General features: G+C 34.6%; 3 protein-coding genes across 6 annotated transcripts in view; all 3 read right to left on the minus strand.

The window, feature by feature from the left end:
- The window catches only part of LOC104907339 (putative callose synthase 8), a 19823-nt gene extending 14299 nt beyond the window's left edge, over positions 1-5524 (minus strand). The window contains exons 1-9 of one of the 4 annotated variants that reach the window (XM_010696253.4): positions 5065-5524; positions 2388-2488; positions 1515-1636; positions 1318-1399; positions 1129-1221; positions 837-965; positions 605-697; positions 430-521; positions 227-353 (exon numbers count right to left, since the gene is read on the minus strand). In XM_010696253.4, the coding sequence (XP_010694555.2) occupies positions 227-353; positions 430-521; positions 605-697; positions 837-965; positions 1129-1221; positions 1318-1399; positions 1515-1636; positions 2388-2488; positions 5065-5320 (1095 nt within the window). In that variant the 5' untranslated portion in view covers positions 5321-5524. Of the gene's footprint in view, positions 1-226; positions 354-429; positions 522-604; positions 698-836; positions 966-1128; positions 1222-1317; positions 1400-1514; positions 1637-2387; positions 2489-3891; positions 4006-5064 lie in introns of those variants that run through there. The other 3 variants (XM_048642903.2, XM_048642902.2, XM_048642904.2) reach the window with 3 other exon arrangements.
- Positions 5525-28811: 23287 nt separating this feature from the next.
- On the minus strand, positions 28812-51994 carry LOC104907340 (organic cation/carnitine transporter 1). The gene is made up of 3 exons (XM_010696254.4): positions 51159-51994; positions 32024-32815; positions 28812-29987 (listed from the first exon to the last, which is right to left on the minus strand). Exons 1-3 carry the CDS (start codon positions 51565-51567, stop codon positions 29596-29598), a joined length of 1593 nt encoding a protein of 530 aa, XP_010694556.2. The 5' UTR covers positions 51568-51994; the 3' UTR covers positions 28812-29595.
- A 16209-nt stretch (positions 51995-68203) lies between these two features.
- On the minus strand, positions 68204-68871 carry LOC104907369 (uncharacterized). The gene is made up of 2 exons (XM_048642037.1): positions 68662-68871; positions 68204-68605 (listed from the first exon to the last, which is right to left on the minus strand). Exons 1-2 carry the CDS (start codon positions 68869-68871, stop codon positions 68204-68206), a joined length of 612 nt encoding a protein of 203 aa, XP_048497994.1.
- Between the last annotated feature and the right edge of the window lie 3218 nt (positions 68872-72089).

Consider the following 72089-nt stretch of genomic DNA (forward strand, 5'->3'; position numbering starts at 1 on the left):
TAACCTCCAATCAATATGAGATCCTTAACTGCTACTTCCTCCGTTTCGTTTTAAATGCAACAAATGAATATTATATATCTCATAAATAATACCCATTTGTTGCATTTAAAACGAAACAGAAGAAGTATAAACCTTATAATGGTCTGTAACTCTTAGAAAGCCGAAGTTCAGATATGTTTGAATGATCTTTAACTCAGGAAAGAAGAGTGTTCAAGTTTCATCTTACATGGTGATATATATAGCAAAGACACTCTGGCATCAATCGCAAGTTTGCAGCCTCTCCCCAAATTAGAAGATAAAGTGCTATATACAACAGTTTATATTGTTGGGCTTCCTGTTTAACATAGGGTAACCTGCAGACAAGTTACTTTCTTTAGCATCTTCTCCAAAAAAAGTTAAGCAGAACAGTTGAAGCTCGTTTTCACTCACCGGATGTTACTTTTTTTTACTAGGAATTTGCACCACTTTGTGTAATTTTTAAAGAACTTTTTCATCAGTCCATCCAATGCACCATCTGCAAACTTCATACAAAGAGACAATTTCTTTCATTCTGTTGTACGCTCAAAAATTTGTCTTTCAGAAATGAGAAGTAGGCCAGAAGTACCTGCAGCACTGATGTTAGCTTGTGACTCTGTCGGATGTGGGTGTTTGCAAGAAGTAGAATTAGATGCTCCCTCTGGTTGGCAACATTCCCTGTCTGATAGCCGTAGAAAATTATGAATGCCCAATTTAGAGATCCTCCAGTAGAAATTAGAGACCAATATTTGGTCATTATACTAGTCATACATTCATACCTACTGTAGAACAAAACATTCGATAGAAATTATTACAAGTACCTGAAACCCGAAGATAAAGCCTAGCCAGTCAAATATGTCAAAAGGTCCCTTGGAAGATTTGAGCTTCTTGAATTCATCCATGAAAGGCAAGCCACGAATATTGCGTACAGCTGCAACTGCAACCTTGATCTGCAGCAAATTTTCAGTTTAGCTTAGCATACTTTTAGCTGACATATCTGGAAGCATCGCAGTGAAAACTCATACAAAACCATCTAATAATAGAAAAATCTAATTATGGAGACTCTACACATTTCTGTAGAACTTTTGAGACAATCTCTTAGCAATAACAAACCTCAGGGAGTAGCATGATAGGCTGATGAACACCATCACTACCGAGTGGCAAGATATTGTATGTTACATAGATTGAGCCTCTATCACCATGGAGCTGTTCACATTTGCAGAGATAAGAAGGGAAATAAGGCTGTCAGAAATATTTCTGACAATGGTTACAATATAATGAAACAGAAAGGCAGAATAAAACCTGATGACCAGTTGCACTTGTAACTGCATATAACACTTCATACAGAACCGAAGCAATTGCTTGCGCATTTGTCAACTTCTCTCTGCAAAATATTAGGTTCAAGAACTACAGATCCATCAAAAAAATCAACCCAATAATAATCAGCTTTGTCAGTGAATAGCTTGGCATTAGTAAGTTGCAAACTGTAAATTACTTGCCTGTTAGTGAAGTCATCAGTTCCAGTGTGTCTCTTTATATAATCTTTATATCCATTATAAACTCGTCTAAGTTCACGTATATCACTCTTTTCCTTCCGTCTCGCAATACTCTCATCCATATCCTATTTGTCGAAGCAAGCCAAGAAAAGAATGAATATAAGAACAACTTAGTATATTATAAATTATCACACAAAATAACTACCAATTACCATCAATATCAGCATAGAACAAAATAAAGGCATTTGAAACTATACACAGTGCTGTTGCCTCACTGAAAAGAAGTGGCACAGAGAGAATATTAAAGGAGGGTAGACAGACATGCCAATCAGTTAAGACTTACAGAAGAAAATTGCACCAAAGAAAGCAAGAAAAAACATCGAGCACAGTGACATAAACTATGTATCTGGCAGACAGAACATAAGAAATAGACTATCACTAACTAAACACAAAGATGAGGACAGGGCCTTAATGGCCTCTGAACCACGATAAGAAAAGCATGATTACCCAAATGATATATCGCATTTCATCTCGATACAAGTGCCAATTGGGAACATTTAACTTTCCTGTTTTAATAAGATTTGATCTTCTAGCGACCTACTAGATCACCACAGGTTATATGAAATTAGCCATAATCATCTCCCTCATATTTGATAGATAAAATCAGCTACTTCATTGCAAACAATTTAGTTGTAAAAAGAGAGGAAATTGCAAGACAGAAGACTAATCATAGATCCAAAAGAGATCACATAAATAGCTTGTATGTGAGACAACTAAGAAAATACCCTATGTTGCCACATTATATGGACCTGCTGAGGTGATGAGTTGGTCTACTAAAATTCTATCATGCTATGCAATATTAGCAACTCACTATACCTGCTCAAGGCGCTGAAGTAGAGAAGTTTTGAACTGTCGAACACCACGCCCTTTAGAGCTTTTGTCCATATTATGTGCCCTCTCAAAAGCATGGAAACGACCTGCCCATGAACACTGAGAAACATGAACACGCTTTTCGGGTTCTTTAAGCATCATACACAGACAGCAGGATCTCCTTGGAGAACCAAGCATCATATCCATCACCAAAGAGTCAGACCTATTGATTTTCAGCACGTAATTACAAATGCCTTTTGTAGATGATCCTAAAGTCGGACATTATATTGTAGCTACGTACCCCATTACTTTCAGAAGTCTGATGAATAACACAATCCATTTTCTGGTGCTCAAAAGAGCATTATCACCCATAGAAGACTATCTCAATTGTCCAAGACCACGACACTAGCATTGGTAAGCGGTAGAAACTGGCGATTATGGTAACGAATTATAGAGCCCGTTTAGTTCACTTATTTTTAGGCTCCAAGAAACGGAATTAATTACCTATTCCCTTTCTTCATATTTGGTTCAACCCCTCACCAATCCATTCTATTACTTGGTGGTAATGAAACTCCCCCGATTTGTTACCTTCCCCACCCTCTCAAGTAACAAAATTCATTAGTTGGTGGTAACGATTACCATTCCATTTCCATTTCATGGCTTGAACCAAACACCCAATAATTATAACCATTCCCCTCCTTTATTTGTTTCCATTACATATCTTAAACCAAACCCCTAGTGTAGGTTTGTTAGGATAGTTCCATGTTCTATCCCAAACATGTATTTTTCGTTACAAATTTCAAGTAGTACCACTCACTGCCACCTTCGACGGTGACCGTGGTAATGGATAGTAATAAAACTTTGTCAAGAACCATAGATGGTTGGGATTCACAAGTATCACCATGGATATTGATATGGAATAACTCATTGCAAACTATTATCATGTTTGTTCTTCTGCGTTTGGGAAAATTTTCATGGAACACCCCTATGTATTTGCAAAAATTCTGTATAATGCAAACTTTATGAAACTCAAAAGTTACATATAAGCATATATGATATTCTTATACCTCAAAAAAAAAAAAAAAAAAAATTGATAATCCTATAATATTTAAAATATTAATATGAATGATTCCAACTTTCACTTTTATCTTCTCAAAATTACCCCAATTTGGTTACTTCATTGGAAAAATGGAATAGAACAATCTCCACTACTGGCCGCCACCGGCTTTCAATAATCCCAACTTTGAATTATTACTAAATAATACCTTTTTTCTCTAATTTGCATCATTTTGAAATAACCAAGTTTTTTTCTCTTTAAAAGAAGGGGCAGTAAATGGTAACTATATTCCTGAAATAAAACATCTACTTTGAGGTTATTGTTATCCCAACTCAAATGAGCCATTACTTTTTCAACTCAAAACCTAAATTACAGCAACCAAAAATAAATATCAGCAAGGGATTTATTGAAGTTGAAAGGTTAAGCGAATTGAATTCACTGTGTGCAACTTACAGATGAAGCCATGAACAAGAAAAAGAAATTACAGTAAGATTTAGCTTTTAAAGAAGAAAAGGGAGGAGAGAGAAAGGGCAAATTGGTTTTGTTTTACAAAAATTTCTGATGTTTTGAGCACAAGAATTAATTAAAGTCACACTTGATTCGTTAAATCCCAAAATCAACCGAATCAATGGAAGTCATGTTGGGGCATTTTTGGTAGTGACATCACAAGTCCACAGTAGATAATAATATTTGATTCTAATAATACAATCTTTTATCGATTAAAAGTATATTGAAATAAGTAATTTTAATAATAAAATTTTTTACCAATTAATTTTTAATAATTAAATCTTTTTAATTATTCTTGAATAATGCAACCTTTTAAGCTATTTGTTTTTAATGAGTTTTAACGTGTTGATAATCAGTTTATTGGGTAAGTCACATCTCTTAGCTCCTCCATCTTTTCTCATTCTTGCCTCCATGCCCTACTTCTTTTGTAAAGGTTTAATTTTATGTTTTAGATGTTTTTAAGTCATTTTGACTCACTATAAGCGAATAGGGTATAAAGATTACATTATTCAGAAATACTTGAAAGGTTGGTTTGTTAAAAATTAATCGTTGAAATGTTGTATTATTAGAATCAATTATTCAATATTAACTTTCGAGGATCCTTCTCAAAATATTTCAATCTATTGTTTCTATTGCCTTCGGCGTCCATTCCGGCTTTATGCTATGTACAAAGAAGCACTCTTTGGAATAGTTTTTGCAAATATCTTCCAAAAGTTGGAATCATTTGGGAGAGAGGGGTGAAAATTGATATTATTAATGTTGATTTTTCCTATGGTTAATTGTGAATCAAATTCTGCAATTTTTAACTACTTAAAACCATATTGCTTAAGAAATGAATTAAACTTCTTCGACAAGGATATTTTCTATATTATCAAATAGCATAGTACCAACCAAGGATGTGTTAGTCTAATAGGCAAAATTAAAGTGACGAGAACAAATAAATTACAAGTTCGAATTCCATTTTCCTTCTTTGTACTTAAAAAAAATTAGTAGTTTCTCCCTAACTCTCTGCTATTCGAATTCACTCTTTCAAACATATATTTTCACGCATGTTGCAACTAATTTGAAACGGATAAACTATACATAAAATTTAATTTAAAAGAGAGCAAGGCCACATACAGAGATAAGCAACACGAGGCTCTTGAATTTCAATCTGATTAGCAACACGAAGAAAGCGTCGAATTCCAGAAGCCAAAGTGACGGGTAATTTCTCACTCTCAAAAGGTTCCGGCATATAATGATCATCAACTTCATATGTAATTGATCTTGTAAAATTCCTTCTGCTTCCACTACTTGTACTTGGAAGCTCACTTTCAATATCATGGTAAATTTCTTGTATAGGTTCTACAACAACAATCTCCGACGACGACGACATACTTGTAAGAAAGCTTCAAAATAGAATAGCAAAACAGAGTAAAATATTAACATGGGTATTGCATTTTTATATATATATGTAGGTGCAAGGTGCTGATGATTGAATTTAACCATTTTCTTTTAAGTTTTTTTGGGTTTGCTTAACGTGGTTATCTTTAACTTTTGGTGCTTTATTGTGTAAGTGGTGATCTCTTTTATACGAGTACTTTTGCTTTTGAAGCAGCTGTGTTCTTTATCATACTGTGTGATTTGGTTTGGTGAAGGAACTGAAGTGGAAAGAAAGAGGAGGGTGAGTAACTTTTTTGAATGTGTCAAAATTAGCGGGGTTTGTTTAATTGCTTGCTCAAGTACCCTGTTGAGGAAAGAGAGGAGAGAGAGTGAGAAAAGTAGAGATGGATGATCCTAGCACCTAGGTGCACTTTAAGGGATCCAAAAAGTGATGTTAGTTTTGTGCTAATATTCAAAGGCCAGGTTCATCTCTTGGTTAAATTAAGGCAAAGATGATAGTTGCTTGCTGTGTTTTTTTAATCTACCATTTCGCTTTGTATGTTTTTTTTGTGTTTCTTCCTTGGGGGTTGGGGGTTTCACAATATTACCCATATTACAAAACGCAATAAAATCGTAAATACAGTAGGTAGGGGGTTGGGTAGCCGTGTTAGAAACAAACCTGATCGATGGATCAACCTAATTTTGAATTTGGTTCTAACTGTGAGAATCATTTTGCAAATCTGACTGAAACTTGACTTGAGATTATCCAAGCCTAACTCGCATCTGGCGAGATCATATTCTGACCTGACCACACAGACTTGCATTCAAATCCGAACATAATCATAACCCAACCAAATATTAACCAAAACCCAACTACACCCAGTAAATACCCGATCTGTTTATGACCAACCCGAATTCAACTATAATTCATGTTAACCAGATAAAATCAAATCTGCCTTATTTGATCTAATTTTGCAAACCAACTTATTTGGACGACTAAACCCCACCAAAATATTAAAATTCAATTGTTATTCTATATTTACAAAATCATTTAAATATGTATACATTTTGCTATCCCTAGTGGAAAAAACTTTATCTGTCACTTAGTAACATATTCAATTTTTGTAAAACGCATCCGAAAATCAACATAAAAAATGGGAGGGAAGCTAGGAGGACAATCTGATGCGATTCTTTGTGGACTGGATCAGATTTTTAGAAACTAATGCGGTTTTTTTAAAACTGATCCGGTTCACAAGACTGGATTAGATTTTCGTTATTTTTTCTATAAAAAAATTGTGTGGCCCAGTTTCTTTGTAAACCCTATATCTCCCACCCTATGCTCTCCCACCCTCTTCCTTCTCTCCTCTCTTCGTCCCAGCTTCACACCCACGAAACCCTAAGGCCCATATTCTCTTCCCTCTCTCCTCTCTTCGTCCCAGCCACCAACTCCCTCTCTCAAATGCCTACTCTCTCTTCCTCAAAAATATCAAATGCTAATCTCCCTCCTCTCTACTCCTCCCTCACACCCTGCGGATCCCTAAGCCCAAATTCTCACTCATCTCTACTCCTCCCTCACAAAACGAAGAACGAAGAACGAAAATGAAGAGCGAAAATGAAGATCGAAAATAAAGAGCGAAAATGAAGATCGAAAATGAAGAACAAATGAAGAGCAAAACAAAGAATGAAGAATCGAAGATATGTACACAAGAAATTGGTTCATTTGTGTTTTTATGGGACTTAGTTTTTGGATTTGGTTTTGGGTGTTTTTTTTTTGGGATTTAGTTTTTAGATTTGGTTTTGGGTGTAGGTTTTTATTTCGTTTTTTTGCGCTTTCATTTTCGTTTCGTTTTTTAGGCTTTCATTTTCGTTTGATTTTTTGTTCAAACTCTTATTTTTCGTGTTATCTGAGTAGTGTTTTTTAGTTTCTTCGTTTTCTAATTTTTTTTTTTTTTTTGCGTCTATGTTGCAATTTTCGTATTCTTAGTGACTGGGTGCTTCTGAATTTTTTGTATATGTTCCATTTTTGTTTCGTTTCATTTTTTAGGTTTGCAACAATAAATGTTGCTAGTGTTGACTGAGATGTGGACTTAGTCTCAATTTTTTTTGCGTTAGTCTCAATTTTTAGGTTTGCAATTTTCGTATATGTTGCTTTTGAGATGTGGTTTGCAACATAAAATCTTTACAATCGAAAATCTTTAGGTTTGCACTTTTCGTTTCATATATTGTGTTAAATTCTTATTTTGTATATTTGTGTAATTTTCTTTATTTTTATTAAAATGTTGTTTCTATGTATTTATGTTTAGTTTCATATATATGTATTTTGTATTTTTTTGTTTCTATGTATAATGTATTATTTGTCGTATATATATGTTTGGTATATTTTTAGACACAAATACAAGGTGAGAGGAGATGTTAAATGTGCATACCTACAGCCTGCAGGTCATCACCTTTTTTTTTGAGACGAAATTTGATAATCAGCTGCGGTTTTGAGGTAAAATCGGATCAGTTAATGTGATTAATTGATCCGATTTTGCCTTGAACGGGATCTATAAATACTTTACTGAGCTGGTTTTGGACCGCATCAGTAAATATATTGGATCTGCTACAAGCCCATCCGATGCAGACCAAAATCGTATCAGTAAGCCCAATTTTGATCGCATCGGATAGGTTTTTTTCCGTGTGTGTGTGTGTGTGTGTGTGTGTGTGTGTGTGTGTGTGTGTGTGTGTGTGTGTGTGTGTGTGTGTGTTTGTCGTATATATATGTTTGGTATATTTTTACACTCTAATACAAGGTGAGAGGAGATGTTAAATGTGCATACCTGCAGCCTGCAGGTCTGCACCTTTTTTTTTTGAGATGAAATTTGATAATCAGCTGCGGTTTTGAGGTAAAATCGGATCAGTTAATGTGATTAAATGATCCGATTTTACCTTGAATCGGATCAGTAAATACTTTACTGAGCTGGTTTTGGACCGCATCAGTAAATATATTGGATCTGCTACAAGCCCATCCGATGCAGACCAAAATCGAATCAGTAAGCCCGATTTTGATCGCATCGGATAGGTTTTTTTCCGTGTGTGTGTGTGTGTGTGAGAGTAGAAAATCAAGTTATAATATGTGTGTCTGTGTGTGAGAGTAGAAGATAAAGTTATATATATATATATACTATTCAATCTTTTAAGGTGTTTATAACATAGGAGTAGAAGATCAAGTTATAGTATATGTTACAAACATACACATTGTTAAGTTAGTACATGATCGAGAAAACTCTTTTTTTTTAATGTTTAAGTAAACCAGAATGAACTCCAATAAAATTGACCAAATAAATTTTGAAAAATGTGTCACATGTGCTTCCAGACTCCCTTATGATGAGATAAAGAGCTTTTATACCAATATTTCACCGTGTACTGACAAGTCATATTTATATATAGTTTTTAGGTGCATTTAGGTTGTATTTTATGATATGTTTGGATGTCAGCATTTCATTTCAAATTTTGGATATGTATCAATATCATTGTTTGGATGAGTTGGAATTTCAAATCAAAGAACTTCAAATTCTGGAATAATTAAGAAAGCCCATCTTGATGAGGGATTTGAAATATCATGGTTTATCAAGTCATTTGAAATTCAACTCCTCCTAAAGCAAAGCTATTTCTTTCTACTCTCTCTCTCTTCCACCTTATGCATTATGTCTCCCCTATAACTATTCTCTCCCCTGTACCATACTGTTAATCTGATCTAGAATTGAATATGAGCATTTCAATTTCCAAATTTGAAATCCAACAATTGAAATGAAATTTGTGTTCCCAAACACAACCTTAGAGCATTTAGTTTCATATTTAGGTTCATTATTGCATTATATTTTTAAGTATGCTTTTATACTCCAATTCTGTAGGTTTTCTTATTTTTGATGAATATCAATATAAAAATAACATCTATCTTTTATTTTTAGCATATTTTCTCTAAATAGATTTTGTATGCTCTTTCAGTATATGCTTTTTTTTAATATCATTATATCTGCTTTTCATTACTACTTAAATTATTATTATAAACGAACCTTGGACATGAACAATATGTTCTCTTTACCATGAACGATATTTTTTTTACCTAAAATATGTGTTATTTTCTTTTGAAATGGATGTTCATTACTAACGTATTCTTTTCCAAAAAACGTTATGCTATTATTATTATTATTATTATTATTATTATTATTATTATTATTATTATTATTATTATTATTATTATTATTATTATTATTATTATTATTATTATTATTATTATTATTATTATCATCATCATCATCATCATCATCATCATTATTATTATTATTATTATTTACTATTATAAAAAGTTTTGCATAGTAATAAAATGATAAAAGTAATACTAATAATGAAAACAAAGTATTAATAATATTAGTAATAATATGTTTTATAAAAGATAAGTTCAGCTCAGATTAGATAAGTTCAGCTCAGATCAGATCAGATAAAAAAAAAGTTCAAATCAAATCATATAAGTTCAGATCAGTAAAAATAAGGTGAAATAAACATAGCCTATATTCTATCATTTTAAAGGTTGTCAAACAATACTAATGAAATTTTTCAGTGCATTGCCTTTGCATATGCATATCACGTAATTTGTTTTCTTTCCATTTCACTTTTTTGTCCCTCCTCATTTTTCACTTTCAAGTATGAATAATATCAATCGAATAAAGTAGAGAGGGTAAATAAAAAAAGGTGTCAATTTGGGTCGTCGGGTGGGTCTAGGTTGGCCCGAGCTGGATGGAGGTCGCATTGGGTCAAACATTTTCCTCAAGTTGGTTGTGGGTCACATTGGTCCACTTAGGTCAACTCGGACTCGGGTCAACTATAGTCGGTTGCAGATCGAGTATGGGTGAACCAATTCGATTTTGGCCCAATTGGTTTTGGGTAAACAGAGGTTGGTTATAAACGGGTTTGCGTGGGTCAATAATTCAGATAATTTCGGATGGATTTTGGTTGAGTCAAGTTCGATTTGAGTTATTTTTGGGTTAGGTCGATTTGGGTTAGGTCGATTTCGGTTCGGGCAGATAGGTATCTAATCGATTAGGTTCAGATCATTATCTATGTCGATCAGATTTTGCTTCGAGTTGGTTTAATACGATCATTCTCGGTTTAAATTCATCCCGTCTTAATTTTGAATTTTTAATTTAATTCTATAAATGACACATATTACCAAAAGTATTAACATATATGTGTGTGTTTTCGCACACGTGCGTGCGAGAGATATTGATATGATGACATTAAACTATACTTACTTTCTCCGTAGTGATATGGTTTGACTTTTCCAATCACACACTCTCCTTTGACTCTATTTTGTGATTTTTATCTCAGGAAATAAAAATATAGTCATATACACTATTGGAAAAATGAAGAAGGGCTGCGCTGAAAAAGGCCTGTAGGGTTGCGCTTTTTGACAGCAGCCCTTTCAATAGCAACCCTTCACTTTTTAAGTAGGGCTGCGCTAGGCAAACGCAGCCCTTCACAAGTAGACCTGGCAAAGTTGGTCCTGATCCGAAAATCCGGTCCGAAATATCCGATCCGTGGTCCGATCAGGGTCCGAACGAGACGGTCCGAACCTTGATCCGAATCTGAAACGGTCCCGATCCGGTCCGAATCCCGATCCGAAATAATCTTGATCCGAAGCTCATCCGAAATTCGAATGATCCGATATAATCTTACCCGATCCGAAACCGATCCGACCCGATCTAAAACTGATCCGACCCGAAGGTAAACTGATATGAAATTATTGGTTTCGATTAGGCTTTGATCTGAAATACCCGAAACTTACCCGTTTTTTATATAAAAAAAATATCATTGGCATAAGTATTCCATTCATTCCACCATAGCCCGATTCCGATCCGAAATAATAGTCCAAACGATGACCCAATCCGAAACGATCCGATCCGGTCCGAATGTAACTTGATCCGAAAACAGTCCGATCTGAATTGGTCCGGTCCGATTCCGATCCGAAATAATAGTCCGAACGATGACCCAATCCGAAACGGTCCGATCCGGTCCGATCCCAGTCCGAATGTAACTTGATCCGAAAACGGTCCGATCTGAATTGGTCCGGTCCGAATCCGATCCGATTGGTCCGATTGCCAGGTCTATTCACAAGGAAGGGCTGCGCTTTTTAGGTAAAAGCGCAACCCTTAAAGCTTAGAAGGGCTGCGCTTTTACCTAAAAAGCGCAGCCCTTCCTACCAAAAAAAAAATAAAGACATTTTTTTACTATTAATCTCACATTTTCTGAATTTTAACATTTGCATTAAACTTTAAAGTAAACCATCCAAATCCAGAAGAGAAGAAATTACAGAAGAGAAGAAATCATAGATCTACAATGCAACTAAACCCAAAACAAAAAAAAAAGAACGAAACGAAAAGGAACAAAAACTAATATAGATCTGAAAATACAAGAACATTAATCAAAACAAAGATTATGAAATTATAGATCTGAAAATACAAGAACTACCTCCAAACATTAACCTAATAATGTTTAAATACATAAAACAAAACCCTAATACATAATTAAGAAAAAAAAAATTCGGGAAAACTTAAAATGCCTATTTGGAGGCTTAAATGAACTCGGATAGCTTAAAAAGCCTAAACGTCAAGGCCAAGCGATGAGTTTGACTCGTTAGCCCATTCCGCTTCCGAAAAGGTATCACAATAGGCAATCGGACTCCGTCGGCATGATTAGTGCAAATCATTTCAGGCTTTTTGTCGCAACTTTTCTGGGAGGATGAGAGAGGAGGAGGAAAGGGAGGAGGGACGTGAGAGTAGGAGGAAAAGTGAGGAGGGACGTGAGAGAGGAGAGAGAATGAGGGATAATATATTTGACGAAGCCTGCTTAATATTTGAAGCCCGCGAGTTTTTTTATTTCAAAATTTTTTAAGAAGGGCTGCGCTTTTCTTCAAAAGCACAGCCCTACATAACAGAAGGGCTGCGCTTTTTTAGAAAAGCGCAACCCTTCACTAGTAGGGCTGCGCTTATAGAAAAAGCGCAGCCCTTCTTGCGCAGCCCTTCCTTTTTTTTCCCCTAGTGATAGTATCTTGGTTAATTCTCTCAATATATACTTTCATAATATCAACTTTTATTTTATAATTTTTACATGTGGGGAATAAGAGATATTAATAGCTAAATTTATTCAAGCGTGCGCGGTAAAACCTGTCAAGTATTTTGAAAATAGAGGAAGTATAATTTAACATAATTATATTAATAAATTAGTTGTTCATTACAACTATTAACTTAATAAAATTAATAAATAAAATTTTCATTAACTTCAAAACTTCACATATATATATGGGACATCGAATCTAACAGTGCATCTTGTGTGCGGTTGGTCACACCTATAAATATAGGTGAGGCCACGCGCGCACGAGCTTATCAGCCCGTCATCTCATTTCCAAAAGTTTTCTGACTCGTTTCTCACCGGAATCGAAATTTTGACTAGGCGCTAGAAAGTTATCGAGCCTAATTTTTATATCCAACTTGAATCTTCCCAAATTATTGAGTATACTATGAGATATGTCCTGTTGAAATTGATCCTTGTGCACAAACCTTATGAACAAATGGAGTTACTTGTATGGAGTATGTGGTTACTCTTAATAGTAAAAGGGTGTTACTCTTATAAACAAATATTGTTACTTTTATAACAAAAAGGTATACTAATCAGTTTACTCGTATGAACAAATGAGGTTACTCGTATAAAGAAATGGGGTTATTTTTGTGACAATTTGGATTACTCGTATAAATAAACAGGGTTGTGTATGATTAAATGGCATTATTCTTGTGAACGAATAAGGTTACTCATATGAATAAATAAGGTTACTTATGTGAACAATTGAGTCACATGTATGATTAAATAGGATCGTTATTTGACTAAGTGAAGTTACTCGTATGATAAAATAGGGTTAATTACTTTTGTGAAAAAAATTTGGTTACTAGTATGATTCAATAGGGTCATCATATGATTAAGGGAGGTTACTCTTATAGATGAATGAGGTAAGTCGTGTGAATAAACGGGGTTACTTTTGTGAACAATTGGATTACTAGTATGATTCAATAGTGTCATCATATGATTAGATGAGGTTACTCTTATGAATGAATGAGGTTATTCACATAAATAAATGAGGGTTACTTTTGTAACACCCCCAAATTTCTCCACTTTAAAAACTTATACTTTCGTAAAATACTTGGAGAAACTTAAGGGTATTACCACCAAATATAAATATATTTTAGCAATACTATAACTTAATACACAAAATATGCAGCGGAAACTTCTAACTTTATTTATAAAAAATAATATTATTATCCAAAAACCACAATACTAATACGAAAAGTCTAAATACTACTAAAATATTGATCTAGTTCTAATGATCCCAAAAGGTTCCTCCCATGCATCATGAATCATCAATAGACCTGCAAACAACTCCCCGTAAGGAAAGTAGGGCAAAGCCAAAACAAATAGGAAATAGGACTCAGTTGAAATACTGAGTACAATTACGTGCAAGACTTGTAAACTTGTAAATATATAATTCACATACTTTCATAAACATGCTTTATTTCACAATTCTAGTGATAACAAAAGATAAGATCTAATCCATTATTAAATTCACGTTAACACCAAAGAATATATCTCCTTTAATAATTCCATTAAAAGTGGAAAATAATAATATAAGAACTTAACTTAAACCCCTTTCCTTGATCCGATATCCTAAGTGTGCACACCCCCCCAAGTTAGTATCCCTTTATGAATACAAAGACATTGGAGTAACCTTGATGCCAACTAGTGGACTTGGAAGAACCCTTCTTGAACAAAGCCAAGTGGTAATTGTAATGAGAATAACATAGGGGTAATAGGGGTAACCTTTCCTTTAATTCAAATAAAGAATTATGATAAACAAACTTAATTATAGGGAATAAAAAAAGAAAGATAATTTGAACTTTTAAAACTAAAACCATGCTAATATTTTGAGTTACTCAAAGCCACTAATTTGCAAAAGTGGATTCCTTCATAAAAAAAAATGGATTATACATGCAAACTGAATTTTTAATTTACTTTTCTAAAACAAACAAAATAATATTTGGTTGGTTTAGCATAGCTACGAGTCAACAAAGCAAGAGAAAAGACAAGTTTTAATTTTATCTAGCCTAAATGATAAGAAGGTTTGATTAAACAATTGCATATACCAATTCATATAATTTATACTAAAACACACATAACTAATATATACATAATAATTAAAGATCAAGCCATGTACACGTACCTTGATAATTCACGAAACAAGAAAATCAACTAGTAAGGGAATGTTCACGAACGAAATCCTCCTATTAATTATAAACTAGTTCTAATCAAAACGATGAACAATATATGAACTCTAAAAGAAAATTATGCTAAAGTAACTAATTATAGACATGATTCATGCTCAAACAATTAAAACATGTTTTTTATAAAACTCAAAAAGATCAAAAACTAGGAATTAAAACAACTTTTTAAAAAAATAGAGTACTTACAAAACCTCCCGCTAAAACTCCTCGGTGAAAAACTAAAATACTCAAAGAGACCACTCACTTTAGGAAAAACTTTATAAAGAACTCTCAATATTTTTTTGGTGAAGAGAAAGTGAAGGGTTAGAGGGGTATTTATAGTGTAAACTAGGGTAGAAAAGAGGTAAAACTTTCCTAAATTATTTAAATTAGGGCAAAAGAATTTAATATAAAAAAAATTTGCAACATTACAAGCTGCCGGCAGCAACTGTGGAATGCAGAATTTTTTTTTCTTTTTCTTTTTTTTTTGAATAAAAGAACTTTTCCCTTTATTTGTAAAAATTCTTTCCAAAAATCAATTTTGTTTGATTTTAAAGAGATTGTTAAATCTTCCCAAATCAATTAAAATCCCATACTTTCTAACTCAATATAAATCTCATAAAAATCTGATTTTATAAGATTTAACAAAATATTTTAAATATTTAAAGTTTTCGATTTTATTTAAAAGAATCGATTTTTCAAAACAACACTTATAAAAATCCGAAAATTACATACTAAATGTATAATCTAATTTTATTACCCAAAAATGAATTTTGGATTTTATAAAATTATTTATCAAATATTTTTTAAATAACTAATTAAATAAATAAGATAATGACAAGAGAACTATTGTTAAAAATTACTAAAATAACTTTAAAATTCAAACTATATTTCCCTCCAAATGAATTCCCTCCAATGTGATTTTAAAATAGTTTAAAATGAGTTTTAAGATAAAATTTAAAATTGTTTTAAATAATCTCAATAAATGCCTAAAAATACGGGGTATTACAGTCTACTCCCTTAAAAGAAGTTTCGTCCCGAAACTTACAAAGATTTTAAAAATATTTGTTTTCATGCTAAAATTATGAATGCACATGTAAGATGCAATATAACGACTCTATATGCTCTAAGAATGTAAAAGCGCGCGAAACTCTATTGCATTCTACCCCCCTTAAAAAGGGAGTTACGCCCCCGTAACTCTACTAACCTCAATGAACAACTCTGGGTACTTTCTACGCATTTTGTCCTCAGCCTCCCAAGTCGCTTCCTCGATTTTCTAATTGGACCAAAGAACTTTCAATAACTTTACATCCTTGTTTCTAGTACTACGGACTTTGCTATCTAGGATCTTAATCGGTCTTTCCTCATAGGTTAAGGTCTCATCCAATTCGATAGATTCAGGCTGCAACACATGAGAAGAATCTGCAATATACTTCCTCAATTGTGACACATGAAAGACATTATGTACCTTGCTTAACTCATTAGGTAACTCTAAACAATAAGCCACCTTGCCAACCCTGGTCATAATTTTATAAGGTCCAATGTACTTTGGGCTTAGCTTGGCTCTCTTTCCAAACCTCATTACCCCTTTTGTCGGAGAAACTTTGAGTAAGACGCTTTCTCCAACCTTGTACTCCTCATCCTCCTCTTCAAATCGGCATAGCTTTTCTGTCGATCTTGGGCGGCTCGTATCTTTTCCTGAATTAACCTGACTTGCTTCACGGTGTCCTCGATAAACTCTGGCCCAAGTACAATCGTTTCACTTATATCATTCCAACATATCGGGCTTCGACATTTTCGACCATACAAAGCTTCAAACGCTGCCATTCCAATACTTGCATGATGACTGTTGTTGTAGGAGAATTCAATCAAATCCAAGTAATATTCCAATGATCCTTGATACTCCATTACACAAGATCTTAACATGTCTTCCAATGTCTGAATAGTTCTCTCAGTTTGCCCATCGGTACCTGGTGAAAAGCGGTACTCATCAGTAGCTTGGTCCCCATTGCTTTTTGCACAGTTTGCCAAAAGTTCGATAAGCACCTAGAATCTAGATCAGAGATGATGTCCTTGGTACTCCATGATACTTCACTACAAACTTCACATAGGCTATAGCCAATTGATCCATCGACCAAGTATTCTTCATTGGTATAAAAATTGTGGTCTTAGCCAAACGGTTCACTACCACCCAAATAGTATAATTTCCTTTCTTACTTTTAGGCAAGGCTCCCACAAAATCCATTGAGATAGAGTCCCATTTCCAGCTAGGCACTTCCAAAGGTTGGACCATCCCTTGAGGTCTCTTATGTTCAATCTTTACCTTTTGACAAGTAAGACACTTAGCCACAAATTCAGCAACTTCTTTCTTCATGTTTGACCACAAAAAAGTCTTCTTCAAATCCTTATACAACTTATCTCCCCCTGGATGCATTGAGTATGGTGAATTGTGAGCTTCCTCCATCAATTTCTGCTTAAGATCCCCTTGATTCTGAGGCACACACCATCTTCCTTTGAATCTCTCACTGCCATCATCAAATATTTTGAAGTCTAGTGCTTGGCCCTCTTGAATTTTCTTCTTAATTTTCTCCAATTTATCATCCCCAGCTTGACTTTCACTGATCTCATCAAGAATAGAAGGTTGGATCGCTATGGCACCTAGTTGTTCTTCTACACTTTCTAGCTCCATGACTTCCAAGTTCATCTTCTGAAACTCCATACATAACTGATCTGGCAATATTATTGCATTAATCGAATGACTAGTCTTCCTACTCAAAGCATCAGCCACAACGTTAGCCTTCCCTTCATGATACTGGATATCCAAGTCATAATCCTTAATGAGTTCTAACCATCTCCTTTGCCTCATGTTCAACACCTTTTGAGTAAATATGTACTTCAAGCTCTTATGATCTGTATAAATGTTACAAGTTACTCCATATAAATAGTGTCTCCAAATCTTCAAGGCGAACACAATGACAGCTAATTCTAAAACATGAGTTGGATAATTCACCTAATAAAGTTTCAATTGCCTCGAAGCATAAGCAATCACCTTTCGATTTTGCATCAGTACACACCCTAAGCCATATTTCGATGCATCACTATAAACCTCATATTGTTGACCTTCATCTGGCAATTTTAAAACTGGTGCTGAAGTTAACATGTTCTTCAAGTTCTGAAATGCCTCCTCACACTCTGAACTCCAAATAAATTTACACTCATTTTTCATCAAGTTAGTCATAGGCCTTGAAATCCTAGAGAAGTCCTTCACAAATCTTCGGTAATATCCGGCCAATCCTAAGAAACTCCTTATATCAGATACACTCTTTGGAGAAGGCCATTCAGTAACAGCTCGAATCTTAGCGGGATCCACTGAAACACCCTCTTTCGAGATCACATGGCCCAAAAAATGCAACTTCCTCCAACCAAAACTCACATTTAGAAAGCTTGGCATATAACTGATGCTCTCTCAATTTTGACAAAACTTGTCTTAAATGCTCCTCATGTGCCTCCCTATCCTTAGAGTAAACCAGAATGTCGTCGTTGAAATCAACAACAAACTTATCCAAGAACGTTCTGAAAGTTCTATGCATCAAATCCATGAAAACTGCTGGTGCATTAGTCAACTTTGTAACACCCCCAAATTTCTCCACTTTAAAAACTTATACTTTCGTAAAATACTTGGAGAAAATTAAAGGTATTACCACCAAATATAAATATATTTTAGCAATACTATAACTTAATATACAAAATATGCAGCGGAAACTTCTAACTTTATTTATAAAAAAATATTATTATTATCCAAAAACCACAATACTAATACGAAAAGTCTAAATACTACTAAAATAGTGATCTAGTTCTAATGATCCCAAAAGGTTCCTCCCATGCATCATGAATCATCAATAGACCTGCAAACTACTCCCCGTAAGGAAAGTAGGGCAAAGCCAAAAAAAATAGGAAATAGGACTCAGTTGAAATACTGAGTACAATTACGTGCAAGACTTGTAAACTTGTAAATATATAATTCACATACTTTCATAAACATGCTTTATTTCACAATTCTAGTGATAACAAAAGATAAGATCTATCCATTATTAAATTCACGTTAACACCAAAGAATATATCTCCTTTAATAATTCCATTAAAAGTGGAAAATAATAATATAAGAACTTAACTTAAACCCCTTTCCTTGATCCGCATATCCTAAGTGTGCACACCCCCCAAGTTAGTATCCCTTTATGAATACAAAGACATTGGAGTAACCTTGATGCCAACTAGTGGACTTGGAAGAACCCTTCTTGAACAAAGCCAAGTGGTAATTGTAATGAGAATAACATAGGGGTAACCTTTCCTTTAATTCAAATAAAGAATTATGATAAACAAACTTAATTATAGGGAATAAAAAAAGAAAGATAATTTGAACTTTTAAAACTAAAACCCATGCTAATATTTTTGAGTTACTCAAAGCCACTAATTTGCAAAAGTGGATTCCTTCATAAAAAAAAATGGATTATACATGCAAACTGAATTTTTTATTTACTTTTCTAAAACAAACAAAATAATATTTGGTTGGTTTAGCATATCTACGAGTCAACAAAGCCAGAGAAAAGACAAGTTTTAATTTTATCTAGCCTAAATGATAAGAAGGTTTGATTAAATCAATTGCATATACCAATTCATATAATTTATACTAAAACACACATAACTAATATATACATAATAATTAAAGATCAAGCCACGTAAACGTACCTTGATAATTCACGAAACAAGAAAATCAACTAGTAAGGGAATGTTCACGAACGAAATCCTCCTATTAATTATAAACTAATTCTAATCAAAATGATGAACAATATATGAACTCTAAAAGAAAATTATGCTAAAGTAACTAATTATAGACATGATTCATGCTCAAACAATTAAAACATGTTTTTTATAAAACTCAAAAAGATCAAAAACTAGGAATTAAAACAACTTTAAAAAAAAATAGAGTACTTACAAAACCTCCCGCTAAAACTCCTCGGTGAAAAACTAAAAATACTCAAAGAGACCACTCACTTTAGGAAAACATTATAAAGAACTCTCAATATTTTTTTGTGAAGAGAAAGTGAAGGGTTAGAGGGGTATTTATAGTGTAAACTAGGGTAGAAAAGAGGTAAAACTTTCCTAAATTATTAAAATTAGGGTAAAAGAATTAAAAAAAAAATTGCAACATTACAAGCTGCCGGCAGCAGGTGTGGAATGCAGAATTTTGTTTTTCTTTTTTTTTTTTTGAAAAAAAGAACTTTTCCCTGTATTTGTAAAAATTCTTTCCAAAAATAAATTTTGTTTGATTTTAAAGAGATTGTTAAATCTTCCCAAATCAATTAAAATCCCATACTTCCTAACTCAATATAAATCTCATAAAAATCTGATTTTATAAGATTTAAGAAAATACTTAAAATATTTAAAAGTTTTCGATTTTATTTAAAAGAATCGATTTTTCAAAACAACACTTATAAAAACTCCGAAAATTACATACTAAAGTGTATAATCTAATTTTATTGCCCAAAAATGAATTTTGGATTTTATAAAATTATTTATCAAATATTTGTTTAAATAACTAATTAAATAAATAAGATAATGACAAGAGCAACTATTGTTAAAATTACTAAAATAACCTTTAAAATTCAAACTATATTTCCCTCCAAATGATTCCCTCCAATGTGATTTTAAAATAGTTTAAAATGAGTTTTGAAGATAAAATTAAAAATTGTTTTAAATAATCTCAATAAATGCCTAAAAATACGGGGTATTACAACTTTTGTAAACAATCGGGGTTACTCGTATGCTTACGTCAGTTGTCGTTTGATTAATCGAGGTTACTTTATGAACGAATGAGGTTACTCGTATGAAGAAATTTGTGAACAATTAGGGTAGGGTTACTCGAATGATTAATGAGGATACCGTATGATTTAATGAGGTTACTCTAGTGAATGAATAAGATTACTCGTATCAAGAAATGGGGTTACTTTTGTGAACTATTGAAGTTACTTGTATAATAAAATGATGTTACGGATATGAAAAAAATGAGGTTTCGTTTATGATTAAATGGGGTTACACATAAGATTAAACTATAGGTTAGCATATGATTAAAAGAGGTTATTCATGCGATTAAAGAAGATTGGCCATAGCCATACTGTAGGCATATTTTTTTATTGCCTATGCGGGATGACCACATATTTGACTAGCTCATTGTAAAATGTTTTAGTTTTGAAAATGTTTTGGAAAAGAAGTCGCCTACAAGTCTTTATAATTGGATATTGAAAAACCATATGGACATCATAGGGACTTATCCAGTATATATTTTTCCGTCATAACTTCATATCAATAAACCAAAGATAATTTTTAGAGCGAGGGTCTTAATATGATCAGGAATCAAGTTCCCCCATAGAAAATTAATTTAAAATGAGCGTTTTCTTTCTCTCCCTTTCAGCGATTGTTTAGGCGATTCAGCGACATTATGGCATGAGGGCGGGCAAAGAAGAGTGCTCAGAAGAAAGGGAAGGCTACGGGTCGTTCATCTTCTCTGATGAGGAAAACTAAGACGGTGGATGAAGTGACTGGGGTTGCTGAGTTACAGACTCCGAGCCCGATTAAAAAACGAGAAGTGAATGAAGAGATTGATGTTGATAAAATAACGCCGGAGATACCTCCACCAACTTTGGAAGATATGATCCAGCATTCAATGGAGAAATCTATTCTCTCTAACTGGTTGAATGTGATGCAAAGTGCCACAAAACCGGCCTCAACGCCTCGATTATCATGTGCACTTTTCGTTTCATATATTTTAATTTTCTACATATTGAAACGAAAAGTGCAAACCTAAAAGAAGTGCAAACCTAGAATTGTGAACCTTTCACTTTATTAAAAAAGCTCATTAATAGTATGTACTAACAATTCAATATATACGGTTTTTTCACCAGATACCCCCTAGTTTTCGGAAAATTCACGAGTTATCTCCCAACTTTTTAAGATACACGGGGTACCTCTAAATTTCATTATAATACATCCAGATACCCTTAATGACTAACGACGATTAACTCCGTTAGTCTTAATCCTAATTAGCCCCTAATCAACCTAACTAAATCCTAAAACCTAACTCTTGACTAGCCGTAACCTATAAGTTCTAACCCTAACCCCCTCCCCCCTCGCAGCCCATAGCACCCTCCCCCAACACCCCATCCAAACCCCCCTTCCCTAACCCCCGTCGAATTCCGGCGCCCTCCCCTAACCCCCGTCAAATTCCCCCTCCCCCAGCCCCTTCTTTTTTTTTAGTGGAAGTGGAACAACCCAGTTGACGGGGGTGGGGGAGGGGGAATTCGACGGGGGTTAGGGGAGGGGGGAGGAATTCGATGGGGGTTAGTGGAGGGAGGTTTCGACGAGGGTTAGGGGAGGGGGTTAGGGTTAGAAGTTATAGGTTACGGTTAGTCAAGAGTTAGGTTTTAGGACTTAGTTAGGTTGATTAGGGGCTAATTAGGCTTAAGATTAACAGAGTTAACCGTCGTTAGTCATCAAGGATATCTGGATGTATTATTATGAAATTTAGAGGTACCCCGTGTATTTAAAAAAATTGGGGGATAACTCGTGAATTTTCTGAAAACTAGGGGGTATCTGGTGATAAAACCGTATATATTGAATTGTTAGTACATACTATTAATGTGCTTTTCTAATAAAGTGAAAGGTTCATAATTCTAGATTTGCACTTTTCGTTTCAATATATGAGAGAATTATTTCTTGTTTAAAAAATATAATTATAAGCCATAAGCGTGCAATACACGAGTTGTAAACCAATTTTAAATTATATTCTTAATACTAGATTACACACCTTATTATGAATCACAGTAAGCAAATAGTTTTATAGAATAATCTAGAATTTTTCAAATGAAGTTCTCAAATTTTGCAAGCATTAATGATAGGCAATGCGCACATTGATAGTTACATGTAACAAATCTTTATTCTTTCTCCAAGATTGTATTCACTTCTTTTTTTCAAGGTCAAAATTTAAAATATTTGATATAATATCATCTTCATATTCTATATGTTTCCAAATATTGTATTTGATATGCTTGGATCCATTTGTTAGTTATAATTATAAAAAAAAAAAAAACTGATGAATCAAATGTATGCATTCATGGCCTCAAGAAGAAAATAACATTTGGATGGAGCAAGTCACTTTTTCTCTAAATGAGCTCTAAATTGGTAAATCATCATTCATCCATTACGTTTAATTTTTGGATTTTTTGTCCCAAACTACCTTTAACTTTCAACTTTTTGCGAGAAACTACCTTATAAAAAAATTGTTGTCCTAAACTACCTTACTTTAAATTTTGTTGTTGACTGCTACCTTATGCCGGTTTCCGGCGTTGACTTTTGTTTTTTCGGTTCAAAATTGTGGAAAAAACAAAATTACCCTTGTGGGAATTGAGGAGGGTGATTGTTTCAATTTTAGTTTAAGTAGAAGAGGAATTTAATGGTGGATTGGTGGTACAAAGTGTCACATAGATATGAGGGAGAGAGCGGGCGCACACCGAAAAATGAGGAAATTAGGGTGAGGAAAATTAAAAAAAGGGTTTGAAGAGGTCAAGTGATATAATGTGACGATAAAAAAGCGGAAAAAACAAAAGTCAACGTCGGAAATCGGCCTAAGGTAGTTGTCAACAACAAAATGGTAAAAGTAAGGTAGTTTGGGACAATAATTTTTTTATAAGGTAGTTTCTCGCAAAAACATAAAAGTTAAAGGTAGTTTGGGACAAAAAACCCTTAATTTTTTATACATAACCACCCATTTTTTTAGGAACATTGTACGCATGTGCTTTATTATTTATAAATAAAAGTTTCAAGTTTTATTTCTCAAATTTTTATGGATTTAATTTTTTATATTCTTAGCTTCTATATCATTATTTTTATTAGATTGTGTGCTTTCTAGCATGATTAAACCAGTGGTAACGTAGGTGTAGTGATAACTCAAGTAACTTTATTTCCAGAGGATCTCAATTTTCAAGAGAAAATGGAATACCATACAGATTTAGTGTACGTATTTTGTCTTAGTTTTAATCATAGTAAAGTCATAACCATGGTACTATTTATAATAAATAAGTCATAAGTCTAAGACGATGATGCACAATGCACGAGTGATTAAAATGAATCCTTAAATAGACGAATCCTTCCCATCATAATTATGTAAATAGTATTATGAGACAAAACAAAATGAAAAGTACTTAGGATTGCTCTAGACAAATGGAGTATTAAAATGAATTTACTTTAATTTTCAACGTACAAGACTATAAAACAAGTAAATATAATGAAAATAATATGATGAGATTTTTGTAACAGGTCAATGAAGCCTCTCATTTTTATAATTAATCCCTTACATTGTAAAATCTGCAAAAAATTTCGACATAAATCACGTCTACCGAAATTCTCCTCGAATCTGGTGAGTGGTGGCTAGTAGGTGAGCTGGTGCAGTGTAGCAATGTTGCAAGACAACCAGATAGAGAGAGGGTGAGCGAGACTGCGGGAAATTTGGAACAAAAGTAGTTGCATGATTGAGCGCCAACAATGGTGCGAATTGTGACTTTATCCGAGCCTTTGAGTGAATACCTTTATAGTCAATTTTTTTTTAAAAGGTGGGTCATGTGTTCCATCACAATATTAACTAAATTAGTCATTAAATGCACGAGTCATAAATCAATTTTAAGATATTCTTAATACACAATATGATTATTGAAATAATTAAATCACGAGCTAATATTTAAAACACGATTGTAGCATAAACATTATAAAATCTTAAATTTATAAAATAAAAAATTTCCATGGTCAATACAAACATTGTCCGCATGATTGAAGCAATTAAGTTTTTTGCCAATTTCAAACTGTGATGTATAATAATTTCCTTTTTAAAGGTTCCAAAATGGAGGAAAATGTTAGAGGGGAAGGAAGAAGCTGCTGAAGGAATATATAGGCTACCACATGGCTGGAATAGCTCTTACTTACCCTACATGTCAAAACTAATTGTCCAAACAATTTCCTGAGTGCCAAAGTAATAGGAATATAAGAAAAAATTGTGACATAGTACCTTTTATTGCATTAAATTTTGTAAACTAGTAGATATTATGTTTTATTTTGTGAATTAGTACCTTTAATTACTTTAATGTATTAATATCAGTACTTTTTCTCAAATTTCCGGCCAAATTGGTCAAGATTCCAGCATTAACTTTATTTTTTACTCCAATTCTTGCGCGTGTGTTGCAGATTCTTTTTTTTACATCCTCCCTCCCACTCGCCCCTACTAATCCCCTCTTCCCCATGAACCATAAACTTTTCCATCTTACTCAAAATTCTCCCTTCCAACAAAATTCTCCTTGATTAAATACAATTCAACTATAGAAAATTATATTCCAGGTTAATTTTTCTTAAATTTCAGAGGTATGTTTAGTCAATTCCTTTTTCTAAATTCGTTGCTTTGTGGTCCATAAAAATATGAAATATGTACCTTTCCACAAGGATAAATGATGAAATAGTGTAGCAAAGACCAGTGCTTAGGATGAGAGAGACAAGAAGGAGAGAGGATGTGAGAATTTACTGATAGTGAGATAAGGTTGGTGAAAGGGAAGTAAAGAAGATGAATAGTGAACATGGCGGGAAAAAAGGAGTTAAAAGAGGAGAGTGAAGTTAGGCACATTGGGAAGACAAAAAATGTAGATTGGATGGAGAAACAAAGTCAATGTCGGAATTTTGACCAATTTAGCCGAAAATTTAAGAAAAGGTATTGAAATAAAAACATAAAAGTACTTAAAGGTACTAGTTGACGAATTAGAACATAAAAGGTACTAGTTAACAAAATCAGTGTTATGAAAGGCACTCATGTGAAGGAGATAGACGGAGAGAAGATATTACCAAATATAGAAATGCTGCAATTAATATGAAACATCCGTATGAAAAGTTTAAAAAAGTTTCAATAGTTGAATATAATTTCAAAAATGTATCTTCTATATTGTAACACTAACTAAAAATCAAAAATTACGAAAATTTAGAAAAAGATACGGATAGTTTATTTGTGAAGATATTTTTTTTTTCAAAATACGATATCTATCGTACCTTCAATATATATATACTAGAATTTTTTGCACGCGATGCGTGCTTGAATTTTTTTCGAAACAGATACTCAATTTTCTTCAGCATATGAGTCAAAATTTGAACATTAGACATACAAAATATAATTGTTTTTAGTTGCAAGATTTAATTGGTTTAGTTTCTGTCACTTAAGTCTCTCACCGTTCTTTTTGTTTTTGTTTTTTTACTTTTCAAAGTTAAATTCTATGAACAAAATAGAAATTTTATTGAATTTATTTAGGATTTCTAATATTATAATTTTTAGTTGATTTTTGAATTAAGTACAGTACTTCATAAATTTTAAAGAAAGTGGACACTTTGATTTTAAGTCAATTTTTTCATAGGTAGTAGTTTGTGAGTGATTGTTATAATTATATTTTTGGTATTTTTGTTTGAAGCCTCATTTGATTTGTAAGTGAATTTGTAATTTAGAATGGGAAGGGGTAACATAGTCTCTTCATTTGGGGACACCATAGCTCCCCCCTTCTCTTATATGATAGAGATATGTTGTACTTTAATTCTTGAATGATATTTTACATAAACCTTTTTACCTTGATAATTAATCGCTTATATAATAAAAAAAGATAGGTCCAAATATATGTAAAATTTTTATTATATATAGGAAACACTATAAAAAGTAAATAATTTTTTTCCTTGTCTAACTTCTAAATTCTGATTTCACTATAAATGCACTTCTATTTTTTTATCATGGCCCACCATTAATTGTGAATGGTTCTTGAGAATAGTGATTTGTAAGTAAATTTTTGAAAATATTTTTGTATGTATTGACGTTCTAGGCTGTTAGTTTTAGTTTGTATGTTAATTTTAAGTTTTAATAAAGTTTTCTGATTATTTGAGTAATTTGCGTGATTTTTTATAATGTGATTTTCTCAATTGTATGAGTGATTTGTAAAGTTTCTTCTTTTAAGTGATTTGTGAGTGAGTTGTAAATTAATTTTCGGTAGTTTTCTTTGAGTGCCAATTTTGATTTTAACAATCCTTTTGTAATTTATAAAGGGAAGGGGCGGGGGGGGGGGGCATAATAGGCATTTCAAAAGAGGACACCATTGCTCCCCCTTCCCTTATATATAATAGAGATAGAATTTTTTGCACGCGATGCATGCTTGAATTTTTTTCGAAACGGAAACTCGATTTTTTTCGACATACGAAGCATAATTGTTTTTAGTTGTAAAATTTGATTGGTTTAGTTTCTGTCACTTAAGTCTCTCACCATTATTTATTCTTTTTTTTTTTACTTTTCAAAGTTAAATTCTATGAACAAAATAGAAATTTTATTGAATTTATTTATGATTTCTAATATTATAATTTTTTAGTTGTTTTTTGAATTAAGTACATTACTTCATAAATTATAAAGAAAGTGGACACTTTGATTTCAAGTCAATTTTTTCATAGGTTGTAGTTTGTAAGTAAATTTTTATGTTTTTGTAAAGTTTCCTCATTTTAGTTATTTGCATAATTATGACCCACCATTAATTGTGAATGGTTCTTGAGAATAGTGATTTGTAAGTAAATTTTTATAAATATTTTTGTATGTATTTTGACGTTCTAGGTTATTAGTTTTAGTTTGTATGTTAATTTTAAGTTTTAATAAAGTTTCCTGATTATTTGAGTGATTTGCGTGATTTTTATAATGTGATTTTCTCAATTGTATGAGTGATTAGTAAAGTTTCTTCTTCTAAGTGATTTGTAAGTGAGTGTTATAAATTAATTGTCGGTAGTTTTCTTTGAGTGTCGATTTTGATTTTGACATTTCTTTTGTAATTTAGCAAGGAAAGGGGGGCAAAATAGGCATTTCAAAAGAGGACACCATTGCTCCCCCTTCCCTTATATAATAGAGATATATCATATAAATATGTTTCTACTACCTTACCTTTTCTGTATTCAATAAAAGTAAGCATTTTAAAATTGTGAAGGAAGTCCCAACTCATATATCATCTTGCCATAATAAAAGAAAGGGATAAGTGAACAAAATAGAATTTTTAAGAAAGTAACATTTAGTAGTACAATCCGACTTGCGTAGACCCGATTCACACTAAAAATAGTGTGGACCAGACCCAGGCACATGACCCTATATCACTTTAACATACACTATATCACTTTAACATACACTATATCATTGTAACATACACTATATCATTTTAACACACACTAAATCACTTTAACATACACTATATCACTTTAACATACACTATATCATTGTAACACACACTATATCATTTTAACACACACTATATCACTTTAACATACACTATATCACTTTAACATACACTATATCATTTCAACATACACTGTATCACTTTAACATACACTATATCACTTTAACATACACTATATCATTTTAATATACACTATATCATTTTAACATACACTATATCATTTTAACATATACACTATATCATTTTAATATACACTATATCATTTTAACATACACTATATCATTTTAACATACACTATATCATATCAATATACACTATCTTAAACTCACGTGATATGGATCGGCTGCACACTAATTAGTGTGCACCGGGTTCATATTAGTTTTATTGCGATCTAAACGATATAAAACAACCATTAGATATAAGAAAAATTTGCCAAAAAAACATTTTAAAAGTTCAACGAAAAAAGCCTTTAAAAGCATTCTTTGCAAAAAAAAAAAAAAAATCACAAACTTAATTTTTCTTGCAAGATGAAACCTATTCTTATTTTCTGGTGTGGTTTTTCTCAATTATGTGGTTGACCCTTCTATCCTCCTTTAGCCCCAATTTTCATTAACTGCATCACCACCCCTATGCATCTTAAAAACCACACCGAAAATGGAAACATGTTTCATCTCGCAAAAAAAATTTAAGTTTGTGGTTTTTTTCCACAGAATGCTTTAAAAGATTCTTTTCGCGAAATTGAACTTTTTAAAGGTTTTTTTGGCAAAATTTCCTATATATAATTAAGTATATCTTAATTAGTATTAAAGCTTAAACATATTGATAAAACTAAAATTATGTCTAAGTGGCCAGTGGATGGCGAAATATGATGCAGCAGTGGTGCAAGATGGCAAGAGAGAGAGGATGAGCAGGACTGCCAATAGTAGGAGCATAAGCGGGTGTATAGTTGAGTATTAGTAGTGGTACAAATATATTTTGAATTTATCAGAGACTCGAAGTGAAGCAGCAAATAGAGTAAAGACTAATTCAATCAACTTTTTTTCAAAGGGGGTCACATGATTTTGCATGACATTAACTAAATCAGACATTGAATACAAAAGTCATAAGTAATTTCTAAAATAATCTCAATACATAATTATATAATTTAAATCACAAGTTAATATTTACCACCATGATTTTTGGAGAAATTTCTGAAAATATTCAATTTATAAAACAAAAAGCTTCTCGTTCAGTTTGCATGGGTAAAAAAAAAGTTAGTTTTCTTTAATGCTTGTTACAACCTTACAAAATAAGCTAATGTTGGAAATACTTGCCAGACGATGAAATTTTCTTGATACGGTGAATTGTTTTGGAAAATAATGGGTGACCTTTATGAAAGTTGATGCATTATTTTGACGGTTTAGAATATTATTGTATCATCTAGTGAAATTTGACACATGCTGCTTAATTGCCTTTACAAAAATAGTGAATTATGTTAAGCAAATAAAAAAGACGTGGAATTGAGGAGTAGGATTTGTGTAACATGAAAATCACTTGTTTTATTCTAAGGGATTACCTTATAAGAGAAAAGCCCTCTTGATAAATTAAAATTTTTCCATATTGTATACTTGCTCAACCCTTTAACTCTCCACAAGTTCTAATTTAGGTTCATCACATGAACTTCCATGATGACCTAATTTCTCTTCCTTTTCATGTTGCTCCAAAGTTTCAAAAAGGGGAGCATTCTTAGTCTCTGGGAGCCAAAAACTCATCAACCCACTCAGAATAGATGATGTCCCAATCACTAAGAATGAGAATGTTGGGCTTAAACGCCCAGCAGCAACTAACAAAGGTGCCACTGCACCCCCCAAAACCAACGCTTGACGCATTAATGAAACAGCAAAGTTTCTCACATTTGTAGGAAACAACTCAACACAATAGATAAACATAATATCGAAAGCCACTGAAGCAGCCATGAATCCAATTCCTTCAATTCCCAACTGTATCCAATTCCACAATGTTCCACCTTTGCCTGCCAAATTATAAGAACATTTCGTGAATTTGCCAATATATAGGACATGTTGAGCAATCCACGGAAAGGTAATAACTAATTATACTCCCTTAGTTTATAAATAATTGTTACACTTCACTTTCGAATCAAGGCAATTTTGAAAAAAAAAAAAACATGACAGAAGTACAACAAAAGTATATCAATTTTCGACACATGTAGCATTAATTAGGCTTAAACGTTATTTTATGTTTAGTTTTAATACTTATGTTAAGTTATCTCTTAGCTCGAACATGATTTATTTAGGTCAGGACTTTTAACTGACTAACAAAAAAATTTCCCTCCAATTCTAGTTTCACTTTTCCTCCAGCCTAGCTAACCTCCCCGTCCCTATTATGAAATGTGTTGCCTTGTTCACTTTCCTTTTTCTTTATTTCTAAAAGAATTCCATGGCAAAATTCATCTTCTTACTCAATCACTATGTAATTTTTTTTTCCCTTGAGTATTCGTTACATATTTTAGAAATCATAGAATTGTGAACCTTTCACTTTATTAGAAAAGCACATTAATAGTATGTACTACTAACAATACAACATACACGGTTTTTTCACCAGATACCCCATAGTTTTCAGAAAATTCACAAGTTATCCCCCAACTTTTTAAAATACATGAGGTACCTCTAAATTTCATAATAATACACCCAGATACCCTTAATGACTAACGACGGTTGACTCCGTTAATCTTAACCCTAATTAGCTCCTAATCAACCTAACTAAATCTTAAAACCTAACTCTTTGCTAACCGTAACCTATAACTTCTAACCCTAACCCCCTCCCCCACCCTCCCACCACCTTAGTAGCCCCCAGCACCCTCGCAGCCCATAGCACCCCACCACCCCGTTGAATTCCCCCCTCCCCCACCACCCCGTCGAAACCCCCCTTCCACAACCCCGTCGAATTCCGGCACCCTCTCCTAACTCCCGTCAAATTCCCCCAGCCCCGTCGGTTTTTTTAGTGGAAGTGGAACAACCCAGTCGACGGGGGTGGGGGGGGTAATTCGACGGGGGTTAGGGGAGGGGGCAGGAATTCGATGGGGGTTAGTGGAGGGAGGTTTCGACGGGGGTTAAGGGAAGGGGGAATTTGACGGGGTGGTGGGGGAGAGGGGCTGCTAGGGTGTGGGAGGATGGAGGAGGGGGGATTAGAGTTATGTTTATGGTTTAGGGTTAGGGGTAAGGTTTAGGGTTAGGATTAGGGTGAGTTGTTAATTACGATTTAAAAAAGAAAATTAGGGTTAATGACTAATGATGGTCAACGTCGTTGGTCATTAAGGGTATTTGAGTATATTATTATGAAACTTAGAGGTACCCCGTATATTTTGAAAAGTTGGGGGTATCTCGTAAATTTTCTGAATACTTGGGGTTATTTGGTGAAAAAACTGTAATATATACTAAGATATGTCAAGATTCATCATAAAGATTAATATTGACTTATTGTTTGACCTAAATAAATCATGATTAGTAGGAATTAGTTAAAACTTAATATGAGTATGAAAATGAAAAATAAAATTAACATTTAAGCTTCATTAATGCTACATTTGGAACCTATAATGCTAGCTTTTAATAAAGTATACTAGTCTTACATGCACGCAATACGTGCGAACGCGTGATAACAAATAAAGTAGAAAAAATAAAATTAATTGGATAGAAAAACTATCTTTAATTTTATTTTCTCAAAAAAATGATGTTGAGTTTAAATGTCCTACTTTTCCCTCTTTTTTCGTTCAAATGAAACAGTTAGTTATCCTCTTTTTTTTCTTTTTTTCCTTTTTCGATTTTTTGGTGTCCCCCATGTGTTGCCTTATATAATAGTGATATTTTGAGTTTGTCACCGTATTGAATAGAAGATTAGAAAACTTTTAATGTATCTTTAGGATACTTCATTAATATACCTTAGAAAAGAATACGAGAATAGTTCTTCCTGATGAAAAAGAATTATATGTTTTAGAGGACAATAAAAAAGTAAATAGGATAATGAGGGAAAATTTGGAGTTTTATATCATACCTCTAGTGAAGGCGACGCAAAGAAAGCAAGAACTCCCTGCTATAAAGCAAGAAAGTGAAAGCAAGAGCCGACGCTTCATAAATCCAAGAAGATAACCTCCAATAAAGACCGATGGAATTTCCAACAACGCATTGATGACAACACTCAAATACTTGGAAAAGTTCAAATTCTCAACATTTAATTGAACTCCATAATACACAAATCCAACTCCAAAACCACCTATCATTGCTTTCCACATTCTAATCCTTGCCCATTTACACTGCCATAATCTCATTTGTTTGTTTTGCTCATTTGATAAACTCGGGTCCGTCAATTCGACGTGATCCGGGATCTTTTTCCCATTCCGAGTAGCTAATTTCGTTAAAATAGAGTGAGCTTCTGTTTTCCTTCCTTTTATTAAAAGCCATCGAGGTGATTCGACAACAAAAGGTAGTATAATAATGCAATAAAGAAAAACTTGAAGAGATAGGATTCTGTGGAGTGATCTCCAAGAAGATTTGGTGTAGAAAGAAATTAAAGGAAGGGAAAGAAATCCTGAAGAGAAGAAGAAAAAGCCATATTGGCCTACTTGGCCTCGTTTTTCACGACCTACAATTTCGGTTGCAAGGACTAAGCAGCAAATTCCGATTCCTGATCGAGTTAAGCCGTTGAGAAAACGAAAGGTAGCGTAAGCCCAAATATTTGGTGCAATGGAGGTCAGTAAAGCAGTTATGGAGGTTAATATGCATGCTAGAATTAAGGTCTTCTTTCTTCCTAACACTGAATCAGCTAAATGACCATATATTGCTGATCCTGCATCAAAAGTTTAAATTTAAATCATTAGAGTTGTTTAACCAAATCAACATTCACAAGGAATTTTTTAGGTCTTATCATATGTATCTCAATAGTAAATGCAAGTAGCATTGAGAAATGAAATAAGATGCGGTATTCATGCATTCTACACTTTGAGGACTCGTTTGGTTTAAGATAAAGAATAGAACGGTTATGAACACAAATAGAGAAGGATAATATATAGTAAAAAAAATGGTTACTTTTATTATATGTTTGTTTCAAGCCAAATAATGGAAATGAATGTTAATCATTATCACCAATTAGTGGATTTTGTTACTTGAGGGGGGAGGGGGAAGTAACACATTGGGAAAATCTATTACCTTCAAGTAATGGTAATGGATTGATGAGGGGTTGAATCAAGCAAGGAGAATGGAAATCGATTATTGATTTCGTTTCTTATAGCTCCAAAATAACGAACCAAACGCTCCTGAGTGTACTATGCTCATTGCTCGAGATTGAGGAATTAGAAAGGCGGTAAGTCCAGCCATCTTCCACCCACAATTTGTTGGTTAGCTTCTCATTAAGTGGGGTTGGGAGGATTTGGGATAGATTATATTTAGGTACCCTTTGAGCAGGCTCGACCTTAAGGGGTGGTGGAAGGGGCAACTGCCTAGGGCCCAAACCGTAAAAGGACCCAAAATATTAAAAAAACGTTTAAAGAGTAGAAATAATTAAGCATGTCTTAGTAACTGTAAATTGAAGCTTAGTCTTGTGATTAGCCTCCAGTACAGTTATGAACTTGCCATGAGTCACAGGTCACCAGTTCGATTCTCCTTTATCATTGTCATTTTGTTTCTTTTTTGAAAACAAGCGCAACTCTTTTGCTTAGTAGTTTCCACTTGTATTGACATAATGTGGTATGATATACTACTTGCTAGTTGCTATCTTGCAAACTCCTTTTCTTTTAAATATTGGCAATTTCATGAGATTAAATTATATGAATATAATTTTTTTCATAATGTCTATTCTTAATAAATGATAGTAAAGTGTTTGAATGGAAAACATTTAATATGTAGAACTAGTACTTTACTTATAAAAACACTTTGATTTGAACTACTTTTTAATCCTCATAATATAATAATTTTATAATTACAATTAAAAACACTCTAAATTTTATATGGCCAATGAATCTTTACAAGTTATAAAGGACTTATATAAGTTTGATTTCTTTATGACTTACAAGTTACAAATATCTTATTACTTATATATATATATATATATATATATATATATATATAAAAGTCGACCATTGCTTGATTATAACTAGTAAGAGTATATTCTAAAACTTAAAATGAAAAAATGGATATTCGTTCATTTTAAATAGTTTTTTTTTTTTTTTTACTTTTTTATGCCGTTGTTGATTTTTTCTTTAACAACATATAATGAAAATCAGAAACTGGTTGGTCAAGTTATGTTCTTTTTTCTTATAAACGCATGTACTATGTGCTATTCAAAAGTCTGAAACTACAATTATAATATTAATGAAAAAAGGGCACATATACGTTATGCCGCCCTGGACCCACAAAATGTCAGGACCGACCCTGCCTTTGAGAGGGCTTTGATATAATTTTTCTTATCCAATTTATAAAAATCATTCTTCTTAAGGTAGGCCAATTTCCTAATAATTTCTCCAAATGAACAAAATTATACTCATTTTGGTGTACTAGTACTTTAACTATTTTTTTGTGTACTTGTACTTTAACTATTTTTTTTGTCAACTTGTACCTTAAAGGAGATAGTTTTTTTTAGATTTTAGTACCTTGCACATCAAAATCATCAATTACTCAGCATTAACCCTCTATTTTCTCTAAATCTTGTGTTTTTTGTCCTCATGTGGCACGTGCGTTCGCTATCTCTTTAAAACAACTTTTGATTTCCCCTTTTACTTTTTCATCTTCTTACTCCTACCACCAACCACTCTTCATAGCAATAAAATCTCTCAATCCCCCCTCCCTCTCCCTCTTAGCTTGTGCACTGAAGATCTCTGCTGCGCTGAGTCATCATAAAACTTTTGGACCAAAATCCGTGAATGTAACAAGTTGTGAAATGCATAGGAAATCAATTCACCAGATCTGAATTGCCCTTGAGAAGAGAATTTGAAGAATATTTTTAGGTGAATATTGTCTGACGAAAGTTCCATATAAACAACCAGTCATACAACTTTATATATTGAAATGTCTCAATTCAAGTCAATAACAAGTCACGTAATATTGGGTTATAAATCGTCACACGCCGGGTCAATAATAAGTTGTGTAGGATTGTAAGGAGGTTTGGGCTCTTCATCAGTCGATTTTGGTTTATGTTCAACTATCTAGTCATGAGTTCTTCTACCAACTGGGTTAAAGGGTGTTCGAACAATATTCACCTAAAAATTTGAATTTCAAGTTGACTTTAAAAAAAATTGAGACATTAATTTGAATCCTCAAGTTAAGTGAATATTATCTTAAATATTTTTAGGAGATTCAGCTATGGATCTCACCAACTTCTAAACTTTTTTCAAACATATGTTGATTGTGAGTCACAAGGTTTACATGGATGACATAGTTTGACTTGGGTAACAATATATGAGCTATTACCTATTTCCAGGTCTATTGTTTGCTACTTTGTGATTTTTGGGGTCTCAACTTTGAACGTTTTCGTTTATGGGACTTAACTTTTAAAAAGTTTTAATATAGAGGACTCAAAACAAGCGACTGTTTTTACTGTATGTACCTCCAAAATGTTTTTCTTTTTCATTTTGATTATTTTAAAATATTTCATCTAATACAAAAATAATATTGTAAATTACATAACATTTTCAACTACTCAATATTAGCTTTTAAACTAAAGCAATTTTGAGGCCAACATTATGATAACTTTTGAATTAAGCTCATTTGTTACATTTATAGATTTTTGTCTAGAAATTAATTTTAAGATTTGTGGAAATTCAAGATTTTTTTTTTTTTGGCAATTTAAGTTTTTTTTTTTTATGTTATTAAACTTATTGGTTGCTTCTTCTTCATTATTATTTTTTATCTAGTTAGCATACATAAATGAAATTGAGCAAAATGCCTAAAATTGTACATTGCCTAACTTATTTTTTGGATTTGTTATAATTTTGAAATACTTCTAGGTGTACAAAATTCTAAAATGTTGAACAAGGTTAATCACTTATTAAGGATAATTTAAAATTGGTCTCCGATATATATTGGGTGTGGCAAAATATTTTTGAAAATTTCAAACATAGTTTTAGACTTACAAAAATATTCAAATGTAGTTTGTGCCAATAAATATATTTAAAGAAATGACTTAGGTCCACAAACCCAAACTCTCAAAATTCAGTCCCCAAAACGAAAACTGTTAAAAATTAAGTCCCCAAACGCATAATTAAACCCAAATTTTACATTCATGTATAAAAAAACTATCTTAAAATTTACTAATGGTCGTTCTTCATAAGGACATATTATGAATTTTAAAAAAATTAACAGGTACATATATGGCATATTTCGAAAGGTTGGAAGGTATGTGGTGAAAAATATAAAATTATTTATAAGTATTTGGAGAAAAATCCGAAAAATCAAATATTGCAACTAATAAAAAATCGAGTAAAATTATGCTAAAAAAATCAACTTAACTAAATATAGGTACACCTAAACTAGGATGTGTCTGATTAGAAGACTTTCATGGAGCGCTTTTTGGCCAAACAAGGGTGGAGACTACTGCAGAATCCTGATGATTTGCTATTATCTAGAATTATGAAGGGAAGTTATTTCCCCCAACCTCCTTCTGTGGGTCATAGGCCTAACTATGTATGGAGAAGTAAAGTCTAGTTGGGTATTGGAGAAGGGTTGCAAGTAGATTGTGGGGGATGAGAGTTCTATCAATATTTGGAACGATCTGTTGCTTAGTCGCCCTCACTCTTTTTGGGTTATCACTAGGAGTGTGCACCGGTCTAGGTCTGGACCGGAACAAGCGGATCGAAATATGCTTTTTTCATGGACCGGGATCGAAATTTTTCCGGTCCGGTCTTGGACCGGTTAGACCGTAATCTATATTTTGTATTTTGAAAAAAACTTTTTTTATTTTTTTAAAATATATTCATATCTATTAGATATATTAAAAATTAATCTTCTTAATAATAGTAATCCTAAAGTAATAGATAGTAGGTTTTTTAAATTTCTAACTCTCTACCTGTTTTAACTTTTTTAAAATATAATTTTTTTTTACTAAAATAGTAGAAGTTCCGGTCCGGACCGAAATTTTCGGGGATTGGACCGGACCAGACCGAAAACCCAGAATCGAGGAATGTTTGTGCACCGAGGACCGGACCGGAAACGATTCTGGTCCGGTCCAAATTCCGTCCGGTCCGACCGGACCGGTTTGTGGACACCCCTAGTTATCGCTAAGAGTAAGGATGGGTGTTCTCTTAAACAAGTGTCTGACTCACTAGATTTTTGTGATGGTGGTTGGCGAGAAGAAGTTATTAAGGATACTTTTGAAACCAACGAGATTTAAAGCATTCCCAGGGCATCTCTCCCTCTTGATGATTTATTTTTGTGGAGTTATGACAAGTCGGGTTGCTATTCTATTAAATATGACCACTATTTTATTACTCATTACAGGAATAACTCCAAGAATGAAGCATTGTTGTTCCTCCAAAGGCCATGATGTTTATTTGGAGGCTTTGTAGTGCAGCGTTACCCACCTCCTACAATATTCACAAGAGGGTTAACAGTGCCTTTCCTTGTTGGAACCTTTATATGTGTCCGTTGGTGATATGTGATGATACACATTTTGAAGGTGTGGCATTTAATGAAACGTGATGAGAAAGAAGAAAAACAAAAAATAAAAATTCAGTTTCAAGCTTAGGTATGCTCGCAACGAACCTTCTGGAACTTGATTTTTTTTGTAGGATGCCTGGTGCGCCCACACCAGGTTGTATGGTGCACCTGCACCATACTAATCTGACGTGATTCTTCGTAAATCTTTGCGTGGCTCTTCGTGTGAAGAAACACATGCTTTCATTCATTTCTTCTGATCGCTTCCTACGGTGTATGTAGTAAGATGTCACATATGGATTGGGGTTAGGAAAATCATTTCTATATTTCTCTCCTTGTTCTCGTGAAACACATGTTTCAAACATATTGTAGTGTATAGAGTATATCATCAAGCAATCTCTATTGTTTTCTTCTTCGTATCACATGGGTATTTATGGTGAACTCGATCATAGTGGGTTGGTAAAATGCTGATAGGAAGGCGTATTTGCACGTGCTTGGAAGATCCATCCGGTTACCCACTTTCCTATACACATATATAACAATCTATAAGTATTTTAATTACCCTTTTTCGTGATGGTTTCTTCGTTGAAAGAGTTAATTTCTAGAAATTGGATAACTTTGAAGGGGTAGGATGTAGGCGTTGGCAAAAGAAGATGCATTTTCAGTTGCCAACATTAATGTTGTTTATATTCAAAGTACTCCCATGCCACCACTTTTGAAGGACGGGAAACAAGAAACCCTAGAGGAGGCTCGTGGGAGAACAAATTGGTAGAGTGATGACTACATTTGCCGGGACCATATATTAAATGCAATGCTAGATACTCTTTTTGATCTCTATCAAATGTGGAGAGCGTTAGGAACTTGGATGCTCTTGAATCAAAGCACATTGTGGAGGATGCATCAAGTAAGAAATTTTCAGTTAGCAACTTTAGTTCTTACAAGATGATTGATGGTCAATCTGTTATGTAAAAATTTCATGAGGTTCAACATATTTTGGAACAAATTAGAAAATAAGGTGGTTGATGGATTAATTATTTTCAGTTGCATCTATCATTGACAAATTACCCCCATCATAGAAGGACATTAAAATTCTTTGAAACATAAGGAGTCCATGTCCTTGGTAGATTTGAGTACCCATCTCCGCATTGAGGAGGGTATCTGGTATCAAGATGTCTCTAAGGACTTAAAAAGTGGTTTGGGTTCTTCCATCAATATGGTGGAAGAAGGGAAATCAAGTGGGACCAATAATCCAAGAAACGTTTATTGAAGCCCAACAAAAATCACCTCGGGGATGACGAGGAAAAAGACAAGGCCATGTCTTCTTGGTGGTGTGGTGGTTCTCAGTTGAAAAGGAATTGTCCCTCTTTGGCAAAGAAGAAGAACAAAGATAAGGATCAACAAACGGTTGATCCACATCAAGTAAGGTCAGTTTACACATGATGTTTCTTTAAAAGAAGAGATAATTTTTATTGCAATGATTTCTGAAATCAATGTGGTGCAGGATGATGATTTTTGGTGGGTGGACTCCGGGGCATCAAGGCATGTATGCACATTAATAAGATTTGGAGGAGGAACCGATTTTATACACATGAAATGACTCTATGGTGAAAGCAAGAGGAATAAACCAAGTAGAGTTACTCCTCAATTCCAGGAAGACTGACTCTTAGAGAGGTTGTTTATGTTCATCCCGAAATTAGGAAAAATTTGATGTTCGGAGGTTTACCTAATATGTACAGTTTCAAAATGGTATTGGAAGTTGATAGGTTTATTTTAAGTAAAGGGGGTGTATTTGAAGGTCAATGATACTTTTGTAATAATATTGTTTATTCTCTCTATTGATAATATACGTGTGAATTTTATTTACATGGTGGATGTTTCTTCTGTATGGCACAAACGTTTATGTCATGTTAATTATCGTAGAGTATATGAAATGTCTAAAAATAGTTTAATACCTAAAGTTGACATGAATGTATAAAAATGCAAAACATGTATGTTAAATAAAATTACAAGAAATCCTTTTCTTAGTGTTGAAACACAATCAAATAAGCTTGAATTGGTGCAAAGTGATTTGTGTGACTTTCATAGCACACCATCTTTGGAAAATAATAAGTATCTAATAACTTCCATTGATAATTATTCTCGATATTGTTATGTGTACTTGTTGTTTTCTAAATATGAGACACTTGATAAGTTTCAGATTTATAAAACTGAAGTTGAATTACAATCTAATTTGTTGCTTAAGTTATTTCTAACTGATAAGGGCGAAGAATATTATGATCCAAATTCAATTATTTTTCATCAATTAGAGTCATTCATGAAATAATCGCTCCGTATTCACCATAACAAAATGGTAATGCGGAACGAAAAAATAGGACCCTAAATGAAATGGTAATTCATTGTTGTTTAACTTGGGTTTGAGTAATGAGTTTCAGGGTGAAGATCAGTTAACAATTTGTTATATCTTGAATAAAGTTCTCAATAAAAGGAACAAATTCACCCCATTTGAAATTTGGTTTGGTAGGAGGCCCGATATTCGGGGTTGTAGGGCAATTGGTTAGGTTGCAAGGAACCTAAACGAAAGGCCTTGGTGAGAAAGGAATTGATTGCATTTTCATAAGTTATACGGAGCATAATAAATCCTATAAAATTTATGTCCTAGAACATAATGATTTTGTTTCAATTGACACAATGATTGAGTCATGGGATGCAATCCTTGATGAAACTCGGTTTTCATCAATTTCTAGACCAAGGGACCTACCAAGCTCAAGTTTAACCGTTGCATTTGATCCGCCTAGTACTTTAACAACATTGTTAACGCTATAGTGAAGATCATGAAGCTTCTCATATTCTAGAGATTTGGAAAAGTAAGACAGCTAAGAAAGAGAAGGATTTTAGCTCAGATTTTCAACTTTATTTGGTGGAAGGGTCAAGGGATTCTCTTTGTTCTCAAACACTATATTGTTTTAGTGTTGAGGAGGATTCTAAAATATTTGGTGAGGTTATGAAGTCTCATGATTCAACCTTTCGGAAAGAAGCCGTGAAATATGAGATGGATTCTATCATAGGAAATAATACTTGGGTCTTGGCTAATTTGCCGCCTGGTTACACACCACTCGGTTGTAAGTGGATTTTCAAGAGGAAAATAAGAATCAATGGAACCATTGAAAAGTATAATGATAGACTGTTGTCCATTGCTTTAAACAAACTTATGGTGTTGATTACTTTGATAAATAGGCTCCCGATGGCATGACACTAGTAGAATAAATGCTATTTGTTGCGGTGATATTGCTGCGGTTTTACCCATACGCAGCAATATATCACGTAAAAAGAAAAGGTAAAATAGAAAATAAAGATATTGCTGCGGTTTCGACCAAAAACCGCAGCAATATTGTAACAGTAGAAAATTTTTTTAAAAAAGTTGACTTTTTGACCAAAACTATTGGTGCGGTTTTCGTCAAGAACCGCAGCAATATATTAAAATAATATTAAAAAAATAATTTTTTAATATATTGCTGCGGTTCTTGGAAAAACTGCAGCAATATTATTAAAAAATATTAAAAAATTAAAGGTATAAAACACGTTCACCACTCCTCACTTCCTCAGTCCTCACTAAACGCTCCTCACTAATAACTAGGGTTTTGTTATTTCCTCACTAGTAATCTCACACAGCCGACTCCTCTCCTCTCAATTTTCACCCTCGCTCCTCTCCTCTCAATTTTCACCCTCGCTCCTCTCACCATTCACCTTCCACCCTTCACCCTCCCTCCTCACGTCATCGTCATTCACCGTCCCTCCTCTCGTCGTCGTCATTTGAACCTTCACCCTCCCTCCTCTCACACACCGTCGACCATGGCAAAACGAGAAACACCATCTTCGCGTTCCAGATCTGATGGGTTTCGACTGACATGACTCCATCGACCATGGGGAAATGAGAAACGCCATCTTCGCCCGCTATTTTCACTCTCACCGTCGACCATCGCCGAAACGAGAAACGATGAATGACGAACGTGCGATTGGTGTTTCTTCTCCTCACCATGAACGATCGAAGATCTGTCTTCTTTTTTTTTTTTCTTAGTGTAATGTATCTCAAATTTTTTTAAAGGATCGAAGAACTCGCGGCCTTTGTCGAGTGCAACCATCAAACTCGCAAGGATTCTTTTTGTTTTTATTTTTTCAGATTTTTTTTTTTTAGTGTAATGTATCTCAGATTCCATTTTTTTCTTTGTTCATTCGTTCCATTTTTTTCTTTGTTCAATTTTCTTTCTTATTGTTATTTTTTTCTTTGTTAATTTTATTTTATTTTTTTTTTGTATTTTGTTTTTCTCTTTGTTAAGTTGTCTTATTGATTTTTTTTTCATTAGTTTGTTTCATTCTCTGTATCGATTTGTTGTTGGAAGTTTTTGATTTTTTGCTATTTTTTGATTTTTTTTATCTTTCGAATTTAAAGGCAAAATGTTAAAATTTTTTTTGGCTAATATTGCTGCGGTTTTTGGCCCAGAACCGCAGCAATATTACTTTTATTAATTTTAATTAATAATATTGCTGCGGTTTTGCGCGAGAAACCGCGGCAATATTACGTGTTAACCAGATAAAAAATTATAATATTGTTGCGGTTTGGCCTAAAAACCGCAACAATATTTGTAGATATTACTGCGGTTTCAAACCGCAGCAATATAATTAATACCTATTGCTGCCCCCTTAATTGTTGCGCGCCCAAGACCGCAGCAATAAGACACTTTTTAACCGCAGCAAATAGCATTAGGTTATTAATGGCGCTAGCGGCTATTCATAATCTACTAATTTACCAAATGGATGTCAAAACGACATTCCTTAATGGTGAATTAGAGGAGGAGGTATATATGAAACAAGCGGAGGGATTTGTTATCCAAAGACAAGAAAAGAAGTTGTGTAAGCTTATTAAATCTTTGTATGGACTTAAACAAGCACCAAAATTGCGGCATCTAAAGTTTGATGATTTGTTTTGGCTAATGATTATAAAATAAATCAATTCGCTAAGTGTGTATATTGAAAATTTGAAATAATGGTAAAAGAGTTATGATTGGTCTATATGTGGATGACATGCTTATCTTTGGGACTGATTTGGAGTAAGTTATTAAGTCTTGGGAACTTCTCTCAAGTAGTTTCTCCATGAAAGATACATGAGAAGCAAATGTTATTCTTGGTATTAGGATAAGGAGAGAGAATGGCTCACTTTCTTTAACACAATCTCATCACCTTGAGAAGGTGATAAAAGAAGTTCACTGAAGTAAATAGCTAGTGCTCCATGTGCTACTCCATGGAACCAAACATCAAGTTGGTTCGGAATTGTGGTAGTTTAGTTTCTCAATTGGATCATGCTAGTTTAGTTGAATACTTGATATATGCTATGACTAGTACTCGGTCGGATACAACATTCACGGTTGGCAAGCTAAGTAGGTAACTAGTAACCAAGGTTATCAGAATCTAGAATTAAATCGTAAAATCGCACGATTCTACAATCTAACTTCGGCTAAATGATTTGAATCTTTCATAAAATCGCAATTGAAGAAAATCAGACATAGAAAATCGGTTCAATCGGTTCAATCGCGACTAATTACCAATTTTAATGATTATGCATTTACCCATTCTATTGAAGTCTATTGCCGGATTTTAAAATAAATGGACCAGCCCCATAAGATCTCATTTGTTTCGAGCCTTAGTTGCCACATTTTCACCCTCACATCTTGCATGGATGCACATATTTCTCGATCTTTTTCAGTTCTCTTGGTGTATTATGTTTATTGAATCATTTCATTTGCTTTGGCTTCATAGAAACCTGTATTTTTTGTACCTCTTTTATTCCCTTGATGGCATCATTTCCCATCTCATATGATTATTATTATGGCTAAAATTACATTTTTAGTGTAATCCATTCGAAAAAAAGGTAAGTAGTTCACATATTTTATTATAGAATCTTATTTTCGCAAAACACGTAGAATTTACAATTTTACGAATTAATTTTACGATTCGATTTAAAGAAGAATCGCGATGTTGACAGACCTTACTAGTAACCCTGGTGTGGAACATTGAAAAGCCTTAAAGTGAGTATTGAGATAATTGAATAAAAGTATTCATTTTAGTTTGACATTCAAAGGAGATCCTTCGGTTTTCGAATGTTGTTCGGATACTAGTTAATCACCAACAATGAAGACTACTCGTCAAGTAGTGGTTGAGTGTTTCTCGTTGGAGGAGGAGCCATATCATGGGCATCTAAGAAGAAAACATGTATTACCGATTCACTATGGCATCATAATTCATAGCATTAGCCTCGGCTTGTAAGGAGGCAGAGTGGCTACAAAATTCGATGAGTGAAGTATGTATGTCCTAAACCCATGTCTCCTATTGCATTTCATTGTACTAGTGCTTCAACTATTTTTAAAATCTTATAGCCAAGTATATAACGACAAATCTCGACAGATTTGTGTGAGGCATAGTTATATGCGTGAGATGATTCATGATGGAGTCCTTATCATTGATTTTGTAGGGTCTAATGTAAACTTAGCGAATTCATTCACGAAACCATTACCAAGGGAAATGGTGTAAAACGGATGGGGACAGAGCGCATGTTTATGTCACAAGTGGAGAAAACTTAATTCACCCCTTGTACAAGGCAAGCTCTTGAATTCAATGAGGACCAAACTTGGTTTGTGGCATTTAGCACTCAAAGAGTTACATACCAATGTGAGTGCTTGATTCTACAATGTTGGAGCTAGGATTATTATATATCTTAATAAAACTTTGATAAGTTGCTGATATGGTAGGAGCATATTGACTAAGGTTTACCTATGTGAGTAAGAAGTTTGGTCGATTCACCAAGTTCGGGGCTTGGCTTGGAACACTCATGAAGCGGATATGGACTCAAGGCCTTTAACGAAGTTGTTTTTACATGTGTAATCTTGTGTGCATATCATCTTCGTTTTTTCGTATGATTGAGTAATTCAATGCTTAGTCAATCACTTCAACTGATAGCTTGTAAAGAATTTTATACTAAGTGGAAATTCAATCTTAAAGACATTTTTATTTATGTACAAGTTTAGTTGTTTTATCTTGATTGCAAGTGAACGAACTTCAAAGCATTTATACTATAAATGGAGGAGGATTTTTGGAAAATTTATAACTAAATGTGTCCATTGGGGATATGCGATGATATTGCGTTTTAATGTTGTGACATTTGATAAAATATGATGAGAAAGAAGAAAAACTTAAAGTTTAGTTTCAGGCTTAGGTGCATCCGCACCTTGGTATATGGTGCGCCAGCCCGTAACAATGCGCTCGCACCAAATCTTTTGGAACTCGATTTTTGTTGTTGGATGCTTGGTGCGCCCATTCCAGGTTATATGATGCACTTGCAACATACTAATTTAACGTGATGCTTCGCGAATCCTTGTGTGCCTCTTCGTGTGAAGAAACACATGCTTTCATTCATTTACTCCGATCTTTTCCTATGGTATATATAGTAGGATGTCACATATGGAATGGGGTTAGATTGATTCACATACTTGCTTAGGAGAATCATTTATAGATTTCTCTCCTTGTTATTGTGAAACACATGCTTCGAACACATTGTAGTGTATATAATTTGTCATAAATCAATCTCTATTTTTAAATTTTTCGTATCTCCTAGGTATTTACAGTGAGTTCATTAAACATAATGGGTCAGTAAAATTCTTGGAAAGCGTATAAGTAAGTGCTTGAAAGATCCATCCGGTTAGCCACTTTCCTATAGATATATATAACACTCCTTTGCGTCAAAGATGTTCGAGGGATAATGAAATTACAATTCATGCACTGTGGAGTGCTGGCAATGTTTGGGAATAATCTTATCTAAATGTAATGCTTGACTGTCTAGATTTGGGGAATGCGAATGGTTGGGTAGATTGGTGGCTGAAAAATCTAGAGGAAAAAGATAGATAAAAATTTGATATTATTGCGTGGAATGTGTGGAACGAGAGAAATAATGCTATTATAGATGGTAGTGGATTAGTTCGAGATCCTTGGGGTGGTTACATCAGCGCTCTCACTGCTGGAACGTGTGGAACGAGAGAAATAATGCTATTATACATGGTAGCTCTCACGATGGGTGGGGGAGGTGGTAGTAACGAGGAGGGATGATAATGGATCTTGGACCCGTCCTAGATACGGTTTTAAGGATCTGGATCCGTTTTTTAGGATATGGATCCCGGGAACTCTGACCCAATGGATCCGGGTTCGATTTGGATCCTGGGTTTAGAATATGGATCCGGGTCCGAATAAGATTTCAGACTTGGATATGTGTATCCTTTCTTAAAAAAATAATATTTTAAAAATTAAATATTTATTTATATTTATTTATAACTCTGTTCCAGTCAACAACCCCCCACACATTAAGGAAACCCTAACCTACATCACTTTCAATCCCCTTTCTCTCCATCTATCCTCCATCAGCCAACCGCACGAACTCCGGCCGCCACCGCACGAACTCCAACCACCACTACACGAACTCCGGCCACCACCGCGAACCACTCGCCACCGCACGCCAACCTCCCTCGCACCAGCCCCAGTCGCACGACCACCAGTATGTTCTCGATCTATCCTTTCTTACTATTCATCCCGACAAGGCTCGGGCGTGGCTTTTCTCTCGTCAGCCACCGGACAACCATAAGTCGTCGTGGCTTATCTCGTCGCTTTTCTCCCTTCTCCCTGGCCCGACGACCTCTGTCTCTCTCTCTCTCTCTCTCTCTCTCATTCTCTCATCATTCTCACTCCTCTTCTCTCTCTGTCTCTTGACATCTCCCCTTTCACTCCGCTTCTCTCTCGACGATAATCCACCTGCCACGTCGGCTTGTCTCCCGCCAAGACAACCAACTACAGTACCGCAAATTTCTTGTTAGTTTATAGGTGGGAGTGAGATTTTTCATATGCTTTTTAGACCCGTTTTCGGACCCAGTTCTGTAGGATCCGCAGTTTCCAGATATGGGTCATAACTTTTCAAACTCGTTGGATCCGGGGCGATTCTTGATCCTTAAAGATCTGGTCTAGATCCAATCCATTGTCATCCCTAGTAAGGAGCGAGCAACAACACAAGGGTACAAGTTTCTTGAAAGTAAGTGTGGAAGGAGAAATTTATAAGGATGTTGGGTTTTAGGGATAGGCGTGGTCATTCGTGATGACATGGGCCATTTGGTTCAAAGCTCAAACATGTAGTCAATTAAGCTCAAAGTGGGAGGTGAATGTCACAGAGGCAAAGTCAATAGTACTTGTGTTAATAATGACGAGTCAATGGCTCAATGCAACGCAAGAATGATTGTGGTAGAATGTTATATTCTCTAAGTTGTGAACCTGATCAACCGGAAGCAGTTCGAAGGCTCTCTTGTTGGAGTTGTTATTAGAGAAGTTTCGGCCCTTGTTAGTTTGTTTGATGTTGTTTTATTTTCCATGTGTTCAAGAAAGCAAAATTAGTTGCTCATACTATAGCACACATATCCCCAATTAACTTCTCTAATCGAGTGTGGGTTGCTTCCGACTTTTGCTTACTTAATAATAATCCCGTCTCAAAATATAACTCCCATTTTCATTTTGGGTGTCCCAAAATATACTTTTCATTTTCATATTTAGTTCCACATTTTTCCGTAATTTGTCTAGAAAAATCGTGTCTCATCATTTATTTACTTCTTGAATTTTATTTTTTTCCATTGTTTATTCAACCAAAATGTTACAATTAATGCTCTTTCACCAATTATTCTTCACTCTCTTCTAAAATCATTTTTTTCCCATACAACATCTATTTAAATAAACAATTTTTTTTACTATCCCTCTTAGATTCTACTTGTATAAATTACCGTGAAAAAAGGAAAATGAAAATTATATTTTAGGACGGAGAAAGTAATAGCTAACAACGCTCCCAAAAAAATTAAACTTAATACATTCAACTTTATCCAAGTAATACAAAACGGGAGCTTGATTTGTGAATATTTGGCATCTTTTGCAATCGTGATTTGTGACATTAATAAAAAGCTCCTTGTTCTAGGAATTTGGTTTAATTTCATGCTTTAATCTCATCATAATTCCCATATATGCCATATAAGATGGTAAAGTTGTTGCTGCCAAAAATATAGTTCCACGTTCAATTCTACATCACATATTGATTTAAAGGGGATTGTCCACCAAAAATCCGTCAGAATTCAACTAAAAGACGACAGCCCACGAACCTGGATTTTAAAGTCAACAAGCTATGTAGGTGGATGTTTATCTACTCGTCAAATTACAACTACACTCCCGAGTCCCGACTGACAATAAGAGGTGTAAACTCCACAATTTTATAGTGGTGTTCTAATTGATTTAGGAAAATTTGTTTCAAACAATTTTTTAAATATAAGTTTTTGCAAGAAAAAATTTGGTAAAATAAAATATAATCTTATTATTTTTTTTGTGAGGAACAACTCTAACCCATTTTTAGGACATTGATCATATTGCGGCTTCGACTCACTGAAACCAAACATGGCAAGGCACGTAACCAATATTTCTTATGTTTCAACTCGATTGTCTTTCATATACTAATCAAACCAACGTCGGAAAATACTTGATCGATGTCGAAAAATGGAGAAAACAAGGTTGAAATATATTAGATGTAGTTCACGTGCACTCTACATGTTTGGTTTTAACGCGTTAATGCTAAAAAATGTTTGGTCAATGCCGGAAAATGGGTCGAGGTTATTAATTGCAAAATATTTTCTTTTAAGGTCTTCTTTTGCAAGATTTTTTAGAAAAAGTTGTTTCTCGTAAAAAATAGTATTTAAAAGCTTGTTTCTGAAAAATTTATACCAAACAACCACTTGTTAGAGCAATGATTTCACGATGGAGTTCAAGTTAAAATTTACTCCCACTTTTCTATAATATAATGCTCACTTTTGATTTTTTATGGAAATCAAGGAAAATATAAGTAGTAGGATTTCCCAAACAAATATATTTAAGCAAGTGTTTTTTTTGGTGCTCGTCTTTTTTTTAGGTTTTTTTTAATTCGATAATTAGCTTGCCCAAGCAGGATCAACCCTCATGAGTTGGAGGTAAGAAGGGAGATCCCGACCCATAAGAAAACTTTCAAAGACTGGAAATTAAAGTAGGGATTTATTCCAAAAATAAAGCAAATACTTACACAAGCTCCCCGAATTGGGATTAATGAGAGTCAAACACCCGACCAAGATGGCGGAAGCTTCAACCATTGGGCTCCCACATGATTCTCTTTGGTACTCTTGTCTTAGAACTAGTTCTTTATTTTTTTCCTTTAAAATAAAATCAAAAAGCAATAAATGCTATTTGGAATAATGTAAAATAATAAATAGGGGTATATATTTTGAAAGAAAGGTGGGTGTAATTTGGAAAGTTTATGTAGAAGTAAAGGATAATTTAGTCCAAAGAAATTGATAAAAAAGAAAAGAGGCACAACATTTTGGAAAACTCAAAACATAATGCGAGCACTATATTATAGGACAGGGGGAGTATTAGATAAACTGATATTCGATCTCTTCCAATAGTTATCATAAAAGCTCCAAAATATTACTTACCATTTGAATAGTTTAGGAGTACTAATTGAAACTTTTTTATTGATTACTTATGAGCACGGTTATAAATAATACAACACAAATTCTTTTGGGTGTAACTGTTATATTATAATTTTTTAAAAGGAACTCAGATGACATGAGATCATACATGACATAATGATATGAGATTCATATGTATTATTGTGTATCTTGATCCTGTTGGAGTTTATGTCATTTTTTATGCTATAGAATAAGCTATGGTGTAACATGTTATCTAAGGCACGACGCACTCGTGATCTAAAGACTACTAGAGAGATAGACACAAAGTACTAGTGTTTCTCATAACCTATATATACAAGCAATGTGTTGTGTCAATTTCTGATAAATTTTGGAAATAATTCATTGAAAAGAATAATCAATAGGTTTCAAATGCACAATTATCTGAATGCTAGGTTAAAATATCCAGAATACTTCATATAAAAGCTCTTGCCAATCCTTTATTCACCATCAGAGCAATGCCAATGGTGACACAATTGTTCATGAAATTGTAATTTTTTTGAGTGAACAAAAAAACACCTCCCCCATTGGTGATAATAATTTGTTCATGACATGAACAAATTGTTCTTTGTTCACCATGTGAACAAACTGTTCATTCTAAACTACACAAAACAAGTTAATGACAAGTTGTCACATGTCCAGGGTAACTTTGGGTGTGAAAATTTCCATGAAATTTACTGGAAAATTCCTTTATCAAAAGAAAAATATATAACAAAATTGATAATTTATTTCCCTCCATAAAATGATACCCATATTAACATATTTAGGAATTTTTTTAAAAATAAAATGAAATGAGGTATAGTGATGATTTATTTGTTCATGAGTAGAATAGAGGTGATATTTATTCATGAAATGAATAAAGCATGAGTAAGGAGGGAGATTTGGTGAACTTTTTGACAATGCTTTGTATACGGATTCAAGCCTCTCATCATATTTGAACATTAAGTTTAAGATAATATTATGTAGACCTCATAAGATTATGGTAATTATTAGTTTTTCCTTCAAAATAATGTGCTTTTTGTTTTTTTGTTATCAACCAAAGACCTATCAACTTAATTATATAGTTTTAATTTCATTCGTTAGGCTCATCATCTAGATTGATTTATATTAAAATTCATTGAGACTTACTAATTATATCATTATCTAACAAATAACTCCGTCAGACTTGGAAGCAAAAAGTCCCTCACTTATAATTAAACATAAACCAAAAATTGACACATGTCTTTTCTAATTATATGTTTTCCCACCTAAATTATCTTTGAGATATTCTAGGAAGTTTAATATTCTATTATAAAAATTATATTCTTTTGACATAACATCTTAAGAGGTCTTCTCAGATATATTTTTTAAACCAATTTTGTTAAGATTTTGAATTGATTATGGCTATATCAAGTTAAAACCTTCAAATCTAATTGTTAAAAAAAATAATTCTATTGATCTCTCTTATATATGACAAGCTAACGTCGACCTGATAACTACTGATGTACCATTGTCGTTCTTGTCAAGTTAATGTAAGAAATAAGATGTGATTGATTACAAATTTACAAGTATCTCTATTGCATAATGACCAGAAATACCAACTCATACAAGGCCGCATAGAATTTTGTAATTTTCTAAGAAATATTCTATGTGAAATCTTTAACCTTTAATATTTTCAATTATGTATTAAAACCCTTAATATGGAAATACCTATTAAAACAAATCAAACAAGATGCTAAATAATTATATAATTTTTTGCATATATCAATTAGAATATTTGGTTAAGGATTTTAAAATTTGACTTCAAGAAATAGAAACAAAGAGAAATATTTTTTTTTTTTTGTATATTTCATGGAAAAAAAATAAAAGGATTAAAAAAATAATTCATGCAACACTTGTACAAGCAGGAAGATCATATTAGTATGACAAAATAACAAGTTAAAGAGTACCCAATACCTATAAGAGAGCCAAGGAAGAAGCAAGAAGCAGGGAGCGCAGCAAGAAACTTATGGTGGCAAATAAGTCCCCATTCTGACAATATTGTGCTTTTCTGCCCATCCTCCCACACCCAACTCCCAGGTTGAAGCCCACAAACTAAACTTCCCTTACCACTTTGCTGTCCTCCGCACATATAATTTGGTTTGCATCTCCATTTTTCGGGCTCGGCGTCGCTGAAAATGGTGACCAAAGTACTCTGGGCATCAAATATCCAAGCTAATGATACCAGAAATGTTTGTATCATCTGAGAGAATCCAAATGAACCCACATAGTTTTCAATCACTTCATCTACTGTCAACTCTCTTGCAGAGTTGGGTTGTTCAGTATTTTGGGGGATTGCTAACTGATCAGTATTCTGTTCTTCCATTGTTTACTTTGGTGTGATAATTTGTATCATTAATTGGTTGGATGCTTTTTTCTTACTTGTAGTGGCTCAGTGGTGGCAACTTTTTCTTATTTAAACACGACAATTGATTCGCATGACCATTTTTTTTTTTAGGTTCGTATTGTCATACTTCAGTAAAGCATATACACAGTCCTTATATAAGCTATTATTGATTCTGCTCCCTCCTAAAATTTGTAAGGTAATTATTCTCACCCTTTTTTATATATATAAATTGATAGAGGCGTTAATGAGTCGAATCGAAACTATTCCTTTGGAGGATTCTCAATAACCCCCTTCCTACCTCAAAAGAATTGGCAAAAAGGAATATACAAGTGGATACAAGTTGTAAATTTTGCAACAATCATCTCGAGTCGTTGGAGCATCTCTTAAGAGATTGTCAATTCTCCAGCAGAATTTGGATGGTTACTATGGGTATCAGAACATCATCCTCTAATTCCATAACATTAAAGATTGGTTGGAAAATTCATGAACTGTCATAATCTGAAATCTACTGTATGAACTCAGAGAAAATAGAAGAAGAATAAGGAGTTGAACTGATGAGTAGGCAAGACTTTGGTGAAAACATCTGCCAATTTTTGCTGGGTAGGGAGGTATGTCAACTGAATGAGACCTTCAAGGACCTTCTCCCTTGTAAAATGGCAGTCAATCTCGGTATGTTTGGTCCTCTCATGAAAGACCGGATTTTTTGCAATGTATAAGGCTGATTGGTTATCACAATGTAGAACAACTGGTTTTAACTTTGTGATACCCAAATCTTCAAGAAGCCTAATGGTCCAAGTCACCTCTGATGCTGCAGCTGTCATTGCCCTATATTCTGCTTCAGAGGATGACTTATAGACTGTGCTTTGTTTCTTGGATTTCCAAGCAATAGGAGAACCTCCAAGCAAGAGCACATAGCCAGTAATAGATTTTCTAGAATCAGGGCAAGATGCCCAGTCTGAATCAGAGAAGGCTTGGAGACATAATTCATCTGAAGCTTTCAATAAAATCCCTTGGCCTGCATGCATGAGACATACCTTAAGGTATGAACCAAGGCTGCAAAATGAGAAGTTCTGGGAGCATGGATGAACCGAGAGAGGGATTGTACTGCATAGGCTAGGTCAGGTCTGGTAGTGGTCAAAAAATTCAATTTTCCCACAAGTGATCTATATGTGTCTGCTGCTGGTAACAAGTCCCCAAGATCAGCCTGTAGTTTAAGATTCAGAGATAATGGAGTAGAAGCTTTCCTAGACAAATCAACATCACAACCTGAAAGAAGCTCCTTAGTAAATTTATTCTGACTAAGAAGAACCCCTTTTGAGGTATAACCAACTTCAATACCAAGGAAGTAATTCAACCTTCCAAGGTCTTTGATGCTAAATTGATGGTGAAGATGAGATTTCAAATGCTCTATGTCATCCATTAGTGCCAATGACAATAATGTCATCCACATACACAGCTGCAATGCAAATATCTTCACTTGATTTTTTGATAAAAAGACTATGATAATAATGAGACTTAGAAAAGCCTATATCATGCAAGGATTGAGCAAGCTTCTCATGCCACTGTCTGGAGGCCTGTTTAAGGCCATAAAAGGATTTCTAGAGCTTGCATACTTGCTGAGTAGGATTAGGCATGCCTTCTAGAACTTTCATGTAAACTTCCTCCTTCAAATCACCATGAAGGAAGGCATTGTTTACATCTAATTGAAACAATGGCCAATGTTTGCTGGCAGTAATTGCAATGAGACTTCTAACAATATTCATCTTCACTACAGGACTAAAAGTCTCTTCATAATCAATGTCATATTTCTGATTAAACCCCTTTGCTACCAACCTAGCTTTACATCGTTCAAGTTCACCATTTGCCTTCAGTTTCACCTTAAACACCCATTTAGAACCAATTGGTTTCTTACCAGGAGGAAGACTGATCAGTTCCCAGGTATTGTTAACTTTCAAGGCTTGCAATTCCAGATTCATAGCATCAACCCACATTGGTTGTGATGCTGCCTCAACATAGGTGTAAGGTTCTTTAATGTCACAGGATTGAGAAAGAAAAGCTTGATGAGAAACATGATAAGTTTGAAAAGAAACTAAGTTACACCAATGTTGTGAAGGGGAAAAAGAAACAGTATTACATTTGTAATCAGCAAGGTGAGAAGGAGGATGAGTAGTTTTGGAAGATGTTCTAAGAACTGGTGGAGAAGGAGAAATGATTTCGGTAATGTCACCGAAGGTTTCAGGAGACAGAGATGAAGGTGGATAAAAGGAAGAAGTGGATGATGAGGAAGGGGAATGTGAATTAGGTAGGATGTGAGCAGTAGGGATGTTAGAAGAAGGTGAAATAGAATCAGAGGAATCATAGAAAAAATTTGAATAATTAGTAGGGAGATAAATGGAAGTACTGTAAGAAGAACTGGACTGAGTAAGAAAATGATATGGAAAATGAGTTTCATGAAATTTAACATTCCTAGATGTGATGAATTGGCTGGTTGTGAGATTAAAAAGCTTATAGCCTTTTTGACTATTAGATTAACCAAGAAACACAGAAGGGTAAGTTCTTGCTGCTAGTTTGGATCTTTTAACCTTAGAAGTATAAACATAGCATAGACAACCAAAAGCCCTGAGATGGTCCAAGGAAGGTGTGTGACCAAACATTTTGAAATAAGGGGTATCACTGTGGATGGGTTTAAGTGGCATTCTATTGATCAGATACACAACACATAATACACAATAACCCAAAATTTATCAGGAACTTGAGACTGGATATAAAGAGATCTGGCAGTTTCTAAAAGGTGCTTGTGTTTCCTCTCAACCATACCATTTTGTTGAGGGGTATCACTGCAACTAGTTTGACTCAAAATTCCCAATTTGTTGTACAAGAGTTTCATTTCACCTTCACACAATTCACCAGCATTATCAGACCTTACACACTTGACAACAGTATTAAACTAAGTTTGAACCATTTGAAAGAAATCCTTCATGACAGAAACAAAATCATTTTTTTCTTCAAAAAATGAATCCATGTAAAACGACTAAAATCATCAACAATAGTTAGAAATTGAGTACATCCTGATGTGGTTTTTACAGAATGAGGTCCCCAAACATCAATATGAAAGAGTTCAAAAGGCCTAATTGTTTTTATTGAACTAATAGGGAAAGGAAGCCTAGTTTGTTTGGCTCTAGGACAAACTTGACAAAAAAACTCTTTTGAACATGACTTGATGTTACAAGATGGGTGTAATAGTTTTAGCTGAATAAAAGGTAGATGACCTAGTCTAAGGTGCCAAAGCTTGGCATCCTCAACAGCAGCAAGACAGATTTGACTGCAATCATGGGAAGAAGTAGAAATGTGACCAACCTCCTGATCTTTCACAGTGTTCAACCCAACCTTGACATTACCAAGTGGAATCTGCTTCCCTTTTCGAGAGTAGAGAAAACACTTGTCATGAGAAAAATGTACTTCACAATGTAAATCAGCACACAACTTATGTACTGAAATAAGATTAAACTTGAATTGAGGGACATGAAGAACGTTGTGAAGTATGATATCATCAGTGATTCTGACTGTGCCAACATGTTGAACCCAGAGAAACATGATAAGTCAAAGCAAATGTGGTCAGTAGCACCACTATCAATAAGCCATGTAGATTCAGAGCAAGAGAGTAAAAAATAATTACCTGCCATCATAGCATGACCAATATGTGTGTCACCTTGAGCAACAATATTCTTTTGAGAATGAAGTAAGTGCAGAAGCTGATTGTATTGCTCCAAAGAGAGAGCAGGTCTAGGCACTTCATTAGTTTTCATATCAACACTCTCAGAAGCAGCTAAGGCAACCACCTTCTTATCTTTGAATCCTTTGAAGTTGGCTGGATAGCCATATATTTTAAAGCATCTGTCAATGCTATGACCAGGGGTCTCACAATGAGTACAATAGTACTTAGAACCAGGTTTGGCTTGCGTAGTCCCTCCTCCTGAGTACTTAGAAAGTCATGGTTTTCTGAAGTTGGTGTGCTTAGGCTGAAAACTATCATTATAAGCCCTTTTATCAGCCATAAAAGCCATGGATTCAGTGTGAGAAATGTGATAAGAAATTTCTTTGTGTTTTTCTTCTTGGGCAAACATTTTGTATGCCTTTGTGACTTTTGGAAGATTTTTCATCATGAGCATATTACCTCAAACAATGGCAAATGGCTCAGTAAGTTTCATCATGAACTGGAGTACCATCTTCTCTTGATGTCTCTCATAGAGACGTTTGGTGAGATTACAAGAGCATTGGTTACAAGTATAGTAAGGCAGGGGGTGTGCTTCATTGATTGCATCCCAAAGAGACTTAATATGAGTAAAGAATTATGAAACATATTGATTACCTTGTGCAACTTCAACTAGTTTTTGCTCTAATGCATAGATTTGTGCCAAAGAAGTGTAGCCAAACCTTTCCTTCAAATCTAACCAAATATCTCTTGCTGAACTTTTAAATATCACAGTTCCAGCAATAGACTCATCCAAATTGAACAACAACCAAGAACAAACAAGATCATTGCATCTACTCCAGGCTTGAAACTCATCAGAAGTTTCATCAACAGGTGGTTTAAAAACTCCATTAACAAAACCTATTTTGTTCTTAGCTGATAAGGTGAGTAACATTGATCTTTTCCAACTAGTAAATCCTTCGCCATTGAATTTAAAAGAGACTAATTGAGCTGAATTAATTAGCATAAGGGGGACGGATATAATAGATGCTTTTTTATTTTGGTTTAAAGGTAGGGTGGATTCTTTAGACACAGATTCAGGCATGATTGACAATGTGAATGAAGAAATGAAGATAGATGTGATAAATTTCAGAAGTTCTTGAGAAATGAAGAGAAGGAAGTGCAAATTAAGGAAAGATTATGAATCATTTTGATGAGTTAAAGGAGAATTTCAGGTTATATCAACAAGTGATAAAATTATCAAACAAGAAATTGATTGAATTCAACAAGATTATAGAATTCAATTACAAGAAACCACAATCAGACAAGAAAACACAACAGGGAAGAAAATTTCGTTAAGAAAAATTGAAATTTTCAGAGAAAAAAAACAAATACCTCAAATTATTGCGACTGAGATTATGCACGAATTTATCCAGAATTTGCAGAGATTATCCAGGAATTTAAGATTCTCATAATTTTGCAATCCTTATTTTTAGTAGAATGCAGAATTTTGTGAAGAATTTGAGCAAAAAATTGAGCTAGATTTCACTCATTTTGCTCTGATACCATGTCATAATATGAAATCTAGTGTATGAACTCAGAGAAAATAGAAGAAAAATCAAGAGAAAATAGAGAGCAATCCAATTGATTGTAATTCTCATTAATGAGGTAATGAATAACTTTACCCTTTATATATAAGAAGTAGTTATGGAGTTAGTTAGAGGTAACTAACTGAAAGTACATCAGCTAATATCTGTAACTGATTAATACAAAGCTAACTAACTGAATACAAAATATCTGTATTGATATATGCAATATTAAGAAGCTCAAATATGAACCTTTTCAAAAAAAGGAAATTGGATCCGCAAGACGATCAAGAGAATCCAAGCGTGATACAGTTCATTGCAACTATGTGGAGCATCTGACTTCATAAGAATGAAAAAATCTTCATAGGAACCAAACCAAATCCGTTATTAGTCATGACCATCTTCCAAGATAACATGAAAAGAATCTCTACTTTTTAAGAAACAAGAAAAGCTAAGAAAGGAGCATAGGAGAAACCACATGCTAACATAGATTCAATGTTCGAAATACCAAACAAATGGAGGATAGGCTCCAATGGGAATAATTTCCAATCTATAATCAATTTGAATGGTTCATTGAAGAAAGTTTAAGGAAAGGAAAGAGCCACAATTGTGATTGCCTGGGTTAACGAACACAACAATGTCCCCGACTCAAGGATAATTTTTGCGGATTCCCCTATTCAAACGGAAGCCTATGCTGTCCTCTAAGCAGTGGAAGAAAACGAGAGGAACGTCAACATCACAATACAGACTGACAACGACGAAGTAGTCAGGGCTTTGCATAACCCAAATAAAGGAGATAATAACATTTTCTCTTTAATAGTTAGTATTAAAAAACTTGTTGTAAACTTTAATTCATTTTTTGTACTAAGGTAAGTAAAAGTAGAGTTCATAAGGTCCACTTACTTGCTACTAGAGCAAGAAAAGAGAGTCCTTTATTGATTTTGTTTTGTTTGGTTTTAATCTTGTCAAAAAAAAAAAAAAAAAAAAAAAGAGCCGAATCGAAACTGAATATGTTTAGAATCGGCTCAAAAATGGTTGTAGGGCCTGTTCTCTTCGGCGTAAAACAACTGAACTAAATTGAAGTGAACTGAAATGAATAGTGATATTTGAGAGTAAAAGTATTGTCAAGAGCTGAGCTGAACTGAACTGTACTGATCTGAACTGAACTGATCTGAATTGAATTGAACTGAACTGAACTGAACTGAACTGAACTGAACTGAACTGAATTGAATTGAACTGAACTGAACTGAACTGAAAATAAGCTGGGGAGAACAGGCCCGTAGTGAAGGTCTGCTCGGGCTCGAGGTCGAAGCTCATCGAGCCTCAAATATTTTTGCTCGGCTCAAGCTCGAGAGGATAAAAGCTCGACTAAAATTCACTTTAAAAAAGTTGCGCAATATCTTAATTATACCTAATGCTACACTTAGGCTCCAGTATTCCCAATTGTGTAAGCCCAAGTAAGGGCATGTTCTCTCCAAGTTATTTTTAGTTAAGTTCTATTCAGTTCAATTTAGTTCACTTGCAATCAGTTTAGTTCGTTTCCAATGAGTTCAGTTCATTTGAGTTTCTAGTTTATTTATTATCGTTACTATTAGTTATAATTTAATTCAGTTTAGTTTAGTAAATTTCCAATCACTTCAATTCAATTTTGTTCAATTCAGTTCAGTTCAGTTCAATTCAGTAATTCAATTCAGTTGTTTTATGCCAAAGAGAACAAACCCTAAGTAGTTGAGTTTTTCACTCACCCCGCATACATTTTTAGGATGTGTTTTCCGTCTTGGCATTGCGAAGATTTTACTGTGGGATTCTATTTTTTGTTAAAAAATAACAAACACATCCTACCTTTGCTTTTATATATCTTGGTTTTCCTCTTAGCATTGCTAAAAGTTCAAAGTAGGGTTCCATGTTTTTTTAATAGAAAAACAAACTCATCCTACAGATATTTTCATAACTTGGTCTCCTTCTTAGCATTGCTAAGATTTCGATGTGAGTTTCCATGTTTTATTGAGGAAAAAAATCCACTTTACATATGATGGATAACTTGGTTTCCTTTTTACCTCTACTAAGATTTAAATGTGAAACTTCATGTTCCCTAATAAAAAAACTCCAACAAAAACTCTAAGTGTGTAGTTAAATAATCAATTATTAAACAGTATAATTATTAAATAATCAAATATTTTAGCATAAACTTCATTCTTTTATTTTGCGAGGAAAATAAAGTATAAACTTGTATCCCAGCAAAGGTGATACAATATCAAATTCTAAGTTGTGGTAATAAGTAATAACTATGTATAAAGAAAATACGGTTTTTTCACCAGGTACCCCTGTACTTTAACAAAATTCATGGGGTACCCCTAACTTTAAACTAATGCACTGGGTACCCCTGATGTTTGCAAACAATGACCAGAATGCCATTAATGATGAACGGCGTCACATGACTGTTAACCTCAATTTTTAATTCACGAAATACCCCTGAGGTTTTACTAATATGTTCAAATTTTGATAACGGCTAGTTTTTTTAAACTGAATTACTTTTTCTGACCGTTGCAATACCTGGGATTGCTATAAAAGCAGTTCTACTCTTGGTATTTTTCTCCCTCCTCATCCAAAGTATAATTTTTCAATCCAACTCCAATAATACTCATGAGCTCACAATCTCACACTTCTAGTTACTTAGAATCCTCATACATTAGAGTTCCTAATAGAACTTGCAAATGTAGGAAAAAATTTGCAATCCGGAGCTCGGATTCCTCAATGAATCCAGAAAGATTGTACTACAAGTGCGATGATTGCAACACTTTTAGGTGGTGTGTTGGTATTATTGACCATAACTCCATTGTGAGACAAGTAGAGGAAGACGAGGCAAGTAATGTAAACTTGAAGGAGGAAATGAAGCTACTCAAGAAGAGAATCAAACAACAACAAAAAAGGATGCAAGGAGCAATAAAAATAGGCGTATTTATGTTTGTGTTACTTATTTTTGTAATGAACAAATGAAGGAAGAATGGTAATGTAGCACCAAATTTGTAACAAATAACATTCAATATGCAATAATATTAGTAGCTTTACAAAAACGATCCCAATATTTCATCCACAAAATATTTAAGCTTTAGTAACTTTACAAAAAAAGATGAGTATATTGTTTGCACTTTACCATATTTCATCCACAAAATATTGTTTATGCTAATTTGTACCCAAAAAATAGTTAGCAAATTAAAGATTAGTCCCCTAATTACTCAAACTGCATCCTTGCCTTTCTTCTGTTTTTTGGTTCCACCCTTGGAAGTTGATGGACCAGCAGCAACCTTTCTTTTCCTTCCATGCTGAGTACTCCCATCAGATTGTTGTGGTTGGGATGTTGATGCACCAGATTCCTTCCTTTGCTTCTGTGTAGCCCCTCCCTTGCATGTCCTTGAATTGTGGCCTACTTCTTTGCACTTGCCACACCTAATAGTGCTGCTCCTCTTCCCTTTTTTCTTGTCATTTGGACCTCTCTTCCTCTGTTTAGCAGGCCTTCCAGCACATCTTTTGAATGGGGGAGGGTCAATTATAGGGAGTTCAAACTCAGGCCATTGAGAGGAGTCAGGCATGGGGTGTATGTGGCTTGCATAGGTCTCTTTATATGCAGCCCCCTTGTAGTAGTCAGAGACATAGTCATGTGGGTTAAGCCTCTGGTCAAAAATAACCCTCAAACCATGTTTGCAGGGTATACCAGTGCCCTGCCATTTGCCACAGCCACATGTCCTAGTTTCTAGCCTAATAGGGAAGTGCACATGATCATCTCGCACCAGGGGGCATTTGCTCCTCCAACTCCCTCAATTCATCTTCTTCTTCCTGTCTTTTTCTTTCTTCCTCCCTCTCTCTTTCCTTTTCTTCAGCAATCTTTCTAAGTTTCTCAGCCTCAACTTTTCTCTTTTCTTCCCTCAAGTCCTTCACTAATTTCATCACAAACCTAGGAGGTTGCTGTGTATCCTCTATGAATACCTCAACAGTATCCAATCCTACAAACCCACCCCACATATTTGAAAGATGTGGATCATCATACAACTCCACTAGTTTTTTGGTCCTTGGATGCTTGTAATGGACTCTAAAATTTTCAGGCAACCACACACCTTGCTTCACAGACTCATCATGTATCTCATTGAACAAATCAATAATACTAGTTAAGTCTACATCTTCCACCCTAACATCAAACTGCTTACCCTTATAATCACACAACAACCACATCCCTTCCATCTAAAATGAAATCAAACAAACAAAATAAAAGAGAATTTGAGAATGCAGAGAACCCTAAACCAAAAACTACATAATTTCAGCATACATGAAGAAATAAACACATCTATTCAACATTATACGGAATTCATGCAAAAAAATTGCTAAAACAGCAAAAATACCAAAAACTGAAAGAACTTGTGATATCAAATAACCCTAAACAGGAAACTATGAAATATAGCATGGATGAACATAAATAACACACCCAGTCAGATTTAACAACTAAATAATGCAAAAATTTCAAAAAAAAGAGTTACAAAATCTTACCATTGTGGAATTTTGAAAAGATCACCCTTAAAATTTGCGAACTCACTTCCTTAGCTTACCCAAGGACGATTCCCTTTTTCGCGTCAACTTCCAAGTGCACAGATTTTGATTTGTTCGCAGAATAATTCAACCCAGATTTTTTTGGAAATTTTTTGCTAACCGACTTGAAGGAAGAAGAACAGAGGAAGAGGGAAGATGAATGGAAGTTGGAGGGTTTTTTTTCGAAGGATTGGGTTTACTAGCGCCTTAATGAGGGCATTAATGTAATAACCCACTAACGGCAACTTAACGCCGTCAATGAGTAAGGGTATTTATTGCTGTTTATTAAATTGTCAGGGGTACCTAGTGCATTAGTTTAAAGTTAGGGGTACCCCATGAATTTTGTTAAAAAACCGAAGAAAATAAGGTTGGTGCTTATTTTTTTAACCAATGTGGGACTTTAGGGGAGTACAGTTTAAGGTCCAAGTTAGATTAAAATCAAAATAAAAAATAGTAAATTAAAATTCATCGAACATGTTTGCAAGCTTTCGAGTCGAACTCCATAAGGCTCAGGCTTGACTCGTTAACGTCTCAAGCCAATCGTGAACTCGAATCGACCCCTCTCGACAGCTTTGATCGAGCCAAATCCAAATAGTTTGCGAGGCGTCCTAGCTTGTAAGCACCCCTGTAATGAATATAAAGCTATAATTTAGTAAGTGCTGAATAAAATCTAGGAACATGCGGTAGAATGTGAATATGTAAGCACCAACTATAAGAGCAACCACAATTATACACAGTTGTAGTGGTGTCAGAAACGGATCTGACTGATGGGTCAACCTGATACCGAACCGACTTGAACCTAGTTTGACTTGTGAGGGTCAGTATCTATACCTGATCCAAAACCCAACCTCAGATTAACCAGACCTGACTGAAACCCGGCAAGATCATATTCTGACCTGACCATGCAATCCTATATTTAAACCCAGACATGACCGTAACCCAACCCAATATTAACCCAAAACCCTATATTATTCCTTTATAACTATTCATAAGTTGTTACTAATTAGAATTATATTTTTTTCAATAACATGATATTTTTAAAATATTGCAATTAATACATTTATAAGAATCTAAATAATAATTAATATATTATTCAAGAGAGGCAAGTGAGTTTCTTTTACTCTTGTATTTAGCTAACATAAATCAACTAGACTTATCAAAATAAAAATCAAACCAAAACAATTACTTGAATTAACAAAAATCTTACTTAAATTAACCAGTAAATATCACTTGAATTAACTAATTAAATTATGAAATCAAAATCAAATTACAGAAAAATAATAACGAAAAAACCAATGAAAATCACATTAAAAACTTACAAAGAAATTCACAATGAAATACAAAAAAACCTGAATACTAATATAGAAATTAATAACGAATTTACAACAAAAAAAACTATACAAGGAAAATTACAAAAAATACATACAAAATTCAACACATCCAACAACCAGCAAAAGAACAACAACACTAATGCATGGCACGTGCAAAGATTACTTCATCAATTGTATTTCATTGCTTTCTTAGGTTGTTGCATGGTTTTACTTTACATTTAGAGTTAAGATTTTACATGTAACCTAAAAAAGTGTCATTTATTGTTATGTTACTTGCGTTGTTTATTTTCAATAAATTTAAAATACTTAGTAAAATTCGGTGCTTTAGGGAGTCTACTTGTCATGGCTGTATTTTAGGAAAGTACGATTAGTTATTGAGTTGTATGAGGCGTGCAAAGGGAATATCCTAGTTGCCATGTGGTTTAGAGTATATAAGGAAAGTGTCGCACTTCTTTCCTTGAAGATATTATTTCCTTAAGTTCTAGCTAGATTCTAGGCTTAAGTTTAGGGGAGATATTCCTAAAATACTAGATGGTTGGCCGTGAGTTGTACTAGCCTTGGAGAACAAGGTTTTCTTGCTTCTTCTTCTATAAATATAGGCACCTAACCACAATAAATGTTAGAGTGAGTTTGATTAAACTTATTCGAGTGCTTGTGCATTATTAAATATTGGTGGTGGTACAAAAAACACATAAATCGAGGTTTGTGTGCATCTCCTAATGGAGATTAGTGAGAGATCTTCTAGTTCTCGAGGGAAATAGAGTCTATGTTACATTTTTCGTCCATAATAATAAAACACCAAAAACAGTTTATCGTTTTTGTCATTAGCATTCATATCAAATGGTATCAAGAGCCAACAAAAATTTTCCCTAAAAATTTTAGTCCTTCGGTGAGTTTTCCGATTTTTTTCGTCCTTCCTTTTGCCTTGTCCTTTGTTCTCGTTGCCTACTATGGGGGAAAAAATCCGTGGAGACTGTTTTGGCTGAACTGATTGCTTTTCTTAGTGAGAAATTGTGTGACTAACCCATGAAGTAACTATTTTGAAACAAAACCCTATTAATGGTTCTTTTTCTAATGGAGGTAGGAGAGATGAGGACATCAAACTTGGATATCTTCCCGAGTTTAGTGGCCTAAAGGGTCCATAGTCATTTTTGGATTGGGAGAGGCGCATGACTCGTGTCTTTGATCGTAAGACCATGGGTGATTGCAAGCATTTTGGTCATGCTATATTGAGGTTGACGTGGTATGCAAGTGATTAGTTGGATAGTTATCAAAATAGGCATATGAGAGAAGGGAAGGACGAGTTAGCCACTTAGACAGATTTGCGTGCTAAGATGAAAAAGGGTTTATGCCTAGAACATATAAGCGACGACTCTTCATAAAGTTGAACTCTTTACAGCAAAAGCAATTGAGTGAAGAAGCCAACATCTCTGTATTTAAAAAGTTATGGTTGGTGTGTGCTTGTAAGGAGGAAAATGAACAAAAATCCGCCAAATTCCTCCTCGGCCTTAAGAAGAGAATTGCTGATATTTTGGAACTCCATCCCTATGAAACGTTGGATAACTTATGCTTATTAGCAAAGAAAGTTGAGAGCAAGAACCGAAACCTAAAGAGACTAGTGTTGGTGTGACGACAAGATTTTAAGGGGCGAAAGTTGGTGATGTAACAACTAAGGCCGACAATGACAGTGCATCTTCATCTAGACACGGGGCTAATACACAAAAAAAGGTTCCAACTTTGACCCAAGGATAACAAACCATGAAAGAGAATATGTGTTTCAAGTGTAGGGGTTTCGGTCACTTATAAAGGGAGTGCCCTAATCAAGTTTTACTTTCGGTGAAGGATCATCAATCCCTCATGGATGTTGTTGGATTTGATGAGGAGGAGGGCACATTTGAGGATGTGGTGAACAAAGGTTTTTGTCAAGGGACTCCATTATTTGAGGTTGAAATTGATCATAAAATTAAGCTTGATCTTACGTAAAGCTTTGATGGCTGCACCACACCAAACGCAAGAGCATGAGCAAAGGGATAATTTGTTTCAAACTCGATGCCACGTCAATGGTAAGTTGTTTTCAGTTATTGTTGATAGTGGCTCGTGTGCTAATGTGTGTGTTGTCAATAGTGGAAGAGGTGAAATTACCTACGCAAGACCATCTGAGACCTTATAAATTGAGTTGGTTGGATGAGAAGAGTGGTGTGTGGGTGAAAAGGCAAGCCCTTTTTTCTTTTTGCATTGGTGGCTACATAGATCAACTATGATGTGACATGGTACCTATAACTACTTGTTCATTGTTGCTGGGTCGTCCATGGCAGTCGGATATAAGTGTCATTTATCATGGGGGAATAACATCTACTCGGTTAAAAAGAAGGGGAAAGAACTAGGTTGATGCCTTTAAGGGGTGTGTTGGTACCTACAACTAATCCTAGTGTTAGTTCATCGAGTGCAAGTTCGATTAAGGCTGTTGTAGCTACACCGCATGTATGCTTGATTTCATGTAGGGAAGAAGTTTTGGACGTGGCTAGTAACAAGAAGGAAAGACGTGCAAAGTTGTTGCACTTCCGCCAAGGCTCAATGTTGGACGAGGGAGATTATGTGTGGCTGTCCTTGGATGTGCAAAATATACACATTAAATATAAGCATGGAGAGCCTGTGGATGAAGGGCCATTCAAAATGGTGAAGAAGATAGGGTATATTACATACAAGGTGCTATTGGGGATGGTATTTCGCAACATTGCAATCAAGCGAGTTGGTTCCTTGCTTAGACAAAACTTGAGGTCAAGTTTCTTTGAAGAAGGGGAGTATGATGCATGGAACGTGCAAAGATCACTTCATCAATTATCTTTCATTGCTTTCATAGGTTGTTGCATGGTTTTACTTTACTCTTAAACTGAAGGTTTTACATGCAACCTAAAAAAAGTGTCATTTATTATTTTGTTAATTGCGTTGTTTAGTATCAATAAATTCGAAATACTTAGTAAAATTTAGTGCTTTAGGGAGTCTACTTGTTATGGCTAGGTTATTTAGGAAAGTACTATTAATTATTGAGTTATATGAGGCGTGGAAAGGGAATACCCTAGCTGCCGTGTGGTTTAGAGTATTTAAGGAAAGTGTTGCACTTATATCCTTAAAACTATTGCTTCGTTTTTTTTGGTAAACAGTAAGAATATATTACCAAGCATTAAAAATCATCAAAATACAACCAAAACAACATCCCAGCCCAACTGCACCTACTAACATAGAACCTCAACAGTCAGCTACGACATCAAACAACACACAACATAGAAAAGACACAAAAAGCTAACTAGTTAATTGTATCTTCAAGGGACTGCAACCAATCTTTGTCATTAGCAGGCCAATTATCAGCCATTCTGGTTCTTGCATGCCAAACAACATCATTTTTGATTTTCTTCACAACCTGGCCAGTACATGGCTGGAACAACAGCTTGCCACAACGCATGGTTCCTTGCAGCCCACACATAGTATACTACAACAGCTAATGCAGTGTAGCATATCTTTTGCTTTTTCTTACTACTATACTTCCTGCCCCACCTTTTCCACCCAGTGTATAGAGACTCCACCTCATAGACCTTAATGTTTAGCCATTGCATCACCTGAGCAAATACTATCTTGCTAAAAGGACAGCGGAAGAATAAGTGCACACAAGTATCATGTCCTTGATAACATAGTAGATAGTCAGTAGTGGAGCATATTCCAGCAGCAATAAGTCTATCTCTTGTTCTAACTTTCCCCAGGGCTACTAGCCAAGCGATAAAGGCATGCTTAGGCACATTCATCTCATTCCAGACTCAGTAGTGCCAACCCACTTTATCAAAGGACCCTTTAATCCATTTGTAACCTTCTCTGATAGTGTATTTATTGCAAGTATTTAACCACTGGTTTTTGTCATTATAACCAGCTTTATACACCTCTTTTGCTCTACATATGCCTTTCCACACCCAACTTGCATTAGTGGGAGCTTGATATTCCCACCAGTTACCATCTTTAACATAGACATGGTGAACCCATTGAATCCAAAGCAGGTCTTCTTTGTTAGCAATCTGCCACACATATTTTCCAACTGCTGCTATATTCCAAGCAATACAATCATGTACCCAACTCCAAGCAACTAGGGGAGGTTTACTCAAGAACACTTTTCCTTCCCACAGAAAGGAACGACATATTTGTGTTATTCGATTTAACACTTTGTTAGGCAAGATAAAAATCTGAGCCCAATAGGTATGTAAACTAAGCAATACGAAATTGACAAGCACTATTCTGCCTGCATATAAGAGGTGTCTGGAGCACCAAGACATAATACGCTTCATTATCTTATCATCTAACATATCACACTCAGAATTAGTGATTCATTTTGATGTTATAAGTACCCCCAAATACCTAAATGGAAATTCACCTTTCTTGAACCCAGTCATCTGCAATATACTCTGTTGGATATCATCTGTAACATTACCAAAGTCGATTGCAGTCTTTTCATTACTAGCTTCCAGTCCGGATGCTGCAGCAAAAGCCTTCAATGTTCTCTTTAATAACACCACAGATTTTACACCCCCCTTGCTGAAGAGTATCAGATCATCCGCAAAAATCACGTGGTGCAGTTCCATAGGAGCACATCTATAGTGATAGTTGAAATCAGTTCTTTTACTCATTTTCTGCATCAATCTTGTGAAGTATTCCATGGCTAGGACAAAGAGGAGGGAGGATATGGGTAGGGCTGGCAAAAACTGACCCAACCTGATAACCCGACCTGAAATTGACCTGAAAATTCCGGGTTTGGGTTGAGATTTTCGACCCGAAAAAAAAATGGGTCGACCCAACCCGACCTGAAAATATAATGGGTTAGGTTCAGGTTGAGCTTTTGAACCTGAAAACAACCCGAAATGACCTGAAATAAAAATAACATAAACTTTCTTATAATATTGGCAAGCCCAATAAGTCAATAACCCTAATAAGGCTAAGCGTTTTTTACTGTGCCGTTGTACAATTACAATAAAAGGCTGAAAAATCAAAACCCTAGAGTAGAGAGAGACAGAGACTAGAGACTTCTCTCAAAAAAACTTTAACTTTTACATCTACAAGTGCTTTGCGAATTAAGTTGGCAGTATTTTAGTTAGATTCTTATTTCAGGTCATTTTGGGTTGGTTTCGGGTCAACCCGAAATATATAAGGTCGGGTTTGGGTTGACATTTTCGACCTGAAATATAAATAAGGTCGGGTTCGGGTCGAGGTTTTCGACCTGAAATATAAATCAGGTCGACCTGAAATTGACCCAACCCGACCTGATTGCCAGCCCTAGATATGGGGTCCCCTAGCTTCAGGCCTTTTTTACCTTGGAAGAAACGACATAACATCCCATTAAAACTCAAGGAAAAAGATGGTGTAGTAATGCATACCATTATCCAATTGACAAATTACATTGGGAACTTCAGACTAATCAACAGCTCTTTAATAAATTGCCAATTAAGGGAGTCATAAGCCTTCTTCAGATCCACCTTTACAGTACATCTTGCAGGCTGGTGCTTCCTCTTGTAGTGCTTCAAGATATCATGGCATAGGAATATCTTATGGAATATAACTCTCTCCTCAATAAAAGCATTTTGTACTGGATTCACCAGAAAAGGCAATACCCTCTTGAGCCTTGTACAAAGCATTTTAGAAATCACTTTGTATAATACATTACAGCAGGCTATGGGGCGAAATTGAGTGACATCTATTGGCTGATCACACTTAGGAATTAGACATAATGTTGTATCATTCACCTGCTTCAACAGTCTTCCTATTTGAAAGAAGTCTAACACAACATCAATCACCTCCTGCCCAACGCAAGGCCAAGATTGTTTAAAAAAGTAGCTAGTGAATCCATGTGGACCAGGAGCTTCTCATTATCAATGTCAAACAAGGTCTGTCTAACATCCTCACCAGTAAAAGCCATGCTTAACAGCTGTTGTTGCTCCCCATTCAGGACAATACCCTCATGTAATATTGTATGACTCACTTTCCTTCTATCTGAATGAGTAGTCCTTAGAAGCCCTTGATAGAATTGCAGAAAAGCTGCCTCCAGTTCCTCCTGGTTCTCCATCTAGACCCCCTCATTATTCTTTAATCTATAAATGTAATTGTATGACCTCCTTTGCTTTAAGCAAGCGTGAAAGTAACTAGTATTGGCATCTCCTCCTTCAAGCCAATTATGTTTAACTTTCTGTTTCAAGAAACTCATTCTAGCTTTATTTTTCTCCTCATACTCCTCTTTATCTCCTTTCTCATCCCTATGTAACTCTCTATTCCCAGGATCAGACTGAATCTGGCCTTGAATTACTTTCAACTTATCCAATGCTTCATCAGCTGCCTGCTCAATATTGGAGAATCTCTTCTTGTTCAACATTTTCAACTCTCTTTTCATCCCTTTCAGTTTGTTCACTACCATGAACATAGGTACCCCATATATTCTCTTCTGCCATCCAGCTTGCACAACATCCTGAAACTCCTCAGCCTGTGCCCGCATATTGAAGAACCTAAAAGAATTAGGTTTATGAATAGGGTTACTACTTACTTGTATCACACAAGGACTGTGATCTGATACAGTTTATGGAAGAAAGTTAGCAATAGCTTCAGGGAACATGTTATGGGATTGGCTCCAACACCTTCAGTGTATTGTTACCATCCCCAGCCTGCTGACCACTTTGTTGGCCTCTTGATGGGGCTAGAGATCCCACCTTAGCAGTCTCCTTAACCACCCATTTCTTCTTAAGCTGTATTTTCCTTTGAGCCACGTCAAAACGTTTCTGTCTACATTCTTATTTTGTGTGTCCAATGCCCTTATAATCTTCACAGTTTATTGGTTTGCATTCATCTTGCACCAATTGACTCTGCATTACACCTTTCTCATTCACAAACACAAAAACTGTTGGGAAGTCTTGATCAATGGACACTTCCACCAGAATTCTTGCATAGGCCATTATATCTTTCTGCGTAATTGCTTTATCTGTTCTAATAGGTTTCCCAATACAACCTACCAGCTTGTTAAGCGTTCCTGGCCCCAATATTTCAGAGGTAGCCCAGGTAGCTTCACCCAAGTAGACACAATCTTAATATTCTCTGCATGCAAGTCAAGATTAGGGTGCCAGTTCTTCACAATAACCGGTTTCCTGTCATACAAAATAGGTCCCTCTGCCAGAGCTTTATCCTTCTCCTCTATACTTCTAAATCTCACCATGAAAACCCCATTTTCCATCATTATACCTTTTGGACCCCAAATATCTGCCATACACGTCTAATGAACCCTTCTATCATTCGAAACGGAGGTTTGACACCTAATATGTAACAGACAATAGCAGACCTAAAATACTCAAACTCAGATTGAACATCCTCCATTATAATATAAACTACTGTCTCCCTAGCAGGTTCATTCAATTGATTTGGCAAAGTTTTTGTTAAATCCAATCCTTCTTCACTCAAATTCTGAAACAACGAATGACTCCAGCTATTTTGACGATTAGTTTCAGGCACACCTGGATTACATGCCAATTGTTGCATTAGAAATGGCGATGGATTGACTGGAACATGTCTCGTCGGAGTTCAGATTGAAGCAATCCAACCCTTTCTTCTTTCCCTCATTGCCTCAAAAGCTTCGCGATCCTGATTCGACACTGTACGATCAATCGATTCCACTGAGTGAGAATCGACTATCTCTTCTTCTTTCAATGTCCAACTAAGTGCTGGAACATCTTGCATCTCATTAACATTCTTCGTCTTCTTTGCATCCTCTGATTGAGGTTTCCCCTTCTTTCCCTTTTGCTGCTTACCATTTTTTGATTGGTTCTGATTACCCTTTGCACCACCCTTCCCTTTCTTCACTGCTTTTGCCATTGCTTCAGACAAGCTGAGAAATGAAGCTTGAGAAAAATGGAAATTAAATTATCAAAAAACTAGAGAGAGGCAGGAGTTTCTCTATCTAGACTCTCATTTTATATATATATTGCTTAAAACTATTATTTTCTTAAGTTCTAGCTAGATTCTAGGCTTAAATTTAGGGAAAACTTTCCTAAAATACTAAATGGTTGGCCGTGAGTTGTACAAGCCTTGGAGAGAAAGGTTTTCTTGCTTCTTCTTTGATAAATATAGGCGTCTAACCAGAATAAAGATTAGAGTGAGTTTGGTTAAATTTTTTTGAGTTCTTCTGCATTGAATATTGGTGGTCGTACCAAAAACACATAAATCGAGGTTTGTGTGCCTTTCCTAATCGAGGTTAGTGAGAGATCCTCTAATTCTCGAGGAAATAGAGCCTATCTTATATTGTTCGTCCATATAATAAAACACCAAAAAAAGTTCATTGTTTTACTCATTAGCATTCAACAGAGAGAAGCATGAAGGGAGGCTCAGTGGCGCAAGCTGCAATGGCGGACGACTGGTTGGGAGGATGAGAGACGCGAAAGAGGAGGAGTGAAATGAGTGGGTGAAAGAGGGAAGATGGATATAAATACATTTGAATTTAAAATCCACTAGAAATTTTGGAGAAGAGAAAATTGAGGATGCAGATTTGGGTTGAAATTTATTGTTTTAAGAACAGAATTCAGACGACATCTGGGCAATAAACCAAGCAAATAAAGAGTGGGCGAGGCAAGCAGGAGGAACAAACGAAATTTGTTTTTTCTTATATACATGAAACTAGTTTCCGAATTCAGCAAATGGAAAAGAATAGCACAGGGTTCAAGGTGGCGTATCACTAGCGAGGGAAGCAACACTGACGTGCGGCGGCTATACACAGTAGCACTAGCACTAATATAGTGGAAATACGAGCAGCAAAACAAGAGGAAGATAGAGAACATAGTAGCAGAAGGCATCAAAGGGGGAAATCCGGCGAATTAAGGGCATGACAGAGTTAGAAACAGACGAAGGAGAAATGAGAAATGCGAGGTAAGAGGGATATTGAAATGGGGTTTTGGATAAATTCATTGCCTCAAAAGCTTCTTCAATATTTGAACGATAAATTCAAAAATCAGCAAAAGACATTGGTTTCCGAATAAAAGGGAGGGAGCAACGAGAGTTAGCTTTTTTGGGTTTGGAGGAGAGTGATGAGGGAGAACATGAGTTAAGCATAAATACAGGACTTGACATTTAGTATTTTTCATCTTTAAGAACCTTCCACTTTTTTTTTCACCTTTAAGGACCTAACATTTAGTTTCAGGCCATAATTAAATAAAAATATCCCAAGTGTAGTTAAGCCATGGTTAAATGACATAAAGTAATAGTTACGTGTCTTGGGGAGGGCGCCTAATATATACAGAATTTCACGAAACT

This window comes from Beta vulgaris, chromosome 4 (genome assembly GCF_026745355.1).
Source record: "Beta vulgaris subsp. vulgaris cultivar EL10 chromosome 4, EL10.2, whole genome shotgun sequence".
Lineage (NCBI taxonomy): Eukaryota > Viridiplantae > Streptophyta > Magnoliopsida > Caryophyllales > Amaranthaceae > Beta > Beta vulgaris.

Excerpts from the sequence above, each read along its gene's own strand:
- LOC104907340 (XM_010696254.4), bottom strand. The coding sequence starts at position 51,567 with ATGGAAGAACAGAATACTGATCAGTTAGCAATCCCCCAAAATACTGAA. Across the intron at positions 32,816-51,158 it reads CTTCCTTGGCTCTCTTATAG|GATCAGCAATATATGGTCAT; the intron begins GTATTGGGTACT and ends CTTTTGATGCAG. Across the intron at positions 29,988-32,023 it reads TTGCGTCGCCTTCACTAGAG|GCAAAGGTGGAACATTGTGG; the intron begins GTATGATATAAA and ends ATAATTTGGCAG.
- LOC104907369 (XM_048642037.1), bottom strand. The coding sequence starts at position 68,871 with ATGGAGAACCAGGAGGAACTGGAGGCAGCTTTTCTGCAATTCTATCAA. Across the intron at positions 68,606-68,661 it reads TTGATAATGAGAAGCTCCTG|GAGGTGATTGATGTTGTGTT; the intron begins GTCCACATGGAT and ends TGCGTTGGGCAG.